Genomic DNA, 72,089 nt, shown 5'->3' on the forward strand with positions numbered 1-72,089 from the left:
ATACAAACACAAATATGACTCATAAAATTCATAGATTTAATTTATTATTATTTTTTGATAAAAAATTTAGAAAAAATGTGTTTTTATGAGATTCTTTAATAAAGTATTTATTTTGTTTTACATGATTAAAAGAATAAAAATACTTATTTATTTTTAATTGCTTATACTTGTTATAATCGCGTCATTTTCAAGTTAAGTATGTTAACCTGAAAATGAACCTTTAATAAACAAGTTCACCTAGATTTGACATGGAATTTAAATGTGCCACCCAAATCTATTTATTTCATATTATTTTTAAATTACGAAATCGTGTTTTGTCACCAATTGCAAATCTTAATATTTAGAAAGTAAATAGGCTTAGAACATCTCCAACTACGCTCTTTAAACACATCATTTAGCTAAAATAGAAAGTGAGATCTAAAAAAATAAGCTCTAATTATACAAAAAAAATGGCTCTCTATAAAAGAAAATGAATATGGAGCTATTGTTAGGCTATTTTTAGCCTACGTTTTGAGTCACTTTTTCTAGTTGTTTTTCTTCTTTATTATTATTTTTAGGAATAGAATTATGCTTGTTTTCTTTGATTTTAGGTTTCTACGCTTGGAATGTATAGATTGGAAAAATTTCAAAAAACAATAATCTATAAAATAGAGAAAATTTTGAAAGAGAATAAAAATAAAACTTCAAGCCTAAATTCGACTATGTTCTGATCTAATTTTGGACAAAGTCAAATTATAAAAGTTTTAGATCTCTTTTTTATCTTTCTAACGCATCTTGAATCAGCTCATCTAGAGTTTGTATGAGTAAGTTATGCCCATTTTACTGAAAGAGGTCGAAGTAGAAAAAGATGGGTCTAGTAGAAAGCCCGTTTTTTCACTTTTATACAGCCGTCGCGGCGCCGACTTTGTACAGGTCAAGGATAACTTCGTCTTTTCTCGTTTTTGGGCTGAAAAACTCGATTTAATGAAAGGGGGTCGCGAATTATAAAGGGGAGACCATATGGAACCCTAATAATACAAGAAGAAGGCTCTTGGAGCGAGCATGGGCGATCCACGACAATTCTCTATCTAGTTTCTTTCTCTTCTGTTGATTTCTTATGTTTTTATTTATGTTTAATTTAATTATAGATTTGATTATGAGCTAAATTCTCTATTTAGGGATTTGATGGATATTGACTTAGATTATTCTATGGATTAATGTTATTTGATTGTTCTTTCTTTCTCTATTATTGTGATTTATTCATATTTGTGCTTATTACATGTGTTTGATTGGCCACCTTATGCATGATCTATGATCTCAATACAAAATCTGAAAGTGAGTATTGAGAATGCTCTAAATAAATAAACATAGGTTTTGATGTGAAACGAGAGTATTCACATAGCTTATGTGGCTTTTAGATTATTACTTAATGCAAATTGTATGTTGTTCTATCTCAGAGTTGCAGTAGTTGGCATGCAATTTAGGACCTTTATGATCTGAGAAGAGTTTAGGTTAATTTATAATCTATCATCACATAGGAGGAAGAAGAATGGTTAGCTAGTGTTAACAATTGGGTAATCAAAACAATTGAAATCATATCCCTAATTTCACATCCATTCTTAACCATTTTATTTATTTATTTTATTTAATTTAGCTTAGTTTATTTAGTTCAAAATTAATTTATTTGATTGCCAAATAGAAACAATAATTTAATTGATTGGTACTTAACTACAGTCCTCGTGGGAACGATCTCACTTACCTGAGTATTACTTGTTAAAACGATACGTATACTTGCGTGTTGTATTTATCACAACAAGTTTTTGGCGCCGTTGCGGGGGACTGTTTTAGTTAATATCAATATAGTTGAATTCCATTCTAATTTGGTTTTTTTTGTTTTAATTTTACTAATGTTTTACTTATGTGTTTGACCTGCAAGGTAAATCGAAATACTATACCTTGTGAATTTTATCCAACAACACAATGAGCCATTCTATTCTGCTTGGGGGAGATTCAAGGAGCTCGGAGAGAGATGTTATCCCAATTTCTCAAGTGGGTGTTTTATTCTATTCTCTTACAATGGACTTGATGATGAAACAAAAAGTTGGGTGGATTATGGAGCAATGGTAACTGGGGAGCCTTTGTTAAGGAGAGGCCGTGAAGCAATAAATTTGTTGAATCATATGGTAGATTTTGATTACGATTGGTATTGGGATCCATCACTTCAGGGTTGGAGTCACCAATTCCCTCCTTATTGTCCAAACTCACCCAACTAATTGAAGAAGAGGAGAATATACTATCATTTCCAAAAGAAATTAATCGCTTGGCAGACATGGTAAAAGCTATATGTGATAATTTAATGGCGCATGATTTAGGGAGTTTTAAGGATAATAACTCAAATAACGAAAGTTATGAGAGTTCTTTGAATATAGTAGAAGCACCATTAGATGAACATATAGAAGAGATTGAGCCTATAATTGAAGAGAAAGAATCCTTTGAAAAATAAGTTATGGTAGTAGTTTCGGTAGTGGTGGGTGATGGTATTTACAGTAGTTATGGATGGTGGTGGTTTCAGTAGTGGTGAGTGGTGGTGTTTACGGTGGCTACAAATGATGGTGGTTTCGGTAGTGTTGGGTGGTAGTGTTTATGGCGACTTTGAATGGTGGTGGTGGTGATAATGCTGAAGAAGAAGAAAAAAAGAAAAATATTAGAGAAAATTAAATATTTTTTTTTCAAAAAATATGATATGGTTGAAAAAAAATATATCTTTTTTTAATTTTTTATTTTAAGTTTTTTAATTGGAGTAATAAAATTGTGTTACGTGTATACTGTGTCCACGTGGATAACCTGTTGGGTTTTATGCCCTAAATAAAACTCATTTCAATATAATCAGATTTGTTTATTAATATAGATCAGAAATAACATTTAATGTTGCATGGTTCACATGATTTATTTCATGATTATATGTACATAATGTATAAATTCATCTGAAACCCTTTTCACATACTTGATCCTGTTTATTGTGCCGTCAACACATTGGAAAGTAAACATGACTATGTGAATAAAGTTTCCTAGATTTATCAGACACAGGGTTTTACTGATATGATAATCTACAACAAGAGTTTACTTGTATTTGGAGAAATACTATGTTCTTTCCAGAACATTGGTTAAAGTAAAGCTCAGGTTGGATGCATGGAGTATGCATCGGAAGGGACCGATATTGAACTTTGACTTAGATTTATTAAACTTACCGTAATATCTATTCAAGTCAATATCGCCTAGTTGATCCTAGATCAAATGATCTTAATCCTGATATGATTAGGCTCAATCTTGAAAGGCTATTCGTGTTCTTTGATTTGTTAGTTAAGCCTACTTTTAGGTCAGGGTGATACGTACATTTTGGGAACACGGTAGTGCAATTGAGTGGGAGCGCTATCATAAACATGGAATCTATAGCTTCTATCTGGCGAATAGTAAGCAAAGGATGATCTCCTTCGAGCTTGACCAAACGAACATAAATGGTGGAGTACTCATTTCACATAAGCTGAAATATCATTTATACGGGGTCAAGTGTTTTAAGGAATAAATACATTGTAGGGTGTAACGGTAATTTAATCCCTTTACAGTGTAGATCATTCATATAGAGGATCATTGATCAAATTAGGATTATAACAATGGATAACTAATGATGTGTCTATATGGTGGAACATATAGAGCATTCTATAGAGTGCAATTCTAAGTTCTATGCGTGGATTCAACGAAGAATTAATAAGTTAGTGAATTTTAGTGTTAAATTCTTGATCTACTTATTGGAAGCTCGGTTATATAGACCCATGGTCCCCCCACTAGTTGAGATAATATTGCTTGTAAGACTCATGTAATTGGTTTTGATTAATCAATTATAATTCTCAAATTAGACTATGTCTATTTGTGAATTTTTCACTAAGTAAGGGCGAAATTGTAAAGAAAGAGTTTATAGGGGCATATTTGTTAATTATGATACTTTGTATGGTTCAATTAATAAATATGATAAATGACAATATTATTTAATAATTATTTATAGTTATTAAATAGTTAGAATTGGCATTTAAATGGTTGAATTAGGAAATTGGCATTTTTGAGAAAATCAGATACAAAAGGTGTTAAAATTGCAAAATTGCAAAAAGCAAGGCCCAATCCACTAAGTGTAGGGCCAGCCACTTTTGTAGGAAATTTAAACTGATTTTTTCATTATTTTAATGCCATATAATTCAAATCAAGCCCTAGAGGAATGCTATAAATAGATAGTGAAGGCTTCAGGAAAATTACACTTTCTGAATCAGAAAAACCTGAGCCTCCACTCTCTTCTCTAGCCGCCACTCTCTCTCTCTTTTCTTCCTCAATATTTCGAACCTCTCTTAGTGATTAGAGTAGTGTCCACACACATCAAGTGATACCTCAATCATAGTGAGGAAGATCGTGAAGAAAGATCATCAGCAAAGGAGTTTCAACATCAAAGATTCAGAGAAAGAGATCCAGGTTCAGATATTGATAATGCTCTGCTACAGAAAGGAATCAAGGGCTAGATATCTGAACGGAAGGAGTCATATTATTCCGCTGCACCCAATGTAAGGTTTCTTTAACTTTATATGTGTTTAATTTATCGTTTTAGAAAGTTCATATTTAGGGTGTTAATAAACATACTTGTGAGTAGATCTAAGATCCTGGTAAAATAATTTCCAACAACTGGCCTCAGAGCCATGGTAATTGATTTACTTACATGTAATTTGGACTTTAAAACGATTGTTTGTATGTTCTTTGGATGGTATCATGTTGTATTGAGTGTTATTTGATGATTGATTGATGTTTGTGAAATTTTCGTGAAAAATAATTGTGATTTCGTTTCTGGAATTATTTTTATTGGATAGTATGGAAAAAATTAAGCAAGTTAGCCTTTTACAGAACTCAATTTGGATTTTATTTGAATTAGTTATGATTTTTTGAAGATTTGACAAAATCGGGGCTGTGCTGATAGTTTCCTGCGATCGCAGAACTGTCCGTACAGTTTCGGATTTTTTTCCTTTTTCTTCAATTTTTCATACTTTTTCATGGAATTAACTTCCAATTTTTTGTATGGTTTTGTATATATACTATTACTATTCCTAATTCAATTCTAATTATCATTTTGAATTAATTTAATTTTTTTTAAATTAATTCAAGATATTAGTGTAATTTGAATTCGAATAGAATTAGTATTTATCTTTTTGCTTAAAAATCTATCTTATTTTTAAATTTGATTATATTTTTTTTAAATTTAAGGTCAGATTTTTTAGATATTTATAATATCTTTTAAGATATTTAAGATATTTTAAAAATATCTTTTAAGATATTTATAAAATCTTTTAAGATATTTTAAAATATCTTATCTTTTAAGATATTTAAAAATATCTTATCTTTTAAGATTTTTTTTAAATCTTTTTAAGATATTTTGACCTTATTTAAATTTAAAATAGATATTTATAATCATGTAATTTTAAATAGATATAAGATAAAAAGTAGGTTTAATTTTAAATTTTTTTATTTTCGAAATTTAATTTTAAATTCCGAAATTAATTTTTTTTTAAATTATTTTTCGAATATTTTTTTTTTTAATTTAATTATTTATTTATTCGAAATTATTTATTTAAAATTAAATAAATCCTACTTCCAACTATCCAGCTAACCCTGTTGCAGGAGTATGTGTTTTAGCTTGTTTGTAAGTTTTCAAAACCTATTATTACTTGATTGCAAATAGCCATGGTTACTTTTTGCCGCAATCTAATGATCTGATGGCTCCCTTGGTCAAGTTAATAATTTGTAACAGGTAAATTTTACCATCTTCTTTCATCTGTGTATGACCTAGCAACATGATAGGACCCATCCAAAGTGTGCCTGTGTGAGCCTATGTGTTTAATTTTATTATAGATGCATATAGGTTAATGTTGCTAAATAAAATGTCATAGTCATTGATAGATTTTATTTAGGCCCATTTAGTTTTGGGCTTATTCAATTAATAACAGTTGTTCTTATTAAGGTTAAATTCCTCTCTTTTGGGCCTTGTGTGAGAGTTGGGAGCCATAGAAGTGGGTACGACATACCGAACCCAAAGCACCCTCACATGAACCACCCCAATTGTGAAGGCCCATTTGCCTGATTTGAATGACTGTACTAGGTTAATTACACTAGTTTAACCTAATTAAAATTGATTAGCAACATAATTAATTTCATTTATTTTGAAATTAATTTAAGAAAAATATAGTTTAAAGAATTATTTTTTATTCTAAGCTAAACTATATGTATTTTCTTGTATTTAATTAAATATAGAATTATAACCATCTAGATTCTTTCTGGAACTTAATTTAAATTTTTCATTAAATATTCCTATTTAAGTTGATATTTAGTTATCTTCAACTAACCAACTTAAATCGGAATATCTTTTGAATTCAAAATTTCAAAATTAAGTTGAGGAATTTTAGGCATTGGTTATTAAGATTCTTTAGATATTTTTTAAGTTAATATCTTTTCGAATATTAACTTAAAATGGAATATTTTCAAATTAAGTGGTTACAACTTAATTTTTGATATTTAATTAAATTTAAATTTGAAAAATATTTAAGTTCTAGATTTTTTCTAGTCAACTTAAATTAGATATTTTTTCAAATTTTGTGGAAAAGATACTTAGTCAAATAAGATATTTTCTAGATAGTTATTTCTAGACTACTTATTATTTCTAATATTAAATAGGAAATATTATACATTGTGAAATTAATTATTTATTAATTAATTTTGGTACAATTTACTTTAAGTATATTTTTCCTAGTATTAAACTAGAGATTAATAATTAAGTCTTCTCTACACTTAATTATTTATTTCTTGAATTTAATACATTTAATTAATTTGAAAATTAAATATCTAAGTTGATTTTTATCATCATACTTAAATATTTCTTTTTCATGACATTTAATTAAATAGAAAATTATTTTTAGTTGAAATTTAATTTTTCAACTAAATTTAAATAATTTTCAAAATATATTTTTTTTTATTTTATTAATCAATTTTTTTCGAAATTGCATTTCTTAAATGCTAGAATTTCGAATTTTATCTTGAAAAATAGATTAAGTTGTAAATTAATTATTTATTTTAATTAATTTTGGACCAACTTAAATCAATGATTTTTTCATTTATTGATTAATTTAAAATAAATTGAATTAAAGTATATTATTAGAAATTGAATTAATTAGTCAAAGGAAAATCTAGATAGATGATATTTTTGCTTGAAGTATTTTTCTAGTGTATTTAATTAAATAGAAAATTAATATTTAAGTTGATTTTCATCATCATACTTAAATATTTAAATTTTTCTTATATATTTAATTAAATAGGAAAATTATATTTTTTGTTGTAAATTAATTTTATTAATTAATTTTGGGCCAACATTAAATTAGAATAATTTTTCCAGGATTTATTTTTTATTTTAATATGCATTTTTCGAAAATTGTATTCTTATATACTTTAATTTTTCGAAATGCAATATATATTTATAGAAAATTAAATTTGAGTTGTAAATTAATTTAAATTAATTTTGTAACAACTTAAATTGAATATTTTTCTAAATATTTATTGGAAATTATTACTAAGATGGAAATAATTCATGTTATTTTCATATCCATCTAAGAAAAATTTATAAATATTAAATTAAAATTTATATTTAGAATTTTTCATTCTAAATTGGAAATTTTAATTAAATAAATATATATTTAAAATAAATAGAATAAATAAGGAGAATCAAAGAAAATACAACTCACTTTAAATAATGAGCTTGATTATTATTAAGATATTCGATCTCCATTGTTGGTCTTACAAAAGTTAAATGTTTTCAATATAACCTCGAGACGCTAGACTTCGTCCCCCTATGGATGGTTATTCGTTGAACGCATTTAACACCGTAAGATTTCATTTGATAAGTGTTTTGTAAGTTTTCGTCTCTATTAGACTCTCCCCTACGGTGACTACTTAGAGATAAACTTATGAAACATGAAACAATGGTAGAGGCTCATGAAATGAGAATAACCTTGACTCTCGCCTACCGGGACAACGTTGGATTCTTATTTTGATCGAATAAAAGGTTGCTAGAATGGTTTCTATTTTAGATGAGCTGACAACTCTATTCAATAAATGATGCTTTGACTCTCGCCTACCGGGACACTGTATCAGTTTGTTGAAAACCTTGGAAATTATTTAGGATTGTATGTTTTAGTATTTTCACTAGTCATTCCTACTTGCTATATGTTTATAATTTCTGAATTGTGTATGAATTTATATTGAACCATGTTATTTTCTGTTATTAAGTTGTAGTTTAATTTCGAATCTTCATTGTTGGTCTAACTTGGCTTGTTTATCTAATGAGATAAATCCCTAGTGGATTTTCACCATTAGACATACATAATAGTGTTAGATTTCGAAAGATAAATATTGTACATGCGACATCTAGCTGTTCATCAATTGATGACACCTTAGACTAGTATTTTTACGATATGAAACAAGAAGATTATATAAATAAGATTACTTTGACTTTCGCTAATCGAAGCATCGTTGGATTCTTATTTTAAACGAAATTATCCTAATTCCTCTTAGCTTATTCATTTCGAATTAGCTCAATAACATATCATTGGATGAATGGTCTATGAATCATTTCATGTCATTATATTTTCTCTTAAGAAATTAAATGACGCATATGATTATAACCCCGAAATTCTATTCCCAATTGATATAAATCCTCAATCTTAGAAATCTCCTACTTGTATGGGCAAATCTGACTTAGAGTTTGTATTAGTAGTGGTGGTCCAAGAAAGAATTACTCATTAAATTTGGTTGAATTTAAGTCTTTGACTTTAATTTTAGATTCCAAATAGAAATTTTCTTAAATTTCTAATTCCAGAATACAATACAGTTACACTTTCTCAAGTGTTTAATATCCATCTTTTATTAATGGATTAAAGCGTATGGAATGTGAGTTAGGTGATTCTGTGACCAGGATCCACTTGAAGTATTCTAAGAACTCTTTGATGTAACTAAACCTATGTCATCATAGACACTACCACATTTTCTTAATCTATGGCATTTGTATCTTGTTCATAGTGGATTTGACAAGATCAATCTCTGCAAAGAGTTAATATGCCTATATCCACTGAAAGTAGTTCATCTCATTGGTGGATATGAGTTTTTCGTTGTATTCTTAAAACGATAACTCTAGATTATACCTTATGCAAAGAAATTTGAAATGTTTGAAAAATTTCATTAATTTCTAGCAATGGTTAAACACCATTAAGGTAAGTGGTTAAAGATCTTGCGAACTGATAGGGGTGGAGAAATAGTTAGTAGATATGCAGTTCAAAGATCATTAAATTGATTTTTGAATTATATCCAAACTTACCTCCCCAGAAATTTCGAGTTGCATGTTGATGATTAGTTACTAGTCGTTGCCTAAATCCTTCTATGGTAATACAATTTCAGAATGATGTAATGGTTGTATACTTAATGTAAATCATTACTAGATTCAAGGATGACCTAATCAAAATCTTAAGAAAAGCTAGAACTGTTAACCATGGTTTCTTAGCTATTCTAAGTGATTAGGGGTGGACCATCCCATTGTCAATAGATAAGAAAGTGTTTGTTCAAACAAATACTACTTTTCTAAGAAAATGACTAAGTCTGAAAAACAAGTAGCAAATAAAGGAGATATTTAATTCTTGATTCCAAAAGTGTTCTATCATCTTATATGACATATGATGATCCCACTGCCTCTGTTGTCTTGTCACAACCAAAGAGGTTAATACCATTTAGTTTTCTTCGACATAATTCACGGTACCTTGTCGTAGTGGGAGAGTTTCTAGGAACTCACCTTCTTATGACTTGGGAGACACTAGTGATTAAAATCCATTGTGAGTTTAAACAAGTAATGGATTGTCAAGATAAGAAACTAAGAAGAAAGCCAATAGAACTATGGTTTAATCCATTCACATGGAGTAACCTTAAGTTTTCTATTACAAGGACATAAAAGGAAATTTTCGTTTATAAGTCCATTCAATGGACTTAACAAAACTTCCTGTTCCTAGTATTATAGGTTTGAGTTTATCTAAACCTATGGCTTGTGGTATACCTGGTAATTACTTACTCTAATGCAAGCAACTTACTTTAGTAAGATGCTGAAGCATTTTCTTTCTAATGGCAATCTATAGAAGCTTCACAACTTCTTAGGCATAGATTTTATTTATCTAAGGAAAAGTCTTAACTATTCCAGAAAAGATAAAGCCATGAAAGAATTTCTTATATCAACAGTGAGAGGTCTTGGATATGCTTTTGTATGCCTTAGACCAGACACCTGCTGTTGAGTGGGAGTAATGAGTAGGTATCAGATTAATCCAGGAGAAGAACATTGGAAGACAATCAAGTAAATCTTAAGATTAAGAAGAGGAACTATATGTTAGTCTATAAGGGTGTGTTTAAAACTCTTAGACTACACCATATCAGATTTCGAAATTTGCCTATGTGCTAGTAAATCTTTCTGATAAGATGGTGATTACTCTGGGGGTGGAATAGTGATTTTGGAGAAGTGTAAAAACCTATCTGAAGTCTCTAGGTCTACCAGAGATAGACTGAATGTTAAAGCTGCAGGAAAGTTACTTATTCAGTCTAAGGAAAGTTCTATACATCTTTGGCACCATTCCAAATTGCCTTAAACTACTAGTGTTAATTTCCTGATTAACCAAAAGTACTTGCCAAAGGTATAGAATCCAGTATCCCAAGAGAGTAGACATATAGAGAGGAATTTCACATTATCAATGATTTTGTGATTAAAGGAAGAGTAATGGTGGAGAAAAGGTTGTGGTTAATTCAACCTTTCAGATCCTATTACGAGGAGTTTACTACTACTACACTTGATTTGTATATCAAGGTGTTGAGATTATTTGAAACGCACTTTTTGTTTTATATTAGTGCAAGTGGGAGTTTGTTGGGTTTTATGCCCTAAATAAAACTCATTTCAATATAATCAGATTTGTTTATTAATATAGATCAGAAATAACATTTAATGTTGCATGGTTCACATGATTTATTTCATGATTATATGTACATAATGTATAAATTCATCTGAAACCCTTTTCACATACTTGATCCTGTTTATTGTGCCGTCAACACATTGGAAAGTAAACATGACTATGTGAATAAAGTTTCCTAGATTTATCAGACACAGGGTTTTACTGATATGATAATCTACAACAAGAGTTTACTTGTATTTGGAGAAATACTATGTTCTTTCCAGAACATTGGTTAAAGTAAAGCTCAGGTTGGATGCATGGAGTATGCATCGGAAGGGACCGATATTGAACTTTGACTTAGATTTATTAAACTTACCGTAATATCTATTCAAGTCAATATCGCCTAGTTGATCCTAGATCAAATGATCTTAATCCTGATATGATTAGGCTCAATCTTGAAAGGCTATTCGTGTTCTTTGATTTGTTAGTTAAGCCTACTTTTAGGTCAGGGTGATACGTACATTTTGGGAACACGGTAGTGCAATTGAGTGGGAGCGCTATCATAAACATGGAATCTATAGCTTCTATCTGGCGAATAGTAAGCAAAGGATGATCTCCTTCGAGCTTGACCAAACGAACATAAATGGTGGAGTACTCATTTCACATAAGCTGAAATATCATTTATACGGGGTCAAGTGTTTTAAGGAATAAATACATTGTAGGGTGTAACGGTAATTTAATCCCTTTACAGTGTAGATCATTCATATAGAGGATCATTGATCAAATTAGGATTATAACAATGGATAACTAATGATGTGTCTATATGGTGGAACATATAGAGCATTCTATATACTGAGAGTGCAATTCTAAGTTCTATGCGTGGATTCAACGAAGAATTAATAAGTTAGTGAATTTTAGTGTTAAATTCTTGATCTACTTATTGGAAGCTCGGTTATATAGACCCATGGTCCCCCCACTAGTTGAGATAATATTGCTTGTAAGACTCATGTAATTGGTTTTGATTAATCAATTATAATTCTCAAATTAGACTATGTCTATTTGTGAATTTTTCACTAAGTAAGGGCGAAATTGTAAAGAAAGAGTTTATAGGGGCATATTTGTTAATTATGATACTTTGTATGGTTCAATTAATAAATATGATAAATGACAATATTATTTAATAATTATTTATAGTTATTAAATAGTTAGAATTGGCATTTAAATGGTTGAATTAGGAAATTGGCATTTTTGAGAAAATCAGATACAAAAGGTGTTAAAATTGCAAAATTGCAAAAAGCAAGGCCCAATCCACTAAGTGTAGGGCCAGCCACTTTTGTAGGAAATTTAAACTGATTTTTTCATTATTTTAATGCCATATAATTCAAATCAAGCCCTAGAGGAATGCTATAAATAGATAGTGAAGGCTTCAGGAAAATTACACTTTCTGAATCAGAAAAACCTGAGCCTCCACTCTCTTCTCTAGCCGCCACTCTCTCTCTCTTTTCTTCCTCAATATTTCGAACCTCTCTTAGTGATTAGAGTAGTGTCCACACACATCAAGTGATACCTCAATCATAGTGAGGAAGATCGTGAAGAAAGATCATCAGCAAAGGAGTTTCAACATCAAAGATTCAGAGAAAGAGATCCAGGTTCAGATATTGATAATGCTCGCTACGGAAAGGAATCAAGGGCTAGATATCCGAACGGAAGGAGTCATATTATTCCGCTGCACCCAATGTAAGGTTTCTTTAACTTTATATGTGTTTAATTTATCGTTTTAGAAAGTTCATATTTAGGGTGTTAATAAACATACTTGTGAGTAGATCTAAGATCCTGGTAAAATAATTTCCAACAACTGGCCTCAGAGCCATGGTAATTGATTTACTTACATGTAATTTGGACTTCAAAACGATTGTTTGTATGTTCTTTGGATGGTATCATGTTGTATTGAGTGTTATTTGATGATTGATTGATGTTTGTGAAATTTTCGTGAAAAATAATTGTGATTTCGTTTCTGGAATTATTTTTATTGGATAGTATGGAAAAAATTAAGCAAGTTAGCCTTTTACAGAACTCAATTTGGATTTTATTTGAATTAGTTATGATTTTTTGAAGATTTGACAAAATCGAGGCTGTGCTGATAGTTTCCTGCGATCGCAGAACTGTCCGTACAGTTTCGGATTTTTTCCTTTTTCTTCAATTTTTCATACTTTTTCATGGAATTAACTTCCAATTTTTTGTATGGTTTTGTATATATACTATTACTATTCCTAATTCAATTCTAATTATCATTTTGAATTAATTTAATTTTTTTTAAATTAATTCAAGATATTAGTGTAATTTGAATTCGAATAGAATTAGTATTTATCTTTTTGCTTAAAAATCTATCTTATTTTTAAATTTGATTATATTTTTTTTAAATTTAAGGTCAGATTTTTTAGATATTTATAATATCTTTTAAGATATTTAAGATATTTTAAAAATATCTTTTAAGATATTTATAAAATCTTTTAAGATATTTTAAAATATCTTATCTTTTAAGATATTTAAAAATATCTTATCTTTTAAGATTTTTTTTAAATCTTTTTAAGATATTTTGACCTTATTTAAATTTAAAATAGATATTTATAATCATGTAATTTTAAATAGATATAAGATAAAAAGTAGGTTTAATTTTAAATTTTTTTATTTTCGAAATTTAATTTTAAATTCCGAAATTAATTTTTTTTTAAATTATTTTTTCGAATATTATATTTTTTTTAATTTAATTATTTATTTATTCGAAATTATTTATTTAAAATTAAATAAATCCTACTTCCAACTATCCAGCTAACCCTGTTGCAGGAGTATGTGTTTTAGCTTGTTTGTAAGTTTTCAAAACCTATTATTACTTGATTGCAAATAGCCATGGTTACTTTTTGCCAGATCTAATGATCTGATGGCTCCCTTGGTCAAGTTAATAATTTGTAACAGGTAAATTTTACAATCTTCTTTCATCTGTGTATGACCTAGCAACATGATAGGACCCATCCAAAGTGTGCCTGTGTGAGCCTATGTGTTTAATTTTATTATAGATGCATATAGGTTAATGTTGCTAAATAAAATGTCATAGTCATTGATAGATTTTATTTAGGCCCATTTAGTTTTGGGCTTATTCAATTAATAACAGTTGTTCTTATTAAGGTTAAATTCCTCTCTTTTGGGCCTTGTGTGAGAGTTGGGAGCCATAGAAGTGGGTACGACATACTGAACCCAGCACCCCCTCACATGAACCACCCCAATTGTGAAGGCCCATTTGCCTGATTTGAATGACTGTACTAGGTTAATTACACTAGTTTAACCTAATTAAAATTGATTAGCAACATAATTAATTTCATTTATTTTGAAATTAATTTAAGAAAAATATAGTTTAAAGAATTATTTTTTATTCTAAGCTAAACTATATGTATTTTCTTGTATTTAATTAAATATAGAATTATAACCATCTAGATTCTTTCTGGAACTTAATTTAAATTTTTCATTAAATATTCCTATTTAAGTTGATATTTAGTTATCTTCAACTAACCAACTTAAATCTGAATATCTTTTGAATTCAAAATTTCAAAATTAAGTTGAGGAATTTTAGGCATTGGTTATTAAGATTCTTTAGATATTTTTTAAGTTAATATCTTTTCGAATATTAACTTAAAATGGAATATTTTCAAATTAAGTGGTTACAACTTAATTTTTGATATTTAATTAAATTTAAATTTGAAAAATATTTAAGTTCTAGATTTTTTCTAGTCAACTTAAATTAGATATTTTTTCAAATTTTGTGGAAAAGATACTTAGTCAAATAAGATATTTTCTAGATAGTTATTTCTAGACTACTTATTATTTCTAATATTAAATAGGAAATATTATACATTGTGAAATTAATTATTTATTAATTAATTTTGGTACAATTTACTTTAAGTATATTTTTCCTAGTATTAAACTAGAGATTAATAATTAAGTCTTCTCTACACTTAATTATTTATTTCTTGAATTTAATACATTTAATTAATTTGAAAATTAAATATCTAAGTTGATTTTTATCATCATACTTAAATATTTCTTTTTCATGACATTTAATTAAATAGAAAATTATTTTTAGTTGAAATTTAATTTTTCAACTAAATTTAAATAATTTTCAAAATATATTTTTTCTTTATTTTATTAATCAATTTTTTTCGAAATTGCATTTCTTAAATGCTAGAATTTCGAATTTTATCTTGAAAAATAGATTAAGTTGTAAATTAATTATTTATTTTAATTAATTTTGGACCAACTTAAATCAATGATTTTTTCATTTATTGATTAATTTAAAATAAATTGAATTAAAGTATATTATTAGAAATTGAATTAATTAGTCAAAGGAAAATCTAGATAGATGATATTTTTGCTTGAAGTATTTTTCTAGTGTATTTAATTAAATAGAAAATTAATATTTAAGTTGATTTTCATCATCATACTTAAATATTTAAATTTTTCTTATATATTTAATTAAATAGGAAAATTATATTTTTTGTTGTAAATTAATTTTATTAATTAATTTTGGGCCAACATTAAATTAGAATAATTTTTCCAGGATTTATTTTTTATTTTAATATGCATTTTTCGAAAATTGTATTCTTATATACTTTAATTTTTCGAAATGCAATATATATTTATAGAAAATTAAATTTGAGTTGTAAATTAATTTAAATTAATTTTGTAACAACTTAAATTGAATATTTTTCTAAATATTTATTGGAAATTATTACTAAGATGGAAATAATTCATGTTATTTTCATATCCATCTAAGAAAAATTTATAAATATTAAATTAAAATTTATATTTAGAATTTTTCATTCTAAATTGGAAATTTTAATTAAATAAATATATATTTAAAATAAATAGAATAAATAAGGAGAATCAAAGAAAATACAACTCACTTTAAATAATGAGCTTGATTATTATTAAGATATATACAACTCACTTTAAATATATATTTGTAATGTATTGTTTACTAAACTTTTTTAGAAATGAAATAGTTGCGATTTATCTGGTTTACTTTATTAGAAAGCGTAATCGGAATGCTTAAATTGACTAAATTGCCCTTTTGAGTTAAACTATATTATATGATAGTTATTTTGTAAGATATATTTTAAAGGACAAAATTGTCATTATATATTTAATATTAAAAAATAAAGGGAAATTTTATTTACACCCCAAAATTTTTTAAGTACACCCTATTTTAATATTTTTTTATTTTATATAAAATTTATATCTTTAATTTTACTAAGTATTTTTAACTTTTTTTTTTTCAATTTATATTCTTAAAAAATATACCTATCAAACAAAATTAAATTACATTTTAAAAATTATGAAAAAAAAATTAAAATAAAAATTATATGAAATTTTCTTAGAAAAAAATAAAAAAAAATATATACATGAGTTAGAAAAATTATAAAAATAAAATCAAAATAAGTATTGAAATTAACATAAAATAATGTGAAGAAATTTTTTTTAAAAAAATATTAAGAGTAATTTTTAAAAATTATTTAAACTTATATTTTTTTAATAATAAGGTGTATTTATAATTTTATGAGGTGCAAATATAACTCCCCAAAATAAAATAAAAATAATTAAAATTCATTAACTTTTCTCAACAAAATTCATTACCTTACCATTAATGGTCACTGTGTGCCATTAAAAAAGAAAAAGAAAAGCAACAACGGGCAATCGAAACGCCGACCCCCATAAGAAACGCCTGAGCCTGACCAGAGACCATCTTGTTGGTGTGAGCGAAACACTTCACAAATCCCTCCTTCCTCTTCTTATTAGGGTTTTGGGACATTTGATAAAAGTACAGGACAGCGATGGCAGTGGAGGAACCACAAATTGAAACACTTAAAACATCCGAAGCCCTACTGCATTTCCCTCCTCACCCTCGAAGACACCTCCAAAGCCAAACATATCTTACTTTGGTTCGAATTTTCTCTCACTGCTACGACGACTCACAACCTTCTCCTTCCACTCATAATCTTCACAAGGATCTTAGAAACGGTATAAAACACTCAAACCCCAACTCAGTTATGGATTCGTTTGGTCACTGAATACCGAATTTTCATTCTAACAGCTGAATTTCTACAATTTTTAGCTTCACTTGTAATCGATTAATTGATTGCTTCTTTCATGGAAGTTTTGTTATATTTTTCATTCATGATCAGGATCGAATTGTGTGTTTTTGTTTGTGCTTTTTCTAGCTTTAGTTGTCTATTTTTTTATGATTGATTTTATTCTTCTGTATACAGAGAAGGACGGTAATGAATTGGGGCAAAGAACCGAGAGTCAGGCTTCTCAGTTTGTTGAATTGGTTGGTAGTGATAACACACAGCCTCAGGGTTTGAAATCTGATAAAAACACAGAAGTGAATTTAAATGTTGATGATAAATGCTCTCTGGATAGTAGGCATAGCCAACAATTGTCAATTGATGAGATTGATAAGCTGATGAGAATAGATGAAAATGAGGATTTGCCAAATCAAAAGGATGCTAGTGATTTCCAAGAGCCGGAGTTTGGCCCGGAACTAGTGTTAATAGATGAGTTAGAGTGTATTGTAAAAGGAAGTGAAGACACTGTCCTTGATAACAATTCAAAGCCCCCAGTAGTTTCTTTGGTTCAAAACCAAAGTGGCATTGATGAAGTGGTGGTATTTAATAACCAAAAAGAACATGTGGACAGTAAGCAAATTGATAGCGAAATGTCTGTAAATGTGAGTCAAAAGGCTTTATCTTTGAATAATGTTGTTATTGGCGAAAGTGTTGTTCGAAGAGAGAATAGTGAGGATATACCATCTTTGTTGAATACAACAGTCTTGGATGCTGGTACAGTAAGACAACAAAATGATAGGGAACTTAATTATGCTGCTGCCATGGATTTGAATAACTCATCTGTTTCCATTATTGAAGCAGGGAAGACTGAGAGGACAGAGTTCCACGGTGAGAATTTTTCTGAAGCCTCCTCCTTTAACAAAACTACATTGGCAAACACTTCAGGCGTTAATAATGGAAACGATGACAAGACAACAGGGGAACCTGATGCATTAAAGGAGGTGCAAGAAATGTCACTTAAGGATATTAAATTGGACGAGTCAGTTTCTTGTGGTATTATGGGAGATGTAGATATGGAAGAGGGAGAAATTTCTGGTGGGTTCTCCGTGGATGATATTTCAATGGATATGTTGCTGCAGGATGCAGTGTTATTGGAGGGTGACAAAGTAAACGAGGAGTCTATACCTGATACAGAAGAGTTATCCTGTAAAGTAGCCACTGAAAGAGATTCTGAGTCCACTTTCTCTCTCCTTGACAATAATAATGGAATGGGATTCAAGGAAAGTGATAAAACTAAAGCTGTTAGTAAACCTGATGTTTCTGTGAACGAAATATTGCAGAGGGCTAGTAAGGTCGATGCAAATGATGCTTTACTAGAGACTACAATTATTGAAAAAAACAATATCGTTGGAAGTAATAAGCTTGTATTGCATGGAATAATTGAAGAGGATGCAACAGATCATGACAAGGTATTTACATCAAAGGTGTTTTTCTTTCTTTTCTGAATAAACATCAAATTTGTGTTACTGTCTTTTAAATTATTATGTATAGACTGTTTTGTTCCTTGTGCAACTGTTCCAATACACATAATATATCAGGAAGTTACTATGAATAGAGTTGTATTGATATTTATTTATTTCAGGGTGTTCTATTAATAGACTTTGTCTTCTTTCTAAGTGTTGATAGATTTTTTATCAATAAGATAGCAGGAAGATGCCATCATAATAGTTGTAGTCTTTTTGTCATTTTAGAGTGTTCTTTCAATAGACTTTGTGTCATTTGTGAGTGCTAACATTTAGTGTTTGAGGAATCTTTGTTTCAAACCGTGTGAGGTTTCTGGTCTTTAATATTCACTTTTTTTTTCATCACAGTGTTGAGTATATTGTTTCGGTGCAGTAATGTTTAGGGTCTAATTTTTTGATAACCTGCTTAAACTGTAAAGAAATAAAGTTTTATTTCTGTTTCCTATATACATATCCATATATGTATTTATATATTTACAGTGTATATACATTTTATGTATATAGCTTGCACTTCCCGTTGATTTGCAACCTTAGACACATTAAGTACTTGTTCAGCACTTTTTAATTGTTCTAACTAGATACTAAGAATCATTTTTTTGTTGCGCTGGTCAAAAATTATTTTATACCTATATTTGGACCGTTGATAACAGTGTGTTTTACTGTTGATCATTTGCAGCCTGCCACTGAAGACAGTGGTAAGAAAAAGCGGAGGCTTCCTACAAAGGAAAGGAGAGCTAAGAAAAAAGTATTGTTTATACCTGTTCTATTTTATGTGGTTGGTTTATATATGTGCATGTGCATCAAAGTTTTGTTAGCATACCTTTTTTGATTTGGTAAAATTTACTGGACTTTATGTGGTTATGCTCTGCACTTATCTGAAAATAGTTTGTTATTTTTTTATATTCTAGTTGGTATAAGCTCTTTGTTTTTTTGTATACTTTTTTGTTAGTTGTATAGTTGATCAATCATACAACTCTACAGTTGCAGAAGCAAAAGAAACGAGCAGAAAATAACAGAAAGCTTGGTGTTAAAAGGCTGAAACTGCCTCCAATATTAAAACCGAAGACTGTTTCTTATTGCCGTCACTTTATGGTGGGAAGATGTTATGAGGTATGGTCTTCAACTCTTTATTTTTTGGCCCTGGCAGTTCGACCGGAAGACCTCCCAATGGCCTCAAGAGTTATTTGAATCTGTGGGGATTCAAACCTTTGAACAAATGCCATCCAGCACTTTCTAACACTCCTCTGTACCACTAGACCACCCCTTGGGATTATGATCTTCCACTCTTATATTGAACATTGAACATTATTCGAACTATGATGTTTCCATTGATTCATAGTTTCACTTTGTGCTTACCCTAGGACAGAGGAATATTGATGTGCATGTTGGGAAACTTGCTAGAAAATTGCTTGTTGTCAGTTGCATGCGTGAGCCTAATCATAATTATGAAAGAACTTAATAAATAACATGAAAGAAGTAATCAGTTAATCGATTCCTTTTGCTTTTGCTTTTAGAATTCTCTGTATTGTAACCTTAGTTTCTTTGTGTTTCACAGGGTGACAAGTGCAAATTTTCGCATGACACAGTACCTTTGACAAAATCCAAGGTATTGTCATTAATTAAAACTTCTTGTTATTGTGCTTTCTCACACTATTTAAGTAACAATGTATCTTATAATATGATAAGTACACTTTGATAACAAATTGTTTCCATTGGCAAATATTTTTCTATTTAGCTTCACATAATTTGTAGAACTATTGATATTACAGTTTGACACCTTAAGAAATTTCTCCCATACTTCGTAGGTCAATGCAAATATCACAGTTCTTTTAACATTCCTCTCTCTGTTACAGCCTTGCTGTCATTTTGCACGTAATTCTTGCATGAAAGGGGATGACTGTCCGTTTGATCATCAACTCTCAAAGTATCCTTGTAGCAACTTTGCGTCTGCAGGCTATTGCAGCAGAGGTGACAATTGCATGTTCTCACACAAGGTACATTCTTTTGCCTGTGTAAAATGATTGATTTAGCTCTTTTTATATCCAATTGCTTAACCTACTGCCTATAAATTTATACCCAGATTGTACCTAAGGAGGATGCCACAACTTCATCAAATGCTATGGAACCTGAGAAGAAAGTTGCAACCTTAATGAATAATTCAAAATTTAAGGAGCAACTGAAAGAAAAGAGTGCCTGTCAGCAGCCTTTCAGTGTTTCATCCTTCTCTACGGGCATTAGTTCTCACAAGAATACTGGAAAGAACAAAAATGAGACATTTTTGAAACAAGAAAAATCGGTACCTAAAGGAATTAACTTTCTTTCTGTTGGGAGTTTGCCTTTGGTAGATTCTGTTAAGCTCAAACAACAAATTTTATCTCCAAATAGAATTGCTGGTGCCGGGGTTGGGAATCATCTTGAACAACATGGATCAGGCATAGTGCAGAATTCCAATGAGATTTTAAACAAAAGTGCACCCATAGTAGCACCAAAGGGAGTAAATTTTCTTTCATTTGGAAGAAGTCAACAGGATGATTTCAGCAGTAGAACATTAGTGAGCACGCCATCAAGTGGGGATAGCAGTGTGAAACTGTCTTCTGACAATTCTGTTATGCTTAATCAAACTAACTCAGCTCCAAAATCAAATTTGATGTTGAAAGGAATTCAACCTGCAGTGACTCCAAAGGGAATAAACTTCTTCTCTTTCAGAAAATCCTCAGTTAATGATTCTTTGGATAAGTTAAAGTTGCCATTCAGCTGCGATGATGGCTCTGATAGTAGTGTTAACGGGAGACAATATCCATTGGATGAACAGAAGCATTCATGCACAACCTCGAAAACTTTGCCATCTTCTTCAGTTTCTCTTGCTCAGTCGCCTGACCCTTCATCATCCAGGTTCCATAAAGACACTGCACATTCAGCTCAGAAGGCACTCTTATCTACACTTGCATTTGCTGCCAAGCATGAGTCTCGAGTTAAACAGAATGAGTTGATTCGAGATCCATCAGGTGGTACTGAGATTGACAAGGGCATCAGGGAAAACAGTTTGATCGGAGGCTCACAAAATGGTTTGGCAAAAGTGTCAAGAATTGTTGAGTTATTGTCTAGCTTCAGTGGTAAAAGCAAGCAATAATGTATGTTGGTTTTTCGTTTACAAAGACCTGGGCTCTTGACAGTTAATCATAAGAAAGGGGGTCATGTAGGCAATCCAATCAACTCAGTTTCAGAATACAGAGGTGGGAAATGGGAATGTGAAGGAATCTAGTGTTCTTTCCCCCATTAGCAGCTCATAAGGTGGTTTGCTCTACTGTTTTCAACATCTGATACTCAGGTACCCTTTGCTTTTCAAAGATTTTTAAAAATCACAACTGAACTTGGTAGTTAAGACGGATTGAAGCTAACTGGTGAGTTTTGGGCCAATCTTCTTTTCTTTCCTATGGCACCTTGGTAGTTTATGTGCTATATACTATTGACAAACCAAACATTGATTGGCAATCATGGGAAAGAAGTTGCTATCATTATCAATATTTTGTACATGAAGCCCAACTGCCTTCAATTTTGCAAGACTTTAACACAATTGCTATACCTACCAGCTTGTCATTATTTTCATTCCAGAGGCATTGTAAATATGATTGGTATTATGCAATTACTGTTTGTTGATTAATTTGGAATTTACACATTTAGATATTTTTATTATTCTGACATGGATTCTGGCTTGATATGAAATTCACCTAAAATTATTTCTCAGTCGGCTCGGACTGAACAGTCCCAATACAATCTTTTTAATCTGAAAGGTAAATCTTCAAATTGATGTCCATTATTGTTCAATGGCTGCCCATCGAAGTAGATGAGTGATTTATGATATAAAAATAATTATAATTAAATTTTAGAAGACTTAGAGAGTAACTCAACTGGTTGAGTGAATTTGTAAGGAGGAGATAGGACTAATTAAACTCTTATATATATATATATATCTATGTATATTTATATCATATTTTGTCTTCTATTATTTTTTTTCTTGAACATTGCTTCTCTTATTTTTTGAATCAGAAAAAACCATGTTCGGGTAGGGACTGTACTTATTTCTACAATTGTCCTCATTTTGCAGAAAACTCAAATATGTTCCTGAATCATGCGGTTGCCTTCTCACTCCAGCTGTTTACCCTCAAAGCCAATTACAATACTGTGTACAAGGTAAAGGTACAATGCCTTTGATATCACCATACAACAAAACCAACCAATTTCAGATATAAGCCCCTTGACAACTAGTGTCATACTGTCATTGCATAACTTTTTTGAGGGTGTCTTTAAATCAAAGTGCTGTATCTCACGCAGAGTAAATAGCATTGGATCTGATAAAAAATAGAGGAAAAGGAAAGAAAAAGGGTATCTTAATAAATTATTGTACTAGTATGGTCTTGAAGACTCAATTATGTTTGCACCAGTCCAAATCAAGGACATGTACATACATATAGGAAATATATCACCAATTGGAACACTAATTAGTGTGAAACTAAAGATTTTATAGTTTCAACTAAAGAGAGAAAAACATATTAATTTTGTTTTTTGTGGTGTGGTCATCATTTGTACAAGGCAATCAAGGACGGGGTCGCCCTCCAGTCTGTTGTGGGGATGACCAGTTGATTGTATCTTAACCCTTTTTCTCTGCCAAATGTGTCTTTTAGTATTTTGGCCTATAGTTTGGGTTCTCTCTTTTAGAGTAAAAACTATAAAATTACCACTCCTTCATTTTCTTTTGTACATTTTTTTTGTTTTTGTTTTGTCAAAGATTATAATGTCAAGGCAGGCAGCTGATTTTTCAAAATTTATTTGCTTTTTCATGCTCTTTTGTTTTTTGTTTTGTCAAAATTAAACTGGAGGGCATCCATATAAATTTTGTTTGTTTGTTTTTGTTTTTTTGCTTTATTAAAAGAAGGTAGTATAGGAATGAGAGTAGATATACAATTATATCGATCGTCCTATCTCCTAATCAGTTTTTCTTCATAACTTGCGTTATAAGCCTAGGCAGTGGACTGAAAAAAGAGAAAATCTAAGAAGGCCTGAAGAACAGCAGCAGCCCAAGGCCACACTAAGAAGGCTTGGCCCACACTTGAGTTAGCTTCTTTTTTGGATCATTTACACCACAACTGAAATTTTTTATTTTTTTTTATTTTTGTTTTTTACTGTGGGATGGAATTTTTTTTTAAAAAATATTGTATTTTTTTTTTTCAAAATTACTGTATAAGTTTTATACTGTGTTAAGTTTTTACTGTTGTTCTACGGTTGTTTTTTAATTGTTCTATTATTATTTTTAGTTGTTCTACTGTTATTTTATAAAAATACAGTATTTTTTTAAAAAAAATCGTGTGGCAGTATTTTTGTAAGTTTTTTTTTTCTTGGGAAAATCATGTATAGTAGGGTGGGCATCCAATCCAAATCCAATTAGTAATTGGATTTGGAAAATCATCATCCGATCCAATCCAATTAGACTTCGAAATCTAATTCAATTCAATTACTAATTGGATTGGATCGATTTTTTAATTGGATATTCAATTACGCACCTAAATTTTAATATTAACTTAAAAATATAAAGAAAAATACGTAAGAACTAAGCATCACCTTTTATTTAAGTTTGATACTTTATAAATATTAAATATATTATTCTTACAAGTGTAATGTAGCCAAAAGCTTTAAATAATTAAAACAACAATATTTCTTAGTAACAAAATAAAACAAAATATCATGAAAATAAATACACGAAACAATCAAGTATTACAAAGTCAACATACAAAAAAAATCTAATAAAAATAATATATAAATATATAAATATATAAATATATATATATATATTATATTTTCAATATTTTCTATTACACATAATTTTTTAATATATAAATGTAATTAAATTGGATTGATTTTTAATTGGATTTTGAGATTGACATTTAATAACCGATCCAATCCAATTAGAATCTAACTTTTAACATTCAATCCAATCTAATTGTAATTGAATATTCAACTGTTTGTAATTGGATTGAGTTGAATCGGTTCGTTTCAATTGAATTATATTAGATGATGTCCATCCCTTGTACACTTGAATTAGCTTATATCACTTAATTAGCCAATTTATTAAAGAAGAATAAATGACTACTATTTAATATTTATGCTCTAGTTTGTATTATAATTTTGAAGATATGTTTTTTTTTTTTTTGAATATTTGAAGATATGCTTTAAACCTTAGAAGTTACAGGTTATGTTAGTCAATATTTTACTAAAATTGGTAAAAGTTTTTACATTTGTGAATAGATTATGATACTTGTAAAGTATAATTATTAAAAAAAAAATACCCCGATTACTAAAATCTTATCTATGCTATGTCTACTTTGTTGGGGAGAATTTTATGTTGAGATTGTAATTGGCATATTCCTAAACAGTAATTAATTAAAGTATTAGAGCATAATTATAATGTATGGTAATTACTAATTTGAAAGTTAGATATTGTCCAAATTACACCCATTCGTGTAGAAACGAAGCAAAATGGCATGTAAAGAGATGATGTGCATGGCTTATGCCAGATGGGGTGCATGCATGCAGTTTGCAAAGCGAAGAAGGTGTGTCAACGTGGCATCTATTTGATTTTGGAAGCATTTATAGTGGACACATCAACTTAAATATCGTGTATTATACTACGACGTAGGAAACGTAATACCAAAACGATAAAACACCATTTTAGTATATTTCTTTTTTCAAATAAAATGACTTTTTTAATACAACTAGATATTTTCATATACTGTTTATTTTTTTTTTCCATTATTTATGGTTATATTAATATATATTTTTTTTAAATAAATATAGTTTTTTTTTTTTTTTTTTTTTTTTTTTATTAATTTGTCAAATTAACTAAAAGATAAAGTATGAATATCTTAAACTCTTAATTAAAAAAAAAAAAATAAGATGCTCTAGTAAAATTATAAATAATCTTATTAGCAGATTGTTTAATAAAAAATAAAAAAATATTATTTAGAAATATAAAAAATTTAAGACAATCTTTTAACTTTAGAAGAAGAAAATATAGGTAATAAATTTCAAATAGCTTCATCTGCTACTAAAATGTGACTATAACTCAACTTTCTGTCATAGTTGAGTTTTAATTTAACTTAGCGCTTTCTTTATACCAATTGCTTCAATTAGATTCGGAGTGCCTATACCAGAAAAACTGTCCGACTTAGACATTTCCTTGAGAGTCTCGAGCGATTTTGCCATAACCAAATGCAACTCGATCACAAAAACTAGCAGTATCAACAGTTACCTTAATTGTATTCTCCTGGAGCTTAACCTAAAATTCAACTCTATATCACTAGCTTCAAAAATGGAAAAAGAAGCCTCTAAATCTCTATTTTGGGCTAACTTCTATTGCACAAGAGACAACTTATAGATGAGATAAGAACACCATCTACTGTAGCATACTTTTGGTTCCAAACCAAATCATTTCAAGCCTTCCATAACATAATAGTCTCTCCACACTTATTCTTACTGCACCTTTGCAAATTTTAACCAAATCAATTGTAAAAATCAACAACAACAATCGACCTAACCCTAACCAAAAGCCTCTGTCAGCATTGAGCAGCAAATGAATAGGAATAAGCGCATGAACTATAGTTTCCTCACTTCTTTGATAAACTGGACAGATGATTTGAACTGGGACCCTCTTACTACTTAACTGAGGCAAGATGGGCAAACAATTTAAAGCAGTCTGCCATACTAAATTGAGAGCTTTTGGTGGTACCTTCAAATTCTAAAGCTTGTGCCAGGACCCAAAAGAATTAACTGTAGTCCAATTTTCTTTCTGAGCTTGTATGAACTTGTATGCACTACATATCGAGTAGAAACTATAATACTCTTTAGACAAGGAAAAACAATCCTGAATTAGCCCGTCATATCGAATTGAGAACTTTAAGTAGTACTTTCAAATTCTAAAGCTTGTGCTAAAACCCAAAAAAATCAATTGCATTCCAATTTTATTTCTAAGTTGTATCAACTTGTATATACTATGCACCGAATAAAAACCATCATGCTCTTTAAACAAGAATAAACGATCTTCAACTACATTTAGATTCAATAAAACTACCAAAATATAAGCTCGTTAAAAAAAACTTTAATAATATATAAATTCTATTCCATACACAACTATCTGAAAAATCCTAATTTAGTTAGTTGTCATTGATAATCGATGCCCAAAATTTATTTACTTTAGTTAGTAGAATCAGGCATTTGTTGATAATGATAATAATTAGAAAGTTATTCGAATATGTTAATATAACATTAAAGAGTTTTGTTTTCATGCCTTTCATAATTTTTAATACTTTTATGACACCTTCAAGTATAAAAGATATAAAATGACAAATATTTGAGTTTAACTAAATTATGATTTAATATTTTTTTTAAGAGTGAAATATTAAAAAAAATAACTTCAATAAAATGTGAAGTCACGTGACATGTGGTGTTTGGGCAACGCACTCATCTTGCAATAGCAGCACTATCGGCTAATGGCAGAATAACATAATGCGGCCATAAAAAACAACCGACTTGTGTGTGCGGTGCAATGTGCTCTAAATAAATTACGTGGCACCCTCTCAATTTACCTACAAATTAATTACAAAAATAATTTTTACACTATTAAACGAAATTATCAAATATTTTTTTTCTTCAATAATTCAATTAAAGTACATAAAAAAATATTAGTGTATTGTCATTATTAAGCAAAGTTCTCCTGAACTAAAAAATGAAGTGGTGGACTGGTGGTGGTGTGGTGACTGCACAAAATAAGAAAAGAAAGAAAGGAAAGGAAGGGGTCGATGTGGAAGTCCCCGAAGAGTTGGGGGACCTGAGAGATTTAACATACATGACAAAAATTGGGGGTCCGACCCAGAGAGATTTTACTTAGCAGCATACACTACACAAATGGCAAAAAGACAAAACCAAAAAATAGTGGTCTCTTTTCCTGGGCCTTTAAATGGATACACACGTATTCCTTTTCTTTTCCAGACAGATGTCACTACATAAATACACATGCATTACTATTTCTATTTCCCTATTTATATAAAAACAAAATATAATTCACACACATTCCATTTCCATATATGTAAAAAATTATATAATATACTCTGTCTCTATTCTGTGATCATATAAACAAACCCCCTCTTGCCTCTGCTATTTCTCAATTTATATTTCTATGAACCAACCTCTCCAATTTCAGCTCTGAATTTTTGAACCCACATATATATATATATATAGATAATAACCTAATATTTTTACTAACGAAAAGAACAAAACAAAAATCTTAGTCAATGGTGGTGGTGGTGGTGACTGACGACTCCAGCGGTTGTTCCTCTCCCTTATCGAATACCCAATTGCCTAATAAAATATGGGAGGCTGAGCAAAACGACGTCGTTCCATTACAGCAAAATAGGCATAATCTGGCGCCAGAAGTGGTAGTGTTACTAGCTTCGGTGAAAGAAGAGAAAGAAGAAGACCAGACGACTGCTTGTGTTATTGGAGCTAGAGATGGCGGTTCATCTTCGTCGTCTTCTGATATTCCCTCATTGGACCATCCTCCTCAGATAATTCCTTCATCGCCTTCGTCTCCGGTACTGTCGATGGAGGCTTTTGTTGATGAGGAGAATAAGTTTGGTCAGTTATCAGTCAAAATTGAAGAAGAAATCATCGGTAATAATGTGTATGAAAATAAGGAGGGAGGTAGCATCGTTAATGGTGGGTGTTCTTCTTCGTCTCCTCTCGATTCTCCGGCGCCGATGGAAGGGTTACATGAGGCTGGACCACCGCCATTCCTGAACAAGACATTTCAGATGGTGGACGATCCAGGTACTGAGTCAATCGTTTCGTGGAGTCCAGCTCGAGATAGCTTCATCGTTTGGGATTCTCATGAGTTCTCCAAAAATCTTCTCCCAAAATACTTCAAACACAGTAATTTCTCAAGCTTCATTCGCCAACTCAATACTTACGTGAGTAGTAATCTTCCTCTCTGGAAATATATGTATGTATATTTTTAGTTTTGAATTTTAGGTTCTTATGATGATGATGATGATTATACTTCAGGGGTTTAAGAAAATCGACCCAGATCGATGGGAATTCGCAAACAAAGGTTTTCAAGGAGGGAAGAAGCATTTGCTGAAGGACATTAAGAGAAGAAGCAAATACAATAAACAACCAAACGGAGCCATAATTCCTCCCACGTACGATTCGGTGGTTTTGGAATCCGAAATCGACAATCTGAAGAAGGATCAAAACTCATTGAGAGACGAAATCTCGAATCTGAAAAGAGAACAGAAAAATTCCCAGAACCAAATCATCTCCGTAGAAGAGCGAATTCGATGCGCCGAATTCCGTCAACAGAAGATGCTACTCTTCCTCACGAGGACCGTTCTCAGTTCCAAGTTCGTTAATCAACTCATCCAGAAGAGAAAGCAGAAGAAAGAGACCATCGATGCTAGCCAAATCGCCAAGCGTCGCCGAGTTCTTCCCTCCGGCGAAGAACAAGAACAGGTTACGATTCAATCTATCCACGCCGAAACTTTTCCGGTGACTGATAATGGTCCGGCGCCATTTTTGAGCTCCACCGAAGAGGAATCAGATAGTGGAAGCGGTAGTGGTTCTGGTCCGGAGGTGTTGTCGGTTTATAATGTCGTATCTGAGGATCTTCTGAACGACACGTCGTTTTATGATGAAGAATTGGCGGTAAACGACTCAACGATTTATCATGAGTTGGAGGATTTGATTGATGAGAAGCATGAGGTGGACTGGAATGCTGGTTGTATTGGCTCAACTTTTTGAGTTTGGTTAAGCTCACTCACTCACAGTTAGTTTCTCTTTTAATCTTTTTCATTAAATTAATTATTTTTTTAAGTAATACTTTTCACTTTATTTATTAAATGAATTTATATTAATTTTAATGGTCTACGCAGGTGACGGTCAGACGGTATGTTTTTGAAATTGGGAGAACATATTACGATATGGCTTTCTCTTTTTCTTTTTTTTTGTGGGGATTACATCTAGCTTTTCTTAACAGTGTCCAAATCTTGATATCATAAGATTATAGTTTTTTGGGTGCTGTCGTTTAATATGTAGATTGTCGTTTAAGAGCATGAAGTTATGAGCATATATAAACTTCAGCTCAGATGTCTGTGCATAATGTTTAGGTACTTTATGAATCAAGCAAGAATGTGTAATAGAGATATATTCCAATATCATGTCTCGTTTCGTAGATGAAATCTTTACAATTTTGATTAAAAGAGAAAAGAAGAAAAAAGTGCAGAATATCTGAATGAGAATATGAATATTTGAAAATATCTTAATAAGGTAATTTTGTCGTATTCGATAAAGACAATTTGGAATGATATATCATCTCTTTTTTAATTTTTTTTTCTTTACTTCCTGACATCCAACATCTGAATTTTTTTATGATTATCCACTGTCTCTATCCTTCAAACCAAAACATAACTTGATATAGAGGAGAGGGAGGGAGCCCACTAGAAGGAAGGTTGAAGCCAGACCACATTTTTAATGGGACAACAAAACTAGTGTTCATTAAAGTTGAAATTGATGAGTTAATACATCGTGTCAATCAAAATGTGGGATATACTTGAATATAAGCAAATAGATGCCCAAACTCGATCCTGCTCCAATTGAGGCGATGCCTTTTCCAAAAATTTCAATTCTAATCTTAACCGCACACATAATATATGTTAAAGAAAAAGGAATTGGCCACACTCACCCAACAGCAAATGTTCATTTACATTTTACAGTAAGTCTCGTGATGAAAACAGTCACAACTATACGGTAGGAGAGCTACACAAAATAGCTTGTTAATTATTTAACTACTTGCATAGAAGAGGAAAATGAAATTAAAACACTGACATCAACTATGAATCATGCATATGTAATCAATCTTTTATGATTTTTCTTTTTCCTAGTAATTTTTATACTAATTGATAATATAAAAAATTATATAGATGTCAAGGACTTGCTATTTCTTTATGCTCGGCTTACCATTATTAGACTCCTGACCAACCTTATTGAAGATGAAGATAAAGAATAGGATAAAACAAACCGATCAATTTGTTGTTAGTCCTCATTAAATGCTTTTGTTAGAACTTCCATGTATCTTCTTTACTTCACTAGCCGTTCTAATGGAGTGCCGTCTCCCAAATAAGCCAACTGTGACAAGTCATCAGCACTCGTTCTTTGATTCAGAAATCAGATTTAAGTTATTTAATTCCTAAAATAAATGTTCAAATTTCTTTTTATTTGGTTTATTAAATTCTCTTACACCAAACAATCTTACAATCACAATTAAGATTTTTCTCTCTTGGCTTTAAATATATGCAAGTTTTAAGTATTGCATATCTGTTAAGTGAGAGGCGAGCCACACACTTCTAAAATCAAAAGCATTTTAAAAAAGGTAACAAGTAATTTCTGGGGAAGTAGTAATCTTAGTGAGCTCTAACCTGACTTTCGTGTAGTGCAACATAGCACAAGGATTGATAGATGTACTTACCTGTTCAAGAGAGTTGTTGTCCTCTCCAGCTGAATTCTTGACCTTAGCCCATTTAGAAAAGCATAATCATCAATTAATTAGAGCCTTAGCCAGAGAAGACAAAGGAAAATAATGCCTATTCATATCTAAAAGATAACCGTGTAAAGTAAATGAGATGAAGCAACAAATGATAACAAATAAATAACCTATTATACATTCTAGAAATCCCCCATACTCGCATTTGTACAACACCCTCTCATATTTTTGTGTGGAGATAGAGTAGGAAAAATATCATCAAGCAGGTGACTCATAATGAGTTGCACATAACACACAGATTTATTACATAGCAAGCAATTTTTAATTTTTCATGAAGGGGGAGCCGTAAAATTAGGAATGAATAGCTTAACATCAAGAAGAAAGAAAGAGTTATCCTTGGAGATTTGAACCTTTTGGCGCATGGGAGAACAACAGGGAGTTTTTTCTATGCACATATAAAGTAATTACCTTACAACAATTTCCTCGGCAGATGATGATGCCCTTTTTTCTGCTTGCTCTAATATATCTCTACACTCTTGGAGAACTTTGCCTCCCTCAGTAGGGTTAAAGTAATCTGCAGATCCAGTTAACTGCTGTGCTATTTTAAGTTCTTTTGTTCCATTTCAGTGTAAGATCAGATGGACTTGCTCCCTTTATTAAAAGAGATATCAAGCAACTCCAGTACCTTATGGATTATCTTTACATGTTAAATGCTTGTATTGTGGCAAAGCCTTATCAAGAGTAACTGCATTAATTTTGAATTTAACAATATAATTGCAGCAGATAGAACCACCGAGACATCATCAGGAGCAGTTTTGTCGAGAATACATGTATAAAGTGCCAGTGAAAACATAACTATACAAGGCATAAATAATGTAAATGAAAACAACCCATAATGTATTCCCAACAACTACGAGCAGTATACGAGCATTATAACAGTATGTTAGGATGTTATTATTGTCTATTACACCAGGAACAAAGTTTAACCATCATTACAGAATTAATCCAAAGAGCTCAAAGATACAAAACCCACCTGATAAAGCACTCCAATTCGGCAACTTGAAACGTGAAAGAAGCGTAGCGAACAATCTATTCACACAAAACCGCCACAGCCACCTCGTAATCCTTAGCCATGTCCTTCAATTCGAACCTAGAACATCTACCCTACGACCCAGCATACGCACTCCGAAAGAACTCATTTCCCCCTCGAGAATGCACCGGAATTTTCCTACCTCCGGTCACGGCGAAGCTGGGTTTGGTAAAGAATTCAAAATAGAAGAGAGTACAGATTCTGCGAGAAGCGATAGAGGCCAACATCGGAAGGCTCAGGCTCCGATGAGACTTGCCTTAAGTAACGATTATTGGTTAAGACCTCCTTATAAATAATCAGAAAATCTAGTTTTGGTACCATGCTGCTAAATCCCAAAACTTGCTATAAACATAAATCGGACCTCCATAGCTAGTTACTGTTTTACAGGCCCGCCAAGAGTTATGATTGTTTTAAGTTGGAATTGCCGTGGGCTTGGAAATCTATGGACATTTCAATTCCTAAAGGAGATTATTTCTCAAAAGAAACCCAATGTCATTTTTCTAAGTGAAACAAAATGTAAAAAAAGTAGAGTTGAATGGGTGGGGAGGAGTTTGGGCTTTGAAGGTATATTTTGTGTGGAGGCCCAAGGTAGAAAAGGTGGGCTGGCTTTGTTATGGAAAAATGAGGATAATGAAAGTATCAAGGGCTATTCTCATAATCACATTGATTTTACAGTCACAACTGATACCCAGCAGACTTGGAGACTTACGGGCATTTATGGAGAACCACGAAGACACCTGCGATTTCACACTTGGAATTTGCTTCGAACTCTCCATGACTCAACTCAATTACCGTGGTGTGTTATTGGTGATTTCAACAACATCATGTGTCAAGAAGAGAAGAGGGGAGGTAATCCATACCCAAGAAATCTCATTGAAGGTTTCAATTGTTGGGTTTTATGCCCTAAATAAAACTCTTTACAATCTGATTAGTTATCGATATAAGAAATTTGAAGTGATTGATGTTTGCATGAATTTTACATGCTAATGGTTTAATATGTTTAATATGTTTATTACATTCATACACACAAAATCAGTTAAATCCAGATCATATGTTTATTCACAATTACAGTATCGTCAACACAGTGGAATGTGATTGTGATCATATGAATCAAAAGACTTGGTCCCTGTTTCATCAGTGTTATTGGATTTACACTGATGTGATAATCAGCGATGATGTGTACTTACACTTGGAGTAAGTGTTATGTTCTTTCCAGGACATTAGTAAAGTATACTAGTTTCGAATGTATGGAGTATACATTGGACTGGACCGATATTGCAACTAAGTTAAGATATTACAAACTTACCGTTATACATATCTTTCCAAGTCAATATCAGTAGTTGATCTTAAGATTAAAAGAATCTAAATCCTGATATGCTTAGGCTCAACTCAGGAGTGCTATTCATGTTCTTAGATTTATTAGTTAAGCCTACTTTTGGGTCAGGGTGATACGTATATTTTGGGAACATGATAGTATGATTGAGTGGGAGTGCTGAACATAAATATGGAATCTATAGCTTCTACTGGTGTATAGAAGTCAAGTGATGATTCCCTTCGAGCTTAGCAAATAGAAGTAAATGGATGAGCTCTCGTTTAACTGACTAATTATTAGATCACTAAACACCATTTACAGGTAGCTAAGTGTTTTAAGGGGAAAAATACATTGAGGGATGAGAACGGTAAAGAAATCCCATCTCGATGTAAATCATCTATATAGAGGATCTTTAAATCACAATAAGATTATAACAATGGTTAAATGAGATAGCATATTGATATCGTGGAACATACAATATGCTCTATATAAGTCTGAGAGTGCAATTCTAAGTTCTAAGAGTGGATTCAACGAAGAATTAATAAGTAGGAATTTACTTGGTAAATTTGGTTCACTTATTGGAAGCTCAGCATATAGATCCATGGTCCCCATTCTAGTTGAGAACATTCTGCTTGTAAGACTCATTAATTGATTCGTGATTGATCAATTATAATTCTAAAGTTAGACTATGTCTAATTTTATGAATTTTCACTAAGCAGGGGTGAAATTGTAAAGAAAAGAGTTTCTAGGTTTATTTATTTATTAATGGACTTTATATGTCTAATTAATAATTAAATTAAATGACAATATTATTTAATAATGTATTTTAGTTATTAAATAATTAGTTTTGGCATTTAAAAGGTTAGAATTGGAAAATTGGCGTTTTTGAGAAAATAGAGATAAAATTTGATAAAACTGCAAAATCAAGTGAGGCCCAATACAACACCATGACCGGCCACTTATTGTGGGATTTCAAATTAATATTTTCATTATTTTAATGCCAAATAATTCCTAACCTAAACCTAGTAGTTGCCTATAAATAGAAAGTGATGGCTCAGTCAAATCACAAGTTTTCAGATCATCTTTCTGACAGAAATTTCTCTCTTCAGAAAAACTGAGCCTTCCCCACTTTCTATACCTGGCCGAAATCATCCCTCTCTTTTCCCTTCATCAATTTCGTGACCCTAGTGAAAGAGTAAGACTGTGAAGGATCAAACTTGAAGAAGAAGGACATCCGGGCTCAGATCTTGATTATACTCTGCTACAGAAAGGATTCAAGGGTTAGAGATCTGAGTGGAATGAGACATTAATTACGCTGCATCAATGTAAGGTTTTCTTAACTTTATATGTGTTTAATTTATCGTTTTAGAAAGTTCATATTTAGGGTGTTTAAACAACATACTTGTGAGTAGATCTAAGATCCTGGTAAAATAAATATCCAACAACTGGCCTCAGAGCCATGGTAATTGATTTACTTGCAAGAAATTTGGACTTTAAAACGATTGTCTGTTTATTTTTGGATGGTATCATGTTGTATTGAGTGTTATTTGATGAATGATTGATGTTTGTGAATTTTCGTGAAACATAATTGCGATTCTAATTAAGCAAGTTACTTTTTTACAGAACTCAATTTCGATTTAATTTGAATTAGTTATGATTTTTTGAAGATTTGAAAAAATCGGAGCTGTGCTGAAATTTTCCTGCGATCGCGAAAACTGTCCTTACAGCTCACAATTTTTTTCGTTTTTCTTCGTTTTTTCATGCTTTTTCATGGAATTAACTTCCGATTTTTTGTGTAGTTTTGTATTTATAGATTTACTATTCCTAATTCAATTCTAATTATCATTATGAATTAATTTAATATTTTTTAAATTTAATTCAAGATATTAGTGTAATTTGAATTTTAAAATAGTAAATGTCTATCTTATTGCTTAATTATCTATCTTATTTTTAAATTTGATTATATCTTATCTTATTTTTAAATTTAAGGTTAGATTTTAACTATTTTTTAAATTAAATCTTTTTATATAATTTGACCTTATTTAAATTTAAAATAAGATAACTATAATCATGTAATTTTAAATAGATGTAAGATATTTTGCTAACTTTTAAATTTTGTTATTTTATTTATTCAAATTAAATTTAAAATCTGAAAGAGATATTTAATTTATCTTTTCTAATTTTTATTTATAAAATAACATTTAATTTTTAAAAGTAGTTAGCAAATTTTGAAATGATATTTAGGTTGGTTGAAACCTAATTTTTCAAAATTGTAGGTTTAATTTTAAATATTTTTTTTAAAATAATTTCGAAATTTAAATTAATAATTTTTTTTAATTTCGAAAATAAATATTTATTTTATTCTTTTCGAAAATTAAATTTTTATTTAAATTAAATATATATATTTTTTTATTTTAATTTCGAAATTTATTTATTTAAAATTAAATAAATCCTACTTCCAACTATCCAGCTAACCTTGTTGCAGGAGTATGTGGTTGTAGCTTGTGTGTAAGTTTTTAAAACCTATTATTACTTGATTGCAAATAGCCATGGTTACTTTTTGCCAGATCTAATGATCTGATGGCTCCCTTGGTCAAGTTAATAATTTGTAACAGGTATATTTTACAATCTTCTTTCATCTGTGTATGACCTAGCAACATGATAGGACCCATCCAAAGTGTGCCTGTGTGAGCCTATATGTTTATTTTATTTTAATATAGATACATATAGGTTGTTGCTAAATAAAATGTCACACCATGATAGATTTTATTTAGGTCCATTTAGTTATTGGACCTATTCAATTAATAACAGTTATTTATTTTAAGGTTAAATTCCTCTCTTTTGGGCCTTGTGTGAGAGTTGGGAGCCATAGAAGTGGGTACGACATACTGAACCCAGCACCCCCTCACATGAACTACCCCAATTGTGAAGACCCATTTGCCTAATTTGAATAACTGTACTAGGTTAATTATATTAGTTTGACCTAATAAAATTGAATTAGCAACATAATTAACTTTTAAAATATATGAAAATTTATTTTCATTTTAATATTTTAAAGTTAATTTTAAGAAAAACACTTTTAGTTTAGATATTATTTCTAGACAAACTATTTGTATTTTTCTTGTATTTAATTAAATATAGAATTTTAACTAACTAAGATTCTTTCTGGAACTTATTTAATTAAATATTCCTATTTAAGTTATAAATTAGTTGTATCAACTGATTTTTCTTATCTAACTTAAATTTGAATATTTTATTTAAATTTTAAATCAAGTTGAGGAATCCTAGGCATTAGTTATTAAAGATTCTTAAGATATTTTTTAAGTTAATATCTTTTCGAATATTAACTTAAAATGGAATATTTTAGATATTTTTTAGGTTAATATCTTTTCGAATATTAACTTAAAAAGATATCTTCAAATTAAGTAGTTATAACTTAATTTTTTATATTTAATTAAATCTAAATTTGAAATTATTTAAGTTTTAGATTTTTTCTATATAACTTAAATTAGATATTTTTCAAATTTTTTGAAAAGATACTTAGTCAAATAAGATATTTTCTAGATAGTAATTTCTAGACTACTTATTATTTCTAATATTTAAATAGGAAAATATTATACTTTGTGAAATTAATTATTTAAATAATTGATTTTGGTACAATTTTATTAAGTATATTTTTCCTAGTATTAAACTAGAAATAAATAATTAAGCCTTCTCTACACTTAATTATTATTTCTTGAATTTAATACATTTAATTAACTTGGAAAATCTAAATATCTAAGTTGATTTTCATCATGATACTTAAATATTTATTGATTTTTCATGACACTTAATTAAATAGAAAATTATTTTTAGGTTGAAATTTAATTTTTCAACTTAAATTTAAATAATTTTCAATATATATATATTTTTCTTTATTTTTTTAATCAATTTCGAAAATTGCATTTTATTTATGCTATATTTTCGAATTTTATCTTGAAAAATAGATTGAGTTGTAAATTAATTATTTATTTTAATTAATTCTTGGACCAACTCAAGTCAATGATTTTTTCATTTAATTGATTAATTTAAAATAAATGAATTTAAAATATATATAGATACTATTATTAGAAATTGAATTAACTAGTCAAAAGAAAATCTAGATAGGTGATACTTTTGCATGAAGTATTTCTTTTCTATTTTTATTATTTTCGAAAATTGTATAGTTTTTATACTTTATATTTTCGAACTCAATAAATATATTCTCAAAGGAAATTTTTAAGTTGCTAATTATTTAATTTAATTCAACTTAAATTAATTTCCTTAATATTTATATTTAAGATTATTACTAAGATGGAAATAATTAATTTTATTTCAATCACCATCTAAGTATAATTTTATAAATATTTTATTAAATTCTTATTTTTGAATTTTAATTCTTAATTTAGAATTTAATGAGATTTATTTATTAGAATAATAAAGAAAATACATTTTAAAGAATGAGCTTTATTATTATTAAGATATTCGATCTCCATTGTGGGTTTTATACCGCGTTTGTTTTAGTGAGTAATCCTCCCTAATGGAGGAACGTTCATTAGCAATTTCGCACCGTTTAATCTCGCATGATAAGTGATTTGTAAGTGTTTTATATGGTATAGATCACCCTAATGGTGGCGACCATATTTGACTTACAAATTGCGAACAATGGTAGAAGTTCATGAGATAGAATAGCCTTGACTCTCGCCTAAACGGGACAACGCTGGATTCCAATCTTGATCGAATAAAAGGTTGCTGGAATGTTTAACATTTTAGATGAGCTGACAACTCTATTCAATGGATGGTAGCTTTGACTCTCGCCTAAACGGGACACTGATATCAGTTTGTTGAAAAACCTTGGAAATTATTTAGGATTGAATTTTTTAAGTATTTTCTCATATCTTTCCTACTTGCTATGTGCTTATAATTTCTGAATTGATTTTGTGTTAAACCATTATTTATTTCTATTTGTTGATTTCTATTATTTTGTAGTATCCTGTTATTATCAAAATGAATCCCATGTTATCACTGTTGACTGAAAACAAGCTGAATGGATCTAACTTTAATAAGTGGAATGAGAACATTAATATTGCTCTCATAGGAGAAAGTGCCTTGTTTGTTTTAACTGAGCCGTCACCTGAAGTGCCTGGGGACAATGCTTCCAAAGCTGTGAAAGAAAAGTATGAGCGTTGGCAGAAAGCAAATGACAAAGCTCTATACTTTATGCTTTCTAGCATGGTTGACACCCTCAAAACTCGGTTTTCTAAAACCGAGAAGGCTGCTGAAGTTATGACGAAGTTAAATGAGCTATTCGGTAAGGCATCACTTCAGTCACGCTTTGACGCGACTAAGAAGTACATTAATGCACGGATGGAACCTCATCAAAACGTGCGTGACCATGTTCTCCTCATGTCAAGTTATTTCCAAGAAGCCCAGGATCATGGTGCTGAAATGTACAGTGCTACTCATGTCAAGTTACATGCTAATGGTTTAATATGTTTATTACATTCACACACAGAATCAGTTAAATCCAGATCATATGTTTATTCACAATTACAGTATCGTCAACACAGTGGAATGTGATTGTGATCATATGAATCAAAAGACTTGGTCCCTGTTTCATCAGTGTTATTGGATTTACACTGATGTGATAATCAACGATGATGTGTACTTACACTTGGAGTAAGTGTTATGTTCTTTCCAGGAAATTAGTAAAGTATACTTGTTTCGAATGTATGGAGTATACATTGGACTGGACCGATATTGCAACTAAGGTAAGATATTACAAACTTACCGTTATACATATCTTTCCAAGTCAATATCAGTAGTTGATCTTAAGATTAAAAGAATCTAAATCCTGATATGCTTAGGCTCAACTCAGGAGTGCTATTCATGTTCTTAGATCTATTAATTAAGCCTACTTTTGGGTCAGGGTGATACGTATATTTTGGGAACATGATAGTATGATTGAGTGGGAGTGCTGAACATAAATATGGAATCTATAGCTTCTACTGGTGTATAGAAGTCAAGTGATGATTCCCTTCGAGCTTAGCAAATAGAAGTAAATGGATGAGCTCTTGTTTAACTGACTAATTATTAGATCACTAAACACCATTTACAGGTAGCTAAGTGTTTTAAGGGGCAAAATACATTGAGGGGTGAGAACGGTAAAGAAATCCCATCTCGATGTAAATCATCTATATAGAGGATCTTTAAATCACAATAAGATTATAGCAATGGTTAAATGAGATAGCATATTGATATCGTGAAACATATAATATGCTCTATATAAGTCTGAGAGTGCAATTCTAAGTTCTAAGAGTGGATTCAACGAAGAATTAATAAGTAGGAATTTACTTGGTAAATTTGGTTCACTTATTGGAAGCTCAGCATATAGATCCATGGTCCCCATTCTAGTTGAGAACATTCTGCTTGTAAGACTCATTAATTGATTCGTGATTGATCAATTATAATTCTAAAGTTAGACTATGTCTAATTTTATGAATTTTCACTAAGCAGGGGTGAAATTGTAAAGAAAAGAGTTTCTAGGTTTATTTATTTATTAATGGACTTTATATGTCTAATTAATAATTAAATTAAATGACAATATTATTTAATAATGTATTTTAGTTATTAAATAATTAGTTTTGGCATTTAAAAGGTTAGAATTGGAAAATTGGCGTTTTTGAGAAAATAGAGATAAAATTTGATAAAACTGCAAAATCAAGTGAGGCCCAATACAACACCATGGCCGGCCACTTATTGTGGGATTTCAAATTAATATTTTCATTATTTTAATGCCAAATAATTCCTAACCTAAACCTAGTAGTTGCCTATAAATAGAAAGTGATGGCTCAGTCAAATCACAAGTTTTCAGATCATCTTTCTGACAGAAATTTCTCTCTTCAGAAAAACTGAGCCTTCCCCACTTTCTATACCTGGCCGAAATCATCCCTCTCTTTTCCCTTCATCAATTTCGTGACCCTAGTGAAAGAGTAAGTGCCCACACACAGCAAGCAGTAACTCAATCATAGATTGGAAGACTGTGAAGGATCAAACTTGAAGAAGAAGGACATTCGGGCTCAGATCTTGATTATACTCTGCTACAGAAAGGATTCAAGGGATAGAGATCTGAGTGGAATGAGACATTAATTCCGCTGCATCAATGTAAGGTTTTCTTAACTTTATATGTGTTTAATTTATCGTTTTAGAAAGTTCATATTTAGGGTGTTTAAACAACATACTTGTGAGTAGATCTAAGATCCTGGTAAAATAAATATCCAACATCAATAACATCACGGCTGAATGTGAACTGTGTGATATTCAGCTGCTGGGCCAACCGTATACTTGGGAGATGCATCGTGGGGAGCCAAATTGGACGGAGATCCGACTTGACCGAGCAATGGCAAACCCAGCTTGGATTCAGGTATATCCTATGGCTTCACTGTATAATTTACTTCATTCAACTTCGGATCATAGCCCGATTTTATTGGAGTGTGTAAAGTGTCCTAGTCTTGTGGAGAATAAGCGTTTTAAGTTTGAAAATGCTTGGCTTAAAGAACCAATGTGTTACCAAATTATTAATGATTGCTGGAATCGTTCGGTTGAGTCCGATATTTTTCAGAAAATCAGTTGTTGCTCTGAACAGTTGGTAGGTTGGGGAAAAACAATTACTGGGGACTTTAAACAAAGGATTGTCATATGTAGAAGAGATCTTGATCAATTGAAGTCAAAAACAGATGAGGTTTCGGTTCAGAGGTATAAAGAAGTGAAAGGAAAATTGCTTGTGATTTTAGACCAAAGAGAGGCTTATTGAAAACAACGTGCGAAGCAACATTGGCTAAAAAATGGGGATCAAAATAGCAAATACTTTCATGCAGCGGCTAGTACGAGAAGAAGGGCGAATACTATCCAGAAACTACTTAATGACGAAGGGATGTGGGTGGATTGGGATTCGGGATTGAGTGATGTGGTCACTGGTTATTTCAACAATTTGTTCACAGCCGGTCGAGTAAATGTTGAGGAGGTTATTGCTTGTGTTCAAAATAAAGTTTCTGTGGAGATGAATGACAATTTACAAGCTTCAGTGAGTGCAGAGGAAGTGAAGACAACCGTATTTGATATGCATCCTGATAAAAGCCCTGGGCCAGATGGAATGACTCCGGCTTTTTATCAAAAATGCTGGAGCATAGTGGGGACAGATGTAACCAATATGGTTCAGAGATTTTTTCGAACTGGTATTTTTGAAAATAATTGTAGCCTTGCAAATGTGGTGCTTCTTCCGAAGAAGAAACAACCAGAACAGATGGGTGATTTAAGGCCGATGGCACTTTGTAATGTGCTTTTCAAAGTTATCACAAAGGTTATGGCGAATAGGATGAAGCCTTTTATGGACCAAATTGTTGCTGCGAATCAAAGTGCGTTCATTTCCAGTCGTCTCATTACTGATAACATCTTGGTATCCTTTGAAATTCTGCATTATTTGAAGAGAAAACGGCATGGCAAAGATGGATACATGGCGCTCAAGCTTGATATGAGTAAGGCCTATGACAGAGTTGAATGGCCTTTTCTGAGTGCTATTCTGATCAAGATGGGTTTTGCACAAGGTTGGGTGGACTTGGTAATGGCTTGTGTTCGTTCGGCTAAGTATAATATTGTTCATGGGGGACGTGAAATGGGACCGGTGCTTCCTAGCAGAGGTATTCGATAAGGGGATCCTTTGTCTCCATACATTTTTATCATTTGTGCAGAAGGTTTTTCAGCTTTGATTCAAAGATTTGAGGCAATGGGAAGAATACATGGCTGTAAGGTGGCTAATGGAGCGCCAAGGATTTCACACATGTTTTTCGCTGATGATAGCTATTTGTATTCTAAAGCAACAATGAACGAAGCATCTTATGTACAACAAATGCTTCATATGTTCGAAAATGCTTCAGGTCAGCAGGTTAACTTAAGGAAATCCTCTATTTTCTATAGTGTTAATACTGATCATCAAGTGAGGACTCAAATTGGCAGCTTTCTCCAAATGATAACAGCTGATGCTAATAGCACTTACCTTGGTCTTCCAAGCACCATGGGAAGGAACAAAAATGCAGTTCTGGGGTACCTCAAAGAGAGGGTGAGAAAGAGAGTCCACAATTGGGATACAAAGTTCCTTTCAAAAGCAGGGAAGGAGATTCTGATAAAGACTGTGGCTCAGGCTTTACCAAGCTATGCCATGAGTGTATTCCTTCTACCTTTGGACATTAGTAGGGACATGGAACAACATATGGCCAGATTTTGGTGGAAGACATCAAATTCCAAGGTCAAAGGGATTCATTGGATGTCTTGGGATAAATTAAGCAAGCAGAAGAGTGTGGGTGGATTGGGTTTCAGGAGTCTGCGGGATCACAATTTGCCTCTCCTGGGAAAACAAGGGTGGAGATTTATGACTCAACCACATTCTCTTGTTTCTCGAGTTTTTAAAGCTAGATATTTCAAGAATGATTCATACCTTTCGGCTAAATTGGGCAATAATCCAAGTTATGTATGGAGAAGTATTTGGGAGGCCCAAACTATTGTTAAACAAGGAGTTCGTTGGCATATTGGTGATGGTTCAACTATTGATGTGTTGGGGGAGCCTTGGTTACCAGATGACGCGGAGCCGACTGTAACTTCTTGCCATCCTGCTCTTTTGAATGCAAAGGTGTCTAATCTGATGGTTAATGATAGTATTCAATGGGATGATGAAATTCTAGCTGACCTGTTCAATACACGAGATCAGGGTTTAATAAAGTCAATTCCTCTTCAGCTCACTTCAGGTGGGGATCATTTATACTGGACTGCAGACACTTCGGGGATATATTCGGTCAAGAGTGCGTATAACTTGATACAGAATCGAATGGCCATTGGAACACAATTGAAGCAAGTGAGTTCTGGAATGATTTATGGAGATTGAAGATACCTCCCAAAGTCAAGAATTTAGTTTGGAGAGGAGGTACAAACTGTCTTCCCACTATGACTATGCTGCTTACAAAGAGAGTGGCTGTATCTAGCTTGTGCCCCGTGTGTGGAAAAAGTGCAGAAACAATTTTGCACTCTCTGGTGCAATGCGACTTGGCTGCTGCTTGCTGGGAGAAGGCAGGGGTGATCATTACTGGTGCAGCCGTGATGTCATTTCTGGATTGGTGTATTATTGCTTTTAAACATTCAAGCAAGGAGAAGAAAGACTTAATTGCTACTGTTTGTTGGGCAATATGGGGAGCTAGAAATGATAAGGTATGGCAAAATAAAATGTCTACAGCTTCTTTTATTGTTGCATTTGCTGGGAGTTACCTTGAACAATGGAAATCAACTCAAAGCTCCAACTTGGAGTCATCTCAAACCGGTTTAGTTGCTGGTGATGGTGTTGAAAGCTGGTGTGCGCCTCAAAGAAATCAAGTGAAGGTAAATGTGGATGCTTCTTTATTTGGAGTTGATCAAGGCTACGGTATTGGAATGGTTGCAAGAGATGACCACGGTTTCTTCCTAGAAGGAGTTACTAAGAGTTTCAGTGGTGTGGTTCGGCCAGAGATTGCTGAGGCAATTAGCTTCAGAGAAGCTCTAAGTTGGATCAAAAATCAAAGATGGAACCAAGTTGTGGTGGAGACAGATTGTTTGATTGTTGTGCAAGCGCTGCGAAATTCTTTTGAAATGCGTTCTTTATTTGGCTTGATTATTAAAGAATGTAAATTGTTGCTTGCAGAACTAAGAAATGTTTCTTTTCATTTTGTTAAACGTTCAGCGAACGTAGTGGCTCATACTTTTGCTAGAGCTTCTAGTTTATATCCTGGATGTACTTTCAGTATGGGGAATATCCCAACTGATCTGTTATCTTGTTTGGTAGCAGAGTTTGAAGTTTAATAAAACTTATGAATATTTATTCAAAAAAAAAAACAATTATATATACTTTTAGGGATGAGTGCTAATTACAACCTCTTAGTCAACCTTCACGTTCGATAAAATTCCGAATAATTTACCTTACTGAAAACAAAATTCCTGATATTTCAGTTTACCATGCTCGTTCAAAAAATATCAAACGTAATTTCGGCACTGTAATTTATTTAAAAATTTTCAAAAATTTACCGTAATTATGTTGTAAGCACAACGAACACTCCCGTGAAAAAAATTTGAAAAAAAATATTCCGACAAATATTTTCGGGCATAAAGGTAGACTAAGAGGTTGTAATAAGAGATTGATAGTAACACTCCTCGTACTTTAGGTGCTTGATATATTTTATTCTAATTTATTTCAGTAATTTTATTTGTAAAATTTTGTATTTGTAAAATTTGAAGGAATTTGAAATATATCAAACTTTCTTTTCAACTTGTTAAAATAGTTTGAAATTTTTAAATTTTATATTTAAAATAACTATAACTTAAACAATTAAACTAGAAACTAAAAAATTCTAGTTAAATAGATAAGAATACATGAATCAGTGATCCATTTTAAGAGTGTATATATAGGGCCGCTAATATATATTTGGCTAATTAAGAATTTTTCCTCCAAACTTTAATATGTACCAAATTATACCCTTGAACTTTTATGGTAGTAAAAAATTCTTCCTAAACTATTGAGATTGTTATAAGAACTTTTGTCTAATTTTAGTAAAAAAATTCTAACATAGATAAAAATTGGAAAACTTACAAAAATACTGCTTTTTTACCAAATATTTTCAAAAATACTGGGACACGGCAAACTTTATATTTTTACTGTGCAAGCCCATTTTTATTTCTTTTATATTGCCCAGGCCCAATATATTTACTTTTATACTGTAAACGGTAACAAAACACAAACAACACCTCTCCTTCGTGGTTGGGGACGGACAAATCAACATCGGAATCATAGAAGCACCAAGAAAAAACCATAAAATCTCGCAAAGAGAAAAAATTACTAAACCAATAACAAATTACTATTTTTGTAGTGTTATTTTACTGTTGTTTTAATATGAAAAACATGCCACGTAAATGAAATATTGTGAAAAATAACAGGACATGGAATCTATACCAGTTCTCATAAAGAGCAATGGACAATGGGAAAAAGAACATAATTATTTCAAGAAAATGTGACAATGCTCGAAAACAATACAACAATACTTGAAAATAACACAGCAACAACAGAATCATACACATTGGAACACCTATTAGAAGAAGGAAGAGAGTCAAAAACAAGAGAATTTGAAAACGACAACTTTAACATAGTTGACTATGCGAAGCTGGTTGCTAAAAAAATGGTAAAAAAACTTGAAAACAACAGTAAAAAACTAGATCCAGAAATCGACATCAACAACGCGAAGCTAATAACAGACAAACACTAACCAGAAGTTGAAAAAGGTCAGACATACAATCAAAAACAACTTCCAATACAGTTTTTGAAAACAAATTTAATTGGGTTTCAGTAAGAAGTTTTTTAATATCTTCAATAACAGAGTAATAACTAAAGTTTATAACTCTGGAATGGTAGTATTCCGATCGGGTGTACTTGGATTTTCAATCCTATAAAAAACATAAGAAAACACTATTAAAACTGTTGGAAATTATTTTACCAGGATCTTAGATCTACTCACAAGTATGTTGATTAACACCCTAAATATGAACTTTCTAAAACGATGAAATAAACACATATAAAGTTTAGTAAACCTTACATTGGGTGCAGCGGAATAATATGACTCCTTCCGTTCAGTGTTGGAAATTATTTTACCAGGATCTTAGATCTACTCACAAGTATGTTTATTAACATCCTAAATATGAACTTTCTAAAACGATGAAATAAACACATATAAAGTTTAGGAAACCTTACATTGGGTGCAGCGGAATAATATGACTCCTTCCGTTCAGATATCTAGCCCTTGATTCCTTTCTGTAGCAGAGCATTATCAATATCTGAACCTGGATCTCTTTCTCTGAATCTTTGATGCTGAATTTCCTTTGCTGATGATCTTTCTTCACGATCTTCCTCACTATGATTGAGGTATCACTTGATGTGTGTGGGCACTACTCTAATCACTAAGGATTTCGAAATTCTAAGGAAGAAGAGAGAGAGTGGTCAGCTAAAGATAGGGAGAGAGAAGGCTCAGTTTTTCTGAATAGAAAAAGTCAGAAGAAAAGTGTAATTTTCCTGAAGCCTTCACTATCTATTTATAGCATTCCTCTAGGGCTTGATTTGAATTATATGGCATTAAAATAATGAAAAAATCAGTTTAAATTTCCTACAAAAGTGGCTGGCCCTAAACTTAGTGGATTGGGCCTTGCTTTTTGCAATTTTGCAATTTTAACACCTTTTGTATCTGATTTTCTCAAAAATGCCAATTTCCTAATTCAACCATTTAAATGCCAATTCTAACTATTTAATAACTATAAATAATTATTAAATAATATTGTCATTTATCATATTTATTAATTGAACCATACAAAGTATCATAATTAACAAATATGCCCCTATAAACTCTTTCTTTACAATTTCGCCCTTACTTAGTGAAAAATTCACAAATAGACATAGTCTAATTTGAGAATTATAATTGATTAATCAAAACCAATTACATGAGTCTTACAAGCAATATTATCTCAACTAGTGGGGGGACCATGGGTCTATATAACCGAGCTTCCAATAAGTAGATCAAGAATTTAACACTAAAATTCACTAACTTATTAATTCTTCGTTGAATCCACGCATAGAACTTAGAATTGCACTCTCAGTATATAGAATGCTCTATATGTTCCACCATATAGACACATCATTAGTTATCCATTGTTATAATCCTAATTTGATCAATGATCCTCTATATGAATGATCTACACTGTAAAGGGATTAAATTACCGTTACACCCTACAATGTATTTATTCCTTAAAACACTTGACCCCGTATAAATGATATTTCGGCTTATGTGAAATGAGTACTCCACCATTTATGTTCGTTTGGTCAAGCTCGAAGGAGATCATCCTTTGCTTACTATTCGCCGGATAGAAGCTATAGATTCCATGTTTATGATAGCGCTCCCACTCAATTGCACTACCGTGTTCCCAAAATGTACGTATCACCCTGACCTAAAAGTAGGCTTAACTAACAAATCAAAGAACACGAATAGCCTTTCAAGATTGAGCCTAATCATATCAGGATTAAGATCATTTGATCTAGGATCAACTTGGCGATATTGACTTGAATAGATATTACGGTAAGTTTTAATAAATCTAAGTCAAAGTTCAATATCGGTCCCTTCCGATGCATACTCCATGCATCCAACCTGAGCTTTACTTTAACCAATGCTGCGGAAAGAACATAGTATTTCTCCAAATACAAGTAAACTCTTATTGTAGATTATCATATCGGTAAAACCCTATGTACCGATAAATCTAGGAAACTTTATTCACATAGTCATGTTTACTTTCCAATGTGTTGACGACACAATAAACAGGATCAAGTATGTGAAAAGGGTTTCAGATGAATTTATACATTATGTACATATAATCATGAAATAAATCATGTGAACCATGCAACATTAAATGTTATTTCTGATCTATATTAATAAGTAAATCTGATTATATTGAAATGAGTTTTATTTAGGGCATAAAACCCAACAAACTCCCACTTGCACTAATATAAAACAAAAAGTGCGTTTCAAATAATCTCAACACCTTGATATACAAATCAAGTGTAGTAGTAGTAAACTCCTCGTAATAGGATCTGAAAGGTTGAATTAACCACAACCTTTTCTCCACCATTACTCTTCCTTTAATCACAAAATCATTGATAATGTGAAATTCCTCTCTATATGTCTACTCTCTTGGGATCTTTTGGATTCTATACCTTTGGCAACTACTTTTGGTTAATCGGAAATTAACACTAGTAGTTTAAGGCAATTTGGAATGGTGCCAAAGATGTATAGAACTTTCCTTAGACTGAATAAGTAACTTTCCCCGGCATGACTTTAACATTCAGTCTCTCTCTGGTAGACTTAGAGAATTCAGATAGGTTTTTACACTTCTCCAAAATCACTATTCCACCCCCAGAGTAACCACCATCTTATCAGAAAGATTTACTAGCACATAGGCAAATTTCGAAATCTGATATGGTGTAGTCTAAGAGTTTTAAACACACCCTTATAGACTAACATATAGTTCCTCTTCTTAATCTTAAAATTTACTTGATTGTCTTCCAATGTTCTTCTCCTGGATTAATCTGATACCTACTCATTACTCCCACTCAAACAGCAGATGTCTGGTCTAAGGCATACAAAAGCATATCTAAGACCTCTCACTGTTGATATAAGAAATTCTTTCATGGCTTTATCTTTTATGGAATAGTTAAGACTTTTCCTTAGATAAATAAAATCTATACCTAAGAAGTTGTGAAGCTTCTATAGATTGCCATTAGAAAGAAAATGCTTCAGCATTTTACTAAAGTAAGTTGCTTGCATTAGAGTAAGTAATTACCAGGTATACCATAAGCCATAGGTTTAGATAAACTCAAACCTATAATGCTAGGAACAGGAAGTTTGTTAAGTCCATAGAATAGACTTATTAACTAAAATTTCCTTTTATGTCCTTGTAATAGAAAACTTTAGGTTACTCCATGTGAATGGATTAAACCATAGTTCTATTGGCTTTCTTCTTAGTTTCTTATCTTGACAATCCATTACTTGTTTAAACTCACAATGGATTTTAATCACTAGTGTCTCCCAAGTCATAAGAAGGTGAGTTCCTAGAAACTCTCCCACTACGACAAGGCACCGTGAATTATGTCTAAGAAAACTAAATGGTATTGATCTCTTCGGTTGTGACAAGACAACAGAGCCAGTGGGATCATCATATGTTATATAAGATGATAGAACACTTTTGGAATCAAGAATTAAATATCTCCTTTATTTGCTACTTGTTTTCAGACTTAGTCATTATCTTAGAAAAGTAGTATTTGTTTGAACAAAAACTTTCTTATCTATTGACAATGGGATGGTCCACCCCTAATCACTTAGAATAGCTAACAAACCATGGTTAATGGTTCTAGCTTTTCTTAAGATTTTGATTAGGTCATCCATGAATCTAGTAATGATTTACATTAAGTATACAACCATTACATCATTCGAAATTGTATTACCATAGAAGGAATTAGGCAACGACTAGTAACTAATCATCAACATGCAACTCGAAATTTACGGGAGGTAAGTTTGGATATAATTCAAAAATCAATGTAATGATCTTTGAACTGCATATCTACTAACTATTTCTCCACCCCTATCAGTTCGCAAGATCTTTAACCACATACCTTAATGGTGTTTTACCATTGCTAGAAATTGATGAAATTTTTCAAACATTTCAAATTTCTTTGCATAAGGTATAATCTAGAGTTATCGTTTTAAGAATACAACGAAAAACTCATATCCACCCCTGAATGTACATCCATCTGCGAATGAGATGAACTACTTTCAGTGGATATAGGCATATTAACTCTTTGCAGAGATTGATCTTGTCAAAACCACTATGAACAAGATACAAATGCCATAGATTAAAAAAAATGTGGTAGTGTCTTTGGATGATATAGGTTTAGTTACATCAAAGAGTTCTTAGAATACTTCAAGTGGATCCTGGTCACAGAATACCTAACTCACATTCCATACGGTTTTTAATCCATTAATAAAAGATGGATATTAAACACTTGAGAAAGTGTAAGCGTATTGTATTACGGAATTAGAAATTTAAGAAAATTTCTATTTGGAATCTAAAATTAAAGTCAAAGACTTAAATTTATACCAAATATAATGAGTAATTCTATCTTGGACCAAACACTACTAATACAAACTCTAAGTCAGATTTGCCCATACAAGTAGGAGATTTCTAAGATTGAGGATTTATATCAATTGGGAATAGAATTTCGGGATTATAATCATATGCGTCATATAAAATGACATGAAATGATTTATAGACCATTCATCCAATGATATGTTTTGAAAGCTAATTCGAAATGAATAAGCTAAGAGGAATTAGGATAATTTCGTTTAAAATAAGAATCCAACGATGCTTCGATTAGCGAAAGTCAAAGTAATCTTATTTATATAATCTTCTTGTTTCATATCGTAAAAATACTAGTCTAAGGTGTCATCAATTGATGAACAGCTAGATGTCGCATGTACAATATTTATCTTTCGAAATCTAACACTATTATGTATGTCTAATGGTGAAAATCCACTAGGGATTTATCTCATTAGATAAACAAGCCAAGTTAGACCAACAATGAAGATTCGAAATTAAACTACAACTTAATAACAGAAAATAACATGGTTCAATATAAATTCATACACAATTCAGAAATTATAAGCATATAGCAAGTAGGAATGACAAGTGAAAATACTAAAACTTACAAACCTAAATAATTTCCAAGGTTTTCAACAAACTGATACAGTGTCCCGGTAGGCGAGAGTCAAAGCATCATTTATTGAATAGAGTTGTCAGCTCATCTAAAATAGAAACCATTCTAGCAACCTTTTATTCGATCAAAATAAGAATCCAACGTTGTCCCGGTAGGCGAGAGTCAAGGTTATTCTCATTTTATGAGCTTCTACCATTGTTTCATGTTTCATAAGTTTATCTCTAAGTAGTCACCGTAGGGGAGAGTCTAATAGAGACGAAAACTTACAAAACACTTATCAAATGAAATCTTACGGTGTTAAATGCGTTCAACGAATAACCATCCATAGGGGGACGAAGTCTAGCGTCTCGAGGTTATATTGAAAACATTTAACTTTTGTAAGACCAACAATGGAGATCGAATATCTTAATAATAATCAAGCTCATTATTTAAAGTGAGTTGTATTTTCTTTGATTCTCTTTATTTATTCTATTTATTTTAAATATATATTTATTTAATTAAAATTTCCAATTTAGAATGAAAAATTCTAAATATAAATTTTAATTTAATATTTATAAATTTTACTTAGATGGATATGAAATAATATGAATTATTTCCATCTTAGTAATAATTTCCAATAAATATTTAGAAAAAATATTTAAGTTGTTACAAAATTAATTTAAATTAATTTACAACTCAAATTTAATTTTCTATAAATATATATTGCATTTCGAAAAATTAAAGTATATAAGAATACAATTTTCGAAAAATGCATATTAAAATAAAAAATAAATCCTGGAAAAATTATTCTAATTTAATGTTGGCCCAAAATTAATTAATAAAATTAATTTACAACAAAAAATATAATTTTCCTATTTAATTAAATATATATAAGAAAAATTTCAAATATTTAAGTATGATGATGAAAATCAACTTAAATATTAATTTTCTATTTAATTAAATACACTAGAAAAATACTTCAAGCAAAAATATCACCTATCTAGATTTTCCTTTGACTAATTAATTCAATTTCTAATAATATACTTTAATTCAATTTATTTTAAATTAATCAATAAATGAAAAAATCATTGATTTAAGTTGATCCAAGAATTAATTAAAATAAATAATTAATTTACAACTTAATCTATTTTTCAAGATAAAATTCGAAATTCTAGCATTTAAGAAATGCAATTTCGAAAATTGATTAATAAAATAAAGAAAAAATATATTTTGAAAATTATTTAAATTTAGTTGAAAAAATAAATTTCAACTAAAATAATTTTCTATTTAATTAAATGTCATGAAAAAGAAATATTTAAGTATCATGATGAAAATCAACTTAGATATTTAATTTTCAAATTAATTAAATGTATTAAATTCAAGAAATAAATAATTAAGTGTAGAGAAGGCTTAATTATTAATCTCTAGTCTAATACTAGGAAAAATATACTTAAAATAAATTGTACCAAAATTAATTATATAAATAATTAATTTCACAATTTATAATATCTTCCTATTTAATATTAGAAATAATAAGTAGTCTAGAAATAACTATCTAGAAAATATCTTATTTGACTAAGTATCTTTTCCACAAAATTTGAAAAAATATCTAATTTAAGTTGAACTAGAAAAATCTAGAACTTAAATATTTTCAAATTTAAATTTAATTAAATATCAAAAATTAAGCTGTAACCACTTAATTTGAAAATATTCTATTTTAAGTTAATATTTGAAAAGATATTAACTTAAAAAATATCTAAAGAATCTTAATAACCAATGCCTAAAATTCCTCAACTTAATTTTGAAATTTGAAATTCAAAAGATATTCAGATTTAAGTTGGTTAGTTGTATATAACTAAATATCAACTTAAATAAGAATATTTAATGAAAAATTTAAATTAAGTTCCAGAAAGAATCTAGATGGTTATAATTCTATATTTAATTAAATACAAGAAAATACATATAGTTTAGCTTAGAATAAAAAATTCTTTAAACTATAATTTTCTTAAATTAATTTCAAAAATAAATGAAATTAATTATGTTGCTAATCAATTTTATTAGGTTAAACTAGTTTAATTAACCTAGTACAGTCATTCAAATCAGGCAAATGGGCCTTCACAATTGGGGTGGTTTGTGTGAGGGGGTGCTGGGTTCAGTATGTCGTACCCACTTCTATGGCTCCCAACTCTCACACAAGGCCCAAAAGAGAGGAATTTAACCTTAATAAGAACAACTGTTATTAATTGAATAAGCCCAAAACTAAATGGGCCTAAATAAAATCTATCAATGACTATGACATTTTATTTAGCAACATTAACCTATATGCATCTATAATAAAATTAAACACATAGGCTCACACAGGCACACTTTGGATGGGTCCTATCATGTTGCTAGGTCATACACAGATGAAAGAAGATTGTAAAATTTACCTGTTACAAATTATTAACTTGACCAAGGGAGCCATCAGATCATTAGATCTGGCAAAAAGTAACCATGGCTATTTGCAATCAAGTAATAATAGGTTTTGAAAACTTACAAACAAGCTAAAACACATACTCCTGCAACAGGGTTAGCTGGATAGTTGGATGTAGGATTTATTTAATTTTAAATAAATATTTAATTTCGAAATTAATTAATTAAATAAAAAAAATTAAAAAATTTCGAAAATTTTTAAAAAAAATTTAAAAAAAATTCGAAATTTAAAAAAAATTAAAATTAAACCTACAATTTTTGAAAAATTAGGTTTCAACCAACTTAAATATCATTTCAAAAAATTTGCTAACTACTTTTAAATTTTAAATGTTATTTTATAAATAAAAATTAAATAAAAATTAGAAAAGATAAATAAATATCTTTTTCAAATTTTTAAATATAATTTAAATAAATAAAATAACAAAATTTAAAAAATTAGCAAAATATCTTATATCTATTTAAAATTACATGATTATAAATATCTTATTTTAAATTTAAATATGGTCAAAATATCTAAAAAGATTTAATTAAAAAATCTTAAAAGATAAGATATTTTTAAAATATCTTAAAAGATATTATAAATATCTTAAAATATCTGACCTTAAATTTAAAAAAAATATAATCAAATTTAAAAATAAGATAGATTTTTAAGCAAAAAGATAAATACTAATTCTATTCAAATTCAAATTACACTAATATCTTGAATTAAATTAAAAAAAAATTTAAATTAATTCAAAATGATAATTAGAATTGAATTAGGAATAGTAATAGTATATATACAAAACCATACAAAAAATTGGAAGTTAATTCCATGAAAAAGTATGAAAAATTGAAGAAAATTGAAAAAATTCGAAACTGTACGGACAGTTCTCATGATCGTTATGAAGCTATCAAAGATGCCCCCCGATTTTGTCAAATCTTCAAAAAATCATAACTAATTCAAATAAAATCCAAATTGAGTTCTGTAAAAGGCTAACTTGCTTAATTTTTTCCATACTATCCAATAAAAATAATGCCAGAACCGAAATAACAATTATTTTTCACGAAAATTTCACAATCATCAATCAATCATCAAATAACACTCAATACAACATGATACCATCCAAAGAACATACAAACAATCGTTTTAAAGTCCAAATTACATGTAAGTAAATCAATTACCATGGCTCTGAGGCCAGTTGTTGGAAATTATTTTACCAGGATCTTAGATCTACTCACAAGTATGTTTATTAACATCCTAAATATGAACTTTCTAAAACGATGAAATAAACACATATAAAGTTTAGGAAACCTTACATTGGGTGCAGCGGAATAATATGACTCCTTCCGTTCAGATATCTAGCCCTTGATTCCTTTACGTAGCGAGCATTATCAATATCTGAACCTGGATCTCTTTCTCTGAATCTTTGATGCTGAATTTCCTTTGCTGATGATCTTTCTTCACGATCTTCCTCACTATGATTGAGGTATCACTTGATGTGTGTGGGCACTACTCTAATCACTAAGGATTTCGAAATTCTAAGGAAGAAGAGAGAGAGTGGTCAGCTAAAGATAGGGAGAGAGAAGGCTCAGTTTTTCTGAATAGAAAAAGTCAGAAGAAAAGTGTAATTTTCCTGAAGCCTTCACTATCTATTTATAGCATTCCTCTAGGGCTTGATTTGAATTATATGGCATTAAAATAATGAAAAAATCAGTTTAAATTTCCTACAAAAGTGGCTGGCCCTAAACTTAGTGGATTGGGCCTTGCTTTTTGCAATTTTGCAATTTTAACACCTTTTGTATCTGATTTTCTCAAAAATGCCAATTTCCTAATTCAACCATTTAAATGCCAATTCTAACTATTTAATAACTATAAATAATTATTAAATAATATTATCATTTATCATATTTATTAATTGAACCATACAAAGTATCATAATTAACAAATATGCCCCTATAAACTCTTTCTTTACAATTTCGCCCTTACTTAGTGAAAAATTCACAAATAGACATAGTCTAATTTGAGAATTATAATTGATTAATCAAAACCAATTACATGAGTCTTACAAGCAATATTATCTCAACTAGTGGGGGGACCATGGGTCTATATAACCGAGCTTCCAATAAGTAGATCAAGAATTTAACACTAAAATTCACTAACTTATTAATTCTTCGTTGAATCCACGCATAGAACTTAGAATTGCACTCTCAGTATATAGAATGCTCTATATGTTCCACCATATAGACACATCATTAGTTATCCATTGTTATAATCCTAATTTGATCAATGATCCTCTATATGAATGATCTACACTGTAAAGGGATTAAATTACCGTTACACCCTACAATGTATTTATTCCTTAAAACACTTGACCCCGTATAAATGATATTTCAGCTTATGTGAAATGAGTACTCCACCATTTATGTTCGTTTGGTCAAGCTCGAAGGAGATCATCCTTTGCTTACTATTCGCCAGATAGAAGCTATAGATTCCATGTTTATGATAGCGCTCCCACTCAATTGCACTACCGTGTTCCCAAAATGTACGTATCACCCTGACCTAAAAGTAGGCTTAACTAACAAATCAAAGAACACGAATAGCCTTTCAAGATTGAGCCTAATCATATCAGGATTAAGATCATTTGATCTAGGATCAACTTGGCGATATTGACTTGAATAGATATTACGGTAAGTTTTAATAAATCTAAGTCAAAGTTCAATATCGGTCCCTTCCGATGCATACTCCATGCATCCAACCTGAGCTTTACTTTAACCAATGCTCTGGAAAGAACATAGTATTTCTCCAAATACAAGTAAACTCTTATTGTAGATTATCATATCAGTAAAACCCTATGTCTGATAAATCTAGGAAACTTTATTCACATAGTCATGTTTACTTTCCAATGTGTTGACGACACAATAAACAGGATCAAGTATGTGAAAAGGGTTTCAGATGAATTTATACATTATGTACATATAATCATGAAATAAATCATGTGAACCATGCAACATTAAATGTTATTTCTGATCTATATTAATAAGTAAATCTGATTATATTGAAGTGAGTTTTATTTAGGGCATAAAACCCAACATTCAGATATCTAGCCCTTGATTCCTTTCTGTAGCAGAGCATTATCAATATCTGAACCTCGATCTGTTTCTCTGATTCTTTAGTGCTGAAAACCCTTCTTGCTGAAAGTCTTTCTTCACGATCTTCCTCACTATGATTGAGGTATCACATGCTGTGTGTGGGCACTACTCTCACACTAAGAATTTCGAAATTGAAGAGGGAAGGAAGAGAGCAAGGTGGCGGCTAAAGATAGGGAGAGAGAGAGGCTCAGATTTTCTGAATCAGAAGTGTAATTTTCCTGAAGCCTTCACTATCTATTTATAGCATTCCACTAGGGTTAGGTTTGAATTATTTGGCATTAAAATAATGAAAATATCAGTTTAAATTCCCTACAAAAGTGGCCGGCCATACATAGTGGATTTGGGCCTCACTTTTTGCAATTTTGCAGTTTTATCTTTTCTGCATCTGATTTTTTCAAAAACACCAATTTTCAAATTCAACCATTTAAATGCCAATTCTAACTATTTAATAACTATAAATAATTATTAAATAATATTGTCATTTATCATATTTATTAATTGAACCATACAAAGTATCATAATTAACAAATATGCCCCTAAAACTCTTTCTTTACAATTTCGCCCTTACTTAGTGAAAATTTCACAAATAGACATAGTCTAATTTGAGAATTATAATTTATTAATCAAAACCAATTATATGAGTCTTACAAGCAATATTATCTCAATTAGTGGGGGGACCATGGGTCTATATAACCGAGCTTCCAATAAGTAGATCAAGAATTTATTACTAAAATTCACTAACTTATTAATTCTTCGTTGAATCCACGCATAGAACTTAGAATTGCACTCTCAGTATATATAATGCTCTATATGTTCCACCATATAGACACATCATTAGTTATCCATTGTTATAATCCTAATTTGATCAATGATCCTCTATATGAATGATCTACACTGTAAAGGGATTAGATTACCGTTACACCCTACAATGTATTTAATCCTTAAAACACTTAACCCCGTATAAATGATATTTCAGCTTATGTGAAATGAGATCTCCACCATTTATTTTCGTTTGGTCAAGCTCGAAGGAGATCATCCTTTACTTACTATTTGCCAGATAGAAGCTATAGATTCCATGTTTATGTTAGCGCTCCCACTCAATTGCACTACCGTGTTCCCAAAATGTACGTATCACCCTGACCTAAAAGTAGGCTTAACTAACAAATCAAAGAACACGAATAGCCTCTTGAGATCGAGCCTAATCATAACAGGATTAAGATCATTTGATCTAGGATCAACTAGGCGATATTGACTTGAATAGATATTACGGTAAGTTTAATAAATCTAAGTCAAAGTTCAATATCGGTCCCTTCTGATGCATACTCCATGTATCCAACCTGAGCTTTACTTTAACCAATGCTTTGGAAAGAACATAGCACTTCTCCAAATGCAAGTAAACTCTGTTATAGATAATCATATCAGTAAAACCCTTTGTCTGATAAATCCAGGAAACTTTATTCACATAGTCATGTTTACTTTCCAATGTGTTGATAGCACAATAAACAGGATCAAGTATGTGAAAAGGGTTTCAGATGAATTTATATATGTACATATAATCATGAAATAAATCATGTGAACCATGCAACATTAAATGTTATTTTTGATCTATATTAATAAGTAAATTTGATTATATTGAAATGAGTTTTATTTAGGGCATAAAACCCAACAAAAACAACACACAAAAAAAAAAAAAAAGTAAAGAACATAAAAAGAAGCATAAAGAAACTCTGGAATGGTAGTATTCCGATCGGGTGTACTTCGATTCCCAATCCTATAAAAAAACATAAGAAAATACTACTAAAACAAAACTAAAACAACAAAAAAAAAAAATAAATAAAGAATATAAAAAACAAGCATAAAAAACAATAACAAAATAAGCCATAAGAGCCATCAAAAGATACAATACCACCACACACAAAACAAGAGCTAACTATAACCCCAAAAAAGAAAAAAAAACATAATTAGTAAAAACAACAAAAACCCAATAAAATTTATTGTTCTTCTTGAAGATATTCTCACTGAGATATGCTCTCTTCACCAAGAGAGCCTCCACACTCCTTCATCATCGTTTCAAGTTTTTTCTCTAAGCACATTCGCAAAAAATATCTCTCTATATATATCTTACTTTTCTCTCTCAAAACTCAAGTAAAAAAATGAATGAAAGGAATGAGCTTTGTATGTTTTTGAAACAATGAAGAATGGAGAGAAGGGTTTTATGTAAAGTTCTTGGTTGATGGTCTTTATCTTGACACCAATCTCAAGAATTTTTCTATAGACATCAACCCACAAAAAGAGATAAAGAGAGAAACAAAATACATATATAAGCTTGGGAATGGGGATCACGTGGGTGAGTTGTCTTCAATTTCAAATTTAAGTAAAAATAAAGTTGTCAAATCATCCCTGTTTAAAGCACTATTTTTTAAAAAATGAAGAGGCTAAACCCCATGACGACACCTATAAGCCACATAATATATAAAAACCTATAATTAATGGTCATATTTGAACCAAGGCAGTATACTGTTGGATTAAAAAAAACAGTAAAAAAGTTATATTCAACGTGTCACAGTATAATTGAAAGAAAATTGGAAAAGTTAGTGAAGCATGTAAATTTCCCTAAAAATTCAGGGAGCATGATTTAGTACATATCAAAATTTGAGGGGCATGATTTGGTAGATATCAAAGTTCGGGTAACATGGTTTAATACATAAACAATCATTGAAACAGTAAAATTGAATGAAATTAGACAAAAGTCTCTAAATCTAACAATCTCAATAGTTCAAGGGGGATTTTTACGGATAAAAAAGTTCAGAAGGCATAATTTAGTACATAGAGAAAAAATCCTAATTAGCCTATACATTTTGATACAATGGGGATTAATATCATCATTTTTGTCTGAAACAGTACAGCATATATCATTACAAAAGGATCAGTTAGCCTTTTAAGTACATACACTTGTCTATACATCCTTGATTCCAAGCTCCACACTTTTACTTCACAAATAAACAAAAACCATAAAATTTCAAGGCCTTTCATTGTGCAGGACTAAAAGAATAATTCTAAAGGTTTTTCTTAGGAAGAATTGTCTCCCAAACAGCCTCAATTTCTTCTTTTGCTCTTTCAAATATATTTGGACCCTTAACCTCATCAATTGGGGTGTTCTCGTCAATGTCATCACTCGTACCATGGGTTTCTCTGTGATGGTGGTGTGGAGACTTCTCATGGTGTATGATTTCTTCAATCTTTTGCTTGGTTTTCTCAATAAAATTGGGTGTCTCCACGTGGATCTCTGCAAAATTTCAGTGAACAACCAATGGTGTGGAGAGTGGAAAACAACAAACTAAACCAGGAAATTCTAAAAAACAAGCAATGCAGTAATTAGTAAAAAAGCTCAAAAGAGTTCACTTCAATGAGGTGTTTTAGAAAAAGTACCACAAACCATGTCATGTCATATAAAATCTTGCTCATGACAATGTTCAGCTAGAAAAGCTAAAAGCATACCAAACCCAGTGGAACAAAATATCTTCATGCATTAATGACAAAGCAAGTAGACATAGACAAGCGTAAGAAACATATTGATACAAAGAACAGAAACCAAAACCATACAGTGTTGACAGTATTAGTGATAGTTCTTTTTGCTCCAATTAATAATTTTCATACAGGAAGAAACAAAAATTATCCAACAACTTTGTACTAATGACTACAATTTTCATGAGATATACCTGAATTAGATATGGGTTTCTGCTGATTGTGGTTCTCCTTTCTATCTTCATCCCTGCCATCACAATAATTTTCCAAATAATAGCATTGGATTTCAAGAACATTTATAAATATATATATAACTCTGGTCTTAGTTTGGATCTTTTACAGTACCTTCCTCCACGAGTTGAAGACTCCTCTTTGAGATGGATTGTATGGATTAAAGCTTCAACCTCTTCTTTTGCTCGCTCAAACAAATTAGGAGCTCTAACATCCTCCAATGGGGTTTTCACATCAATATCATCTCTCAATCCATGGGTCTCCTTGTGATGAACATGTGCTATCTCTTCTTTTGCTCTCTCAGACAAATTGGGTGTTTGTGATTTATCTAATACAACATTAAGGTTATTGAGTTATCATCATTTACACGAAACAACAAATAAAAACTGACCAATAGAAATACACAACAAATGGTAAATTGATTAAGGAGAAGAAAGTGGTTAATCGGTACCTGATGGAGGGTGAATCGATTGGTGTTTGGAATCCTCCATTGTTAATGTTTGGACGTGATCGATGGGAGAAGTTGAAATTGGAATTGCAGTTTGGTAGGACTCTGAAGACTCAGACAAGTTGTAAATTAAGAATTGCAAAGGCAAAGAAAAAGCGAATATGACAGATTGGACAATTGCAACGTTTGGCCCCACTTTAGTAGTTTATTAGCGGCGGCGGGTATCCCATCTATATCCACGGGAAACATAGGTTGTTTTATGCCACGTGTCATGCAGTTAAAGGTTAGCTCTTTTAGTTTGACAATATAAAATTCCATTAACCATTGGATTTATTTTAATAATTAATTACAAATATTTAAAATATTTGTGTGGAGTCTTTAAAAATATACATATATATTGTTTCCTTCTCATCATGGTTCCAATCCAATGTAACTGAATGAAAAAATTGAATTGGGTTGGATTTTAAAAGTTTGATTATAAATAAAGAGAATTGTTAAAAAATATTATTAATGCGTAACACTCTTTTCAATGTCATATAATTATTGGCATAATTAATTATCAGTTAACCAATTATGATACATCACTTATAGAAAATGTTGGACATCATTGATGCTCAATAAAAGTGCTCATAAATAAATTATATCGGCTAATTAATAATTTTTCTCCCCGAACTTTGACATATACTAAATCGTGCCACCTGAATTTTTTTGGCCGTTAAAAATTCCCCCGAACTATTGAGATTGTTAAATTTAAAGACTTTTTTCTATTTTCATTCAATTTTACTGTTTCAGTGATTGTTTATGTACTGAACCATGCTCCCCAGACTTTGATATCTACCAAATCATGCCCCCTCAAACTTTGATATGTACTAAATCATGCCCCTTGAACTTTCATCCATGTTAGAATTTTTTTACTAAAATTAGACAAAAGTCCTTAAATTTAACAATCTTAATAGTTCGAGGGGAATTTTTAATGGCCAAAAAAGTTCAGGGGCACGATTTAGTACATGTCAAAGTTCGGGGAGAAAAATTACTAATTAGCCAATTAAATCTGATTACAAAATCGATCTAATTTAATTACAAAATTTGTGTAAATCTCAAAATTCAATTAAAAATCGTTCTAATTTAATTATATTTATATATATTAGAAAATTATTTATATATAGAAAAATATGAAAAAATTAATACTTAGTTTGGGCGAAAATAGGGGCAACAAGTAATATGGCCAAAACTAATTACGAACCGACATAAGGAGGGCTAATCACTGAAATTAATTATATCAATGGACATTACAGTAAAAGTCAGTAAATATAATTCTATAATTACTAACAGTTCAATTCCATATTTATAGTAGAGTAATCATAAAATTAATAAACATGATTATTTAGTTGATAAGATTCAATAAATAAATCTAGTTTATTGGACCTTAGAATTATAGGTCATGGTTCTCGGATCGCCACCTTGGAATACTATCAAGAGTAGAGATAAAAGTTGTATATGGAAGTTTGAAAAAATTTATTTTGATCTGTCAAAATATTAATTATTTGTTTTGGAATAAATAATTAAATTTTCAAATTTATTAGTTAAATAAATCAGAGAAAAGATAAAAGTTGTATGGACAAAAGACACTACCAATATCTTATTAAGACATAGGTAACGCCACTATCATTGTGTCCTAACACAGTGATAAGTGCCTATTATATAGTGTTGTTCCCACTGTATTTATTTTTGGGTTAGTTAAGTAATTCAAAAAACAAATATTAATATAAATTTGAATTTAAAAAGTAGTTATAGATATTTCTATTAATTGAGATATTTAGTTGAGAGATTCTCTCAATTGATTATATTATTTATTCAAATAATTAAATATAATTTAATAAATGATTTGAATTTAAATAATTAATTAAATAAAACTTTTATTGATTTTTATTTAAATATACCGTATAAACCAAAACCTAACAAGGTATTATTTTTAGGAAAGCCTAAAAAAGATTAACTAGTTAATTTTTTTTCTCTCCATAATCACTCTACAATAGTTCTTGCTCATGTTTTGAGAAATTAATATTGGTATACACTTTATCCTACAAGCCCACACTAATCTTTGTGTGTGGTGGAAGATTCTAAAGACTACGGTGTGAGTACTTCGAGATCAACCAATGATACAATATACGAAGAGATTCGAGGATACCCGGATAGACTCTTCAAGAGGTAAACTTTCTTTTTGTCTATTTACTTTATAGATATAATATATAGAATAATTCTATAGTATGGACTCTAGTTTTGTCCCTATAGCATGGAGACCTTTTCTTAACCCTTCCTTCACATGACTTTTGAGTGTACATAATATTTAATGTGTACTAGTGTGTATCAAATTAAACGTTAATTTTTAAATATATAGACACCCAAAATAAATAAAAAAAAAGTTAGATTATTTAATATAAAATTTTAGAATGACAAATATCAGTTCTCTCTCTCTCTCTCTCTCTCTTTCTCTCTCCTTCTTTCTTTAGCGATTACCCTAATCCCCAATTTTCATCTCTTTCTCTCTAATTTCTATTGGGAAATTTGATTTTCTATACTTAAAAAACTTAATTTTTTTTTTCTTAAACCAATACATTTTAAACTACAAAAAATATGACACTTTTTTCAAAACCTCAAAAATACCCATCCCATAACTCAAACCCTTTCTCTCTCCTCCCTCAAACTCTCTTTGCATCTATGGCCGTCTGCCCCAACCCTCCACGCAGCCCCCCAACCATCATCACCCACCCACCCACCGACTTCCCCAACCCTCCACGCAGCCTCCCTCTCTCGGACCGCCCAACCCTCCACGCAGCCCCCTCTCTCGGACCGCCCAACCCTCCACGCAGCCCCCTCTCTCAGACCACCCAACCCTCCACGAAGACCCAACCGGCCGAACCCTCCACGAAGACCCAACCGACTACCCCTACCCTCTACGAAGACCCAACCGGCCTGCAACAAATCACCGCACCACCACCTCCGACCCAGTCCCCCTCTCTCGGACCACCCAAACGCACCACCACCCCCATCGGCTCTCATCGGACCCTTGGGTTTCTTTTTTTTTTTTGTTCGGTTTGAGACAGAGGAAGAGATAGGGGGCTTGGTCCGATGGTCGGACCATGGGGTTCGATTAGTCGGACCCCATCGGACCCCCTGGGTTTTTTTTTTTTGGTTCGGTTTGAGAGAGAGGAAAAGAGAGAGGGGCTTCGTGGAGGGGTATTTGTGCGATATTAGGAATGTGGTCATACATGACCAATATTATTAAGTATGCATTTAGGGAAATTTTTTTAAAGTTTTTTAAGTATAGAAAATCAAATTTCCCTTTCCATTTCTCTATGATTTTCGAAAAGCAAGATGAGTAAGCCAATGACAGACGGCGGAACTCGCAGCTGAGGGAGTTGACGGTAAGCTCACTACAAAAAAAAAAGGATATTCAGCTACAAAAAAATTGGTAGCAAATAATGCCCATTTGGTAGCTATTAAACTTTTTGCTACTAACAATTTTTGGTGGCTACTTCGTAGCTAATACTCCGTTGCTGAAAGTTTTTTGCTACCAAGACAATTTGTAGCAAATTTCCTACTAATATTTTTGTAGCAAAAAATGTCAAATCTAGTAGCAAAATAATTACTTTGAAAGACTACTAAAACTTTTTTACTTACTACATTTTGGTTGCAAATTACTTTGGTAACAAATACAACTTTAGTACTTAAAAATATAATAATTTTGATACTGAAATTTTGTTGCAAAATAAATTTAAATTGAATTATTTGTGATTTTCCAACCACATTTATATTTAATATTTAATTTTAATTATTCCAATAATGCAAAATTTCTAATTATATATTTGTAGAATAATTAAAATATCAAAACTCACTTTATTAATAGAATTAATAACTTATATATATACAAATTCAACTAGTAAATTGTTGATATATAATACAAAATCTCTAACATAATTTAAGATATATAACATACACAAATCTATAAAAAATCAAATCAATCTTAGATGTTGGCTTATATCCGACCAATCTGTTAGTACTTCCCCAAATATTTTATATTTGCTATACAATAGATTGAGCCCTCTTGTGATGCCATTGGTGTGGACTCTCACAACACCAATTGACCAGATCAAGGGTATACGGCTGCAATAAGGGCTGTCGGGTTGTGAAGGTAAACACCTAAACCAGATAGCAAGTAAATCCTTCGAGATAGCAACTTCTAGATAGCAAGTAAACAAATAAATCCTTCCAAATAGCAACTTCTAAAGTTACTACACCAAATAAGAGCACCTGAATAAGATGAACCACAAAACATGTAAAAAAAATAGCAATAGCCTGATAAAACACAATTTATACAGCATACTAAACGATTCCTAAGTAAATTCCCACTTTTTTTTTCTTGAGGAAGAATGGTTTGAAATTAAAATACCCACACAGTTACAGACAAACATGCTTAACAGTGTAACAGTACTGAAATACTATTATCGAAAAGAGATATAGTTAACAAACATAAACATCTCCAGCAATGATAAAGCTAGTTGCTAACTTCTTAAAACAATACACAAATCAAAACAAATTAACTAGTCAGCTAAAAATAATAGGCGGCTTTATGAATCATGCGAGGGCCTTGTTTTCTGTACAGTATACAGACCAAGGCATGACTTCCAACTCTCCACCTCTGGAAATACAGTTATTGAGACTAGGACTATTGTAGTGTCCAGTTTCATAAAATTGATGGCCAAAAATTTTGAATACAGTAAAATATCTGCATTTCAAATAAAATGGACATAGAACATTTATCTCTAAACACACAAAGAAACTACACTCTACTTTCTTCTCTAGCTATTCATAAAAATCTTCTTTGCCCCATCTTTTTTTTTAACAATGAAATTGCAAACGTTTAATATAAGATATTGGATTGGACATATTACACGCAAACATTAACACTCAAATATCATGATTCACAAAATGCAAATGACAAGAGAGAGCTCTCCAAACAAAAGCCGTTACCAAAACTGGAGACTTAGCTCTCTATCTGACATTGATTAGAGCATGGCCAAACCAATGAACCATGCTATTCGTGCCTACCACCTAAACCTAAACAAACAAACAACCCATCTTTGCCCCATCTTTGTACATTTTTAGTAGCAAAATATGTTTCTAAATGAGATGCTCACCAAATATTCTACTTGAAACAATATAACCGAGTTCTCCAAACATTTGCAAGACCTGTGTGTTTAAATAATACTAAGTAACACATGAGAGAGTGAATAAGAAGACAAGATAGAATCAATTTATATTTCTTATTCAGTTCAACCAGATCTAAAACAGACAAATTGCTTAGCTACCGAGATCAATACCAGTGCATATAAATATCTTGAAACACTAGAGTTCATCGAATAGAATATAGGAAGTAAAAGTCATTTCATGTCTCTTTCTTTGTCTTTCCTTGTTTGGGAAGACACCCAATAATTTAGATGATTCAATATGCTAATGCACATAAGAGGTTATTTTTTTTTTGAAAGAGGAGAAATCTACTCTTGTTACTAATTAGTATAAATTCAACAAGTTGATGGGTAACCTAAACCATCAACAAACACAACATACAACACACAATAATAAAAGCACAACATTTTCACACGAAGATGATCACTACTAACAGGCCGACATGATGATGAACACTTTACTAATCTAACACACAAATAGCACATTTTATTTAAACTTAAAAGTGAGATAGATTACTGAAATGTGTAAATTTTCTGGCCATCATTGATCAGCTCAGCCAGATTGCACCGATCCAGAGGAAAATAGATCATGTACAACAACCTATGCATGTTCTACATAATACCCAACCTTTGAAAAGCCCTCATGGTAACTAGAAAAGAAAGATGCAACACAACAATTAAATGTGAAAAAAAATAAAGAGATCGAAAATTAAACCTACAGGCCCCCTTTTATAAATGTTTCTATGGATAAATTAAACCTGAAATTTTACAATAAGAGGAGGGCAGAGATTACCCATGAGCTGGAACCCCATCTCCTTGAAAAGCAAAGATTATCAATTCCACTCAGACAGGACTCCCACAGCACACGGATCACTGTGCAGTTACACACAAAGCTTCCAGATTGCTTACTGGCAAGCAGGTTCCATTGAGGTGGGTCTTCATTGGGAACCCAAGCATTAAGCTGAATTATCCCTCCGGCTTGGACCCTTGGTCCCCCAATAACGAATTCCCACTTTCTTTTCTATATCATTTAATTAGTTTAGAACCAATAACACAAAAGCCCAATTAAAAATATCTGTGGAGAATATATTTAAAAATCTATTAATCTATTTTTAAATTAATAATTATAACTATATTAACCACAAATGTAGAACATTTTAGTTATTAAATTTACCACAAATTTTAAGAATATTGAATTTAGTTTATCCAAAAATAAAAAATAAAATAAAAACGTATATACAACATACTGTACAGAGTAATTTAAATTTAAATTTCTAAAAAGATAAGTATCCCACAAAACAAGGGTTAAAAGATAACAGAATTACAAATAAGCATTTCAAAAATTAAAATTTGAATTTGATTTTTTATATATACGTATATGTACTATACATTAATATTTATCATCATTTTTTTTCATTACTCTATTCACGGTTAACTATTTTCACTTAATTTTTTTTCTCTCAAAAGAATCTCAATTTGCCTCAACAGTCTCAACAAATCTGAAGAGCAATTCAGTGACATAGTTGTTAAGGTATGAGCTAAATGATATTTGATATATATATCATGATTGACATTATAATCTTGCATTGATTAGGTTGTTAATTAAAAAATTCTTTCAGGTGTTTCCACTGGTTAGGTGTTTCAAAGAATTTCAAAAAGGATACAAGGAGTCAGTACATACAAACACAAACAGGTTTGAATAAATTTCTATCCAATTTCACTAAAACAATATGCATTGAAACCAACTAGGAAATATAGAATTGACATGGATTAATGATCTTCGTTTTCGAATCCGTATAGTTGTTCTTTCTTGGGCTAATGAATTTACAATCTTCTAAATTAAAAACATGAACAGAGATAAAAATAAATATCTTAAATCTGAATCATATATTTAAACAAAACATGCCTCAACAAACAATTAACAATCATCATGAACCTTGGAAATTTTTCATCAAGATACTAAAAATATACCTTAATAAAAATGTACTAATTAGCCGCAACATAGCCGCTGCAATCATGGCCCTCTATTTGCTGCTGTGACCACTCGAGCACTGCCTGTTTAACTAGCCTCCTTCCATCCTGCATAAGCATCAATAAATTGTAAAAATAATATATAATATATAATTGTAAAAATAAAATTATTATAGATAAAACTTTCTAATTGCTGATTTAGCCAAAAGTTCTGGAAGTAGACAAAGAAAACAGAGTGAGCTTGTTCACAGTTTTCCTAATAAATTTCTTCTGAAAAATCAAAAGACAGACATTCACTGAGAAGTTCATAAAGATCCAATAAGTTGAAAAACCCAACAGAAATATTACTAAATTCACACCCTAAAATATTAGGACTGGACAGACGTTGAAAGGCGATGATAGATAGATTGATTTTGAAAAAGAAATATACAGAAAATTAAATAAAATAATGTATAGTGGTGTACACATATATATGTTGGAAATTATTTTACCAGGATCTTAGATCTACTCACAAGTATGCTGTTTAACACCTTAAATATGAACTTTCTAAAACGATAAATTAAACACATATAAAGTTAAGAAAACCTTACATTGATGCAACGGATTAATGTCTCCTTCCACTCAGATCTCTAACCCTTGTATCCTTTCTGTAGCAGAGTATAATCAAGATCTGAGCCCGAATGTCCTTCTTCTTTAGTTTGATCCTTCACAGTCTTCCAATCTATGATTGAGTTACTGCTTGCTGTGTGTGGGCACTTACTCTTTCACTAGGGTCACGAAAATTATGAAGAGAGAAAAGAGAAGAGGTTTCGGCCAGGTATAGAAAGTAGGGAAGGCTCAGTTTTTCTGAAGAGAGAAATTTCTGTCAGAAGATGTTATGAAAAGCATGTAATTTGACTGAGCCATCACTTTCTATTTATAGGCAACTACTAGGTTTAGGTTAGGAATTATTTGACATTAAAATAATGAAAAAATTAATTTGAAATCCCACAAATAGTGGCCGGCCATGGTGTAGTTTATGGGCCCCACTTTATTTTGCAGTTTTATCAAATTTTATTTTTATTTTCTCAAAAACGCTAATTTTCCAATTCTAACCATTTAAATGCCAAAACTAATTATTTAATAACTAAAATAGATTATTAAATAATATTTTCATTTAGTTTAATTATTAACTAGACATATAAAGTCCATTAATAAATAAATAAACATAGAATCTCTTTTCTTTACAATTTCACCCCTGCTTAGTGAAAATTCATAAAATTAGACATAGTCTAACTTTAGAATTATAATTGATCAATCACGAATCAATTAATGAGTCTTACAAGCAGAATGTTCTCAACTAGAATGGGGACCATGGATCTATATGCTGAGCTTCCAATAAGTGAACCAAATTTACCAAGTAAATTCCTACTTATTAATTCTTCGTTGAATCCACTCTTAGAACTTAGAATTGCACTCTCAGACTTATATATAGCATATTATATGTTCCACGATATCAATATGCTATCTCATTTAACCATTGTTATAATCTTATTGTGATTTAAAGATCCTCTATATAGATGATCTACATCGAGATGGGATTTCTTTACCGTTCTCACCCCTCAATGTATTTTGCCCCTTAAAACACTTAGCTACCTGTAAATGGTATTTAGTGATCTAATAATTAGTCAGTTAAACAAGAGCTCATCCATTTACTTCTATTTGCTAAGCTCGAAGGGAATCATCACTTGACTTCTATACACCAGTAGAAGCTATAGATTCCATATTTATGTTCAGCACTCCCACTCAATCATACTATCATGTTCCCAAAATATACGTATCACCCTGACCTAAAAGTAGGCTTAACTAATAAATCAAAGAACATGAATAGTACTCCTGAGTTGAGCCTAAGCATATCAGGATTTAGATTATTTTAATCTTAAGATCAACTACTGATATTGACTTGGAAAGATATATATAACGGTAAGTTTGTAATATCTTAACTTAGTTGAAATATCGATCCAGTCCAATGTATACTCCATACATTCGAAACTAGTATACTTTACTAATGTCCTGGAAAGAACATAACACTTACTCCAAGTGTAAGTACACATCATCACTGATTATCACATTAGTGTAACCCAATAACACTGATGAAACAGAGACCAAGTTTTTTGATTCATATGATCACAATCACATTCCACTGTGTTGACGATACTGTAATTGTGGATAAACATATGATCTGGATTTAACTGATTCAGTGTGTGGATGTAATAAACATATTAAACCATTAGCATGTAAAATTCATGCAAACATCAATCACTTCAAATTTTTTATATTGATAACTAATCAGATTGTAAAGAGTTTTATTTAGGGCATAAAACCCAACAAACTCCCACTTGCACTAATATAAAAACAAACTGTGCAAATAGGTCAATCTGATGTCTTGATCTTCAGATCAAGTGTAGTATATTTGAATCCACCCAAACTTCTGGAAACTAGTTCATAAATACTCTTATGAAACATCCTTTACTATATGCTTTACTCATCAAGGGATACTGAAATCTTTACTGTTTTAAAAGTACATCTGAATTAACAGAAGACATATCTCTCATATTTTAAAATATGAAATTGAGATAATATAGTGTAGACTCTTCTTCAGTAATATAACTTTCTTGGTATTTTCGAATTTACAAAGTTATAATTCTTCTCTGGTAGAGCTTGAATTATTATGGAATAATTCCTCCACCCCCAAAGTAAGCACCATCTCAAAGATCTCGAAATGAGTTGGTAAGATACAAGGACAGCTGATACACAGTTCCTTAATATCTAACATATAGATCACTTTCATAAATCTTTCTTGAATATATTCTAATGTTCCCTATTTGATTACATCTCAGATAGCTCCCACTCAATAGCAGATGCCTGGTTAAATAATACTTTTAACCTCTGATTGTTTGGAGAGTTATCTAGTTGTGACTTTTGTTTAGTCTGAAACTTTAAGTTAAGACTAAGTCATCAACATAGCAGACTAGTATTTGAAGTGAAAAATACATGCCAGAGATTAAGTAACCAATATTAAGATACCATAAAATTTCACGAGGATTAAGAATTCTAGGTTCAAGTCATTCGAATAGACTGAAATAGAGTTCTTTATCTTATTCTCATAATTCTGATAAGTTATACCTATCCATGTGAATGGTTAGATTTGCTTTTCAGTAGTGTTCTTAAGTACCTATCACAAGTATCAACCTGATGAAGATGGGTATAGAACTTTAAAATTCTCCCACTCAATTAAGGTAGTGTGAAACTTTATCAAAGAACTTTCATAGGTATCAAACTTTTACTTACAACAGTAAAATCGAAATGGAACATACAATCAAGATCAAGAATTTATATTGATAATAGCTAACTCATTATATTACTTCCATGTTTAAAGAAAATATGTGTTACATAGGGAATTGTGGAATATACTCCACCCCTAAGTATATACATATATGGTACTGTGGATAAACTCCACCCCTAAGTATATAGAGATTATGATCCACTGCTAAAGGTTGTAAAGATCATTATTCTCTAAGTGTGATAGAGTTTATGTGGAGTTGAATACTATCCAGGGTTCATTAGATATAAAAGATCGTTGAACTGCATAGTTTTCTTAACTTTTCTCCACCCCTATCAGATCAAAAGATCCTTTTATTAAACAAATTCTTAATAATTGTAGTAGAATGAACAATTATTAATAAACATAGAATTAATTTCTAGTGTTTATTTAATATAACTCTATGAAGAGTTGTAAATATTATAGAATTTGCATCAATAATAAAAACACTTACACATACAAACATATAAATATAATGTGGTAATTATTGATGAAGATAAATTAAATGAAGCTCAATCTCATAAATTGCAATTGTTGAATTTCGAAAATTAAGAAACTTTATTAATAATAATAAAAAAGTATTGCAACAATATGAGAAAAATAGGGATAAATATCCCTAACTAAAATTTGAAATCCAAATTGTCTTTAAACTAAAACAATTAATTCAAAAAAAAAAAAATT

At 30.8% G+C, this 72,089-nt stretch overlaps 5 protein-coding genes across 11 annotated transcripts; 4 read left to right on the plus strand and 1 right to left on the minus strand.

The window, feature by feature from the left end:
* The first annotated feature begins 16,713 nt into the window (after positions 1-16,713).
* LOC115705191 (uncharacterized) lies at positions 16,714-23,946 on the plus strand. Of its 7 annotated transcripts, none has more exons than XM_030632446.2 (9): positions 16,714-17,099; positions 17,348-18,630; positions 19,346-19,414; positions 19,651-19,779; positions 20,225-20,275; positions 20,523-20,663; positions 20,750-21,997; positions 22,775-22,860; positions 23,687-23,946. In XM_030632446.2, exons 1-7 carry the CDS (start codon positions 16,913-16,915, stop codon positions 21,797-21,799), a joined length of 2,910 nt encoding a protein of 969 aa, XP_030488306.2. In that variant the 5' UTR covers positions 16,714-16,912; the 3' UTR covers positions 21,800-21,997; positions 22,775-22,860; positions 23,687-23,946. The 7 variants fall into 7 exon arrangements, with proteins under 7 accessions (XP_030488306.2, XP_030488307.2, XP_060961011.1 ...); XM_030632447.2 differs by having other exon boundaries at positions 23,692-23,946; XM_061105028.1 differs by having other exon boundaries at positions 17,348-18,615.
* Positions 23,947-27,787: 3,841 nt separating this feature from the next.
* On the plus strand, positions 27,788-32,668 carry LOC115707594 (heat shock factor protein HSF30). The gene is made up of 3 exons (XM_030635608.2): positions 27,788-28,685; positions 28,780-29,539; positions 29,646-32,668. The coding sequence occupies exons 1-2, from the start codon at positions 28,011-28,013 to the stop codon at positions 29,512-29,514; spliced, it is 1,410 nt and encodes a 469-aa protein (XP_030491468.2). The 5' UTR covers positions 27,788-28,010; the 3' UTR covers positions 29,515-29,539; positions 29,646-32,668.
* An 8,403-nt stretch (positions 32,669-41,071) lies between these two features.
* LOC133029262 (uncharacterized) lies at positions 41,072-41,485 on the plus strand. Its single transcript, XM_061101739.1, has one exon. It carries the CDS (start codon positions 41,072-41,074, stop codon positions 41,483-41,485), a length of 414 nt encoding a protein of 137 aa, XP_060957722.1.
* A 2,180-nt stretch (positions 41,486-43,665) lies between these two features.
* Positions 43,666-44,550, plus strand: LOC133029296 (uncharacterized). The gene has a single exon (XM_061101791.1). The coding sequence runs from the start codon at positions 43,666-43,668 to the stop codon at positions 44,548-44,550; it is 885 nt and encodes a 294-aa protein (XP_060957774.1).
* Positions 44,551-59,511: 14,961 nt separating this feature from the next.
* On the minus strand, positions 59,512-61,027 carry LOC115703652 (uncharacterized). Its single transcript, XM_030630892.2, has 4 exons — positions 60,834-61,027; positions 60,497-60,710; positions 60,346-60,398; positions 59,512-59,912 (listed from the first exon to the last, which is right to left on the minus strand). Exons 1-4 carry the CDS (start codon positions 60,871-60,873, stop codon positions 59,683-59,685), a joined length of 537 nt encoding a protein of 178 aa, XP_030486752.2. The 5' UTR covers positions 60,874-61,027; the 3' UTR covers positions 59,512-59,682.
* Positions 61,028-72,089: the final 11,062 nt, after the last annotated feature.

Source organism: Cannabis sativa, chromosome 1, assembly GCF_029168945.1.
Source record: "Cannabis sativa cultivar Pink pepper isolate KNU-18-1 chromosome 1, ASM2916894v1, whole genome shotgun sequence".
Classification (NCBI taxonomy): Eukaryota; Viridiplantae; Streptophyta; class Magnoliopsida; order Rosales; family Cannabaceae; genus Cannabis; species Cannabis sativa.

Coding starts and splice junctions, on each gene's coding strand:
- LOC115705191 (XM_030632446.2), top strand. CDS start 16,913: ATGGCAGTGGAGGAACCACAAATTGAAACACTTAAAACATCCGAAGCC. Junction 17,100..17,347: donor TCACAAGGATCTTAGAAACG/GTATAAAACACT, acceptor TTCTGTATACAG/AGAAGGACGGTAATGAATTG. Junction 18,631..19,345: donor ACAAGGTATTTACATCAAAG/GTGTTTTTCTTT, acceptor GATCATTTGCAG/CCTGCCACTGAAGACAGTGG.
- LOC115707594 (XM_030635608.2), top strand. CDS start 28,011: ATGGTGGTGGTGGTGGTGACTGACGACTCCAGCGGTTGTTCCTCTCCC. Junction 28,686..28,779: donor TTCGCCAACTCAATACTTAC/GTGAGTAGTAAT, acceptor ATTATACTTCAG/GGGTTTAAGAAAATCGACCC.
- LOC133029262 (XM_061101739.1), top strand. CDS start 41,072: ATGGCAAACCCAGCTTGGATTCAGGTATATCCTATGGCTTCACTGTAT.
- LOC133029296 (XM_061101791.1), top strand. CDS start 43,666: ATGACTATGCTGCTTACAAAGAGAGTGGCTGTATCTAGCTTGTGCCCC.
- LOC115703652 (XM_030630892.2), bottom strand. CDS start 60,873: ATGGAGGATTCCAAACACCAATCGATTCACCCTCCATCAG. Junction 60,399..60,496: donor TCTTCAACTCGTGGAGGAAG/GTACTGTAAAAG, acceptor TTGTGATGGCAG/GGATGAAGATAGAAAGGAGA. Junction 59,913..60,345: donor GAAACCCATATCTAATTCAG/GTATATCTCATG, acceptor GAAATTTTGCAG/AGATCCACGTGGAGACACCC.